Source organism: Planococcus citri, chromosome 1, assembly GCF_950023065.1.
Source record: "Planococcus citri chromosome 1, ihPlaCitr1.1, whole genome shotgun sequence".
Classification (NCBI taxonomy): domain Eukaryota; kingdom Metazoa; phylum Arthropoda; class Insecta; order Hemiptera; family Pseudococcidae; genus Planococcus; species Planococcus citri.
The window spans coordinates 22,626,817-22,698,468 of NC_088677.1; the positions used below are offsets into that span (position 1 = coordinate 22,626,817).

The 71,652-nt window shown below is 34.9% G+C and overlaps 5 protein-coding genes across 11 annotated transcripts; 3 read left to right on the plus strand and 2 right to left on the minus strand.

Annotated features, from left to right (window-relative positions):
- Positions 1–741: 741 nt before the first annotated feature.
- On the plus strand, positions 742–11,944 carry LOC135849899 (carbonic anhydrase 13-like). Of its 2 annotated transcripts, XM_065370538.1 has the most exons (7): positions 742–1,396; positions 1,528–1,704; positions 10,401–10,539; positions 10,759–10,864; positions 10,954–11,190; positions 11,272–11,375; positions 11,511–11,944. In XM_065370538.1, exons 1-7 carry the CDS (start codon positions 1,018–1,020, stop codon positions 11,512–11,514), a joined length of 1,146 nt encoding a protein of 381 aa, XP_065226610.1. In that variant the 5' UTR covers positions 742–1,017; the 3' UTR covers positions 11,515–11,944. The 2 variants fall into 2 exon arrangements, with proteins under 2 accessions (XP_065226610.1, XP_065226609.1); XM_065370537.1 differs by having other exon boundaries at positions 11,272–11,944.
- A 154-nt stretch (positions 11,945–12,098) lies between these two features.
- On the minus strand, positions 12,099–13,874 carry LOC135849900 (poly(U)-binding-splicing factor half pint-like). Of its 2 annotated transcripts, XR_010559622.1 has the most exons (6): positions 13,607–13,874; positions 13,300–13,537; positions 13,095–13,222; positions 12,689–13,008; positions 12,394–12,587; positions 12,099–12,298 (listed from the first exon to the last, which is right to left on the minus strand). XR_010559622.1 is itself a non-coding variant. In XM_065370539.1 (5 exons), the coding sequence occupies exons 1-4, from the start codon at positions 13,687–13,689 to the stop codon at positions 12,690–12,692; spliced, it is 768 nt and encodes a 255-aa protein (XP_065226611.1). In that variant the 5' UTR covers positions 13,690–13,874; the 3' UTR covers positions 12,099–12,298; position 12,689. The 2 variants fall into 2 exon arrangements, 1 of the variants encoding a protein (XP_065226611.1); XM_065370539.1 differs by lacking the exon at positions 12,394–12,587.
- A 130-nt stretch (positions 13,875–14,004) lies between these two features.
- On the minus strand, positions 14,005–15,417 carry LOC135849901 (AP-2 complex subunit sigma). Its single transcript, XM_065370540.1, has 4 exons — positions 15,209–15,417; positions 14,865–15,014; positions 14,530–14,703; positions 14,005–14,390 (listed from the first exon to the last, which is right to left on the minus strand). The coding sequence occupies exons 1-4, from the start codon at positions 15,209–15,211 to the stop codon at positions 14,289–14,291; spliced, it is 429 nt and encodes a 142-aa protein (XP_065226612.1). The 5' UTR covers positions 15,212–15,417; the 3' UTR covers positions 14,005–14,288.
- A 4,237-nt stretch (positions 15,418–19,654) lies between these two features.
- LOC135849902 (galactokinase-like) lies at positions 19,655–22,046 on the plus strand. The gene is made up of 8 exons (XM_065370541.1): positions 19,655–19,814; positions 20,038–20,192; positions 20,267–20,456; positions 20,521–20,647; positions 20,728–20,853; positions 20,939–21,120; positions 21,333–21,610; positions 21,694–22,046. Exons 1-8 carry the CDS (start codon positions 19,793–19,795, stop codon positions 21,811–21,813), a joined length of 1,200 nt encoding a protein of 399 aa, XP_065226613.1. The 5' UTR covers positions 19,655–19,792; the 3' UTR covers positions 21,814–22,046.
- Positions 22,047–24,633: 2,587 nt separating this feature from the next.
- On the plus strand, positions 24,634–35,227 carry Asph (Aspartyl beta-hydroxylase). Of its 5 annotated transcripts, none has more exons than XM_065370543.1 (19): positions 24,634–24,988; positions 25,055–25,249; positions 26,243–26,332; positions 26,402–27,175; positions 27,334–27,374; positions 27,450–27,486; positions 27,594–27,671; positions 27,987–28,070; positions 28,141–28,205; positions 28,283–28,373; positions 32,458–32,543; positions 32,630–32,719; positions 33,103–33,337; positions 33,422–33,527; positions 33,605–33,836; positions 33,935–34,062; positions 34,183–34,319; positions 34,430–34,649; positions 34,727–35,227. In XM_065370543.1, the coding sequence occupies exons 1-19, from the start codon at positions 24,934–24,936 to the stop codon at positions 34,875–34,877; spliced, it is 2,895 nt and encodes a 964-aa protein (XP_065226615.1). In that variant the 5' UTR covers positions 24,634–24,933; the 3' UTR covers positions 34,878–35,227. The 5 variants fall into 5 exon arrangements, with proteins under 5 accessions (XP_065226615.1, XP_065226617.1, XP_065226618.1 ...); XM_065370542.1 differs by having other exon boundaries at positions 24,635–24,988; positions 34,180–34,319; XM_065370545.1 differs by lacking the exon at positions 34,727–35,227 and having other exon boundaries at positions 34,180–34,319; positions 34,407–34,544.
- Positions 35,228–71,652: the final 36,425 nt, after the last annotated feature.

Consider the following 71,652-nt stretch of genomic DNA (forward strand, 5'->3'; position numbering starts at 1 on the left):
GCCATTTTTGCCGAAAAAAAGTGACTTGCAAGTGAAATAGTGACCGAATTTCAGGCATGCTTATAGGGTAGGTATTCAACAAACATATGGGTCACTATCGTCATGTTGGTACGAAAATATTAGACGTATGTACGTATTACCTCGGCATTTTAGGTTACGATTTTGCGCTTTTCTCAAAATGTTCGAAAATGGATCGCGTCAAACTTACACAGTAGGTATATAAGTCCAAGTACAAGTAAGTAAGTACGCACATCACACAATGAAAAAGTTTCCGCTCACAGTAACACCTCTACCTCTGATGACTACACCTCACCTATACCTAGGTACCTGCCATCTTATACAACGTGAACGACACCAAAGGACCTACATATACTTACGAGGAAAGAGAGAAGCGCCTAGAGAAGATTAAAATATAATGAACCCGTGAGAAAACCTACTACGGATGAAATATGCAAATATTAGCAAACAATGAAACGTAAACCACTGCTGGAGCATTATACCTGCATTAAAAACACATCGTTTTTAATATTATTATAACTGATACGCGATCAAAATTATCGAATTAATGCCTACCTATACAGAATTACATACGCATAGCAATTGTTTTACGTTCGCATAAGTCATTTTTTCTGCCCTTCGTCGTAATACATTATACAATCTATACTAATAATCTAAGCTCTATATCTATCTTACGAACGTTTCACGAACCAAGATTCATTACTCGTTGGTGGGTTAATTAATCGCGAATTCATTAAGGTAGGTACGTGAATAATTTCTTCGCTACTCTAGCACAGTACGTGTTCGGGCTACTGGCCGAGAGATTCCTAATCTATAATATATTTTTTATAACGGTGCAAAAGTTTTTTCAACTCGTAAATTGTGACGCTACAAGTATATACCAGTTAATATTAGAAAAAATTGAAACGAAAAAAACATTTCGGAATTGTATAGTGATGGTGTCTCGGTACCGAGAAAGTTACTCGAGTTTTATTCGTTGTTAATACTACAATTGTTACGATGAAATTCGTTTTTCATTACGGTTTGCAAAATTACATAATATTTTTTCTATTTTTATATTGTCAACGATTCGTTGTATTTGTACAAACGAACCATGCAGCAGATGATCCACACAGTATTGATGGAGTTCACCAGTCGGAATCCCATAACGAGGTATTTTATGATTCAGAATCCCATACTTACCCATCTGCTTCCGCGTACGAATCCAATACTCACCCGATAAGCCGAAACAATCATGACGAATTCCCAGACTCTCAAACTCGCCAATTTCATACTGATGGATTTCAAACCCAAGAAACCAAAAATTTCATATCGATTATCTCGAAAAGTTTCCTACAAAGAATTCCGACGACTCGTATTGTATATTCAAAACTCAATCGTAAGTACAAGTGTACTATGTACCTACTACCTACCTACTTAGCTCCTATAGTACAATATATTGTGATGTGATTTCGAGACACTTAAACGTGATAAAATTACGTTCTTGCTCCTTTTCCCCCATACGTGCAGATACTAATTATTGGCCTTTTAACATGGAACGTGTCAGATTACCTCCTGGATATCAGTCTCCTATTAATATTCATACCGATAGAATTGACAAAATAAGTATGCCTCCTCTGGATACGCATTCGTACGAAGAACTCGACGACTCTGCGGAACTCATCTGTTTCAATGCTGGACATACGAGTAATTATTACGAATTGATTATACATTAAGATATGCCTGACTTTGGGTGGGTATTTTATAAGTTAGGTACGTAGATAGGTATTTTGTTCGTGAAATTGATTTTCTTCGAATACCTAATTATTAATTAACCAAGTAACTGAGAGAGCAGGTAAGTATATTTAAAGGTGAAACCAATTTAGGTGTAGAATTATCTGTCAATATTTTTGGCGCATGATGATTCAGTCAGTACATCGAAACAGACGAGACCTACTTCGGATGATGATTTACGAACAACTTGAAAGAAAAATTGTAGGTTTATAGGTACCTAGATTATCTGTACCGTCGTCGATAACAAGTCCTAAGAAATATATTTTCCTGCAGGGAGGGATTACATAGTAGCAGTTTCCGATTACTAATGATTAATTGATTAATTTCGCATGATAATGAATTAGATTCAAACGAATAGATAATTAGAAAGCAATTTGTGCTCGATCGGTGTAATCATCTAGATCTTACGATGGTGCGAATAAATTAATTCGATAAGTATCAAGACTCGAATTAATACATACTTAAATTACTCTCGATTTTTTTCTCACATGTTCAATATTTCACCATTTGAAGCATTTAGCACATTTTTTCGCTGGGTATACTTATAGCCCGTGGTGAACGCGTAAGACTCGATCATAGAATCTTGAATGGCATGACATTGACATCGGTAAAATTTGCAAAATTAGGTTACGCACGTAATTTGCATATCTTCAAGGCATTGTAGCGGTCAATTTGCTTGTCAAGGTTTAGCTCCAGGCTCTGGAGACAACAGACAGTTAATTTTTTATGCGATAGATTTAAATAGGTACGTCCCTACTTCACGTCCGGAAATCCGGAATTGAAGCGATTACAGAGTGACTACTGAACCCAAAGCAAATTTCTAGCTTTTTTTGCCTCTCCTCATATTTAGGCATAGATAATCTTTGCTACCTCCCCTCAACATTAAAAAAAACTTTTCTTCAAAAATTTTGTCGGGAGCCCGCATACGGATCTATTGCATCCCCCCCCCTAACGGTTGATCCTCCGGGACAACTTGCGTTCCAACATAGGACTTGCACGACATTTTTTAAACCGTACAAAGGTAGATCGAAAGATCTGACCAAATTTCAAGTGCCAAAGTGCAATTATCGATTTTTGGTGAACTTTTGAAAATGAAATTAAGGCCAAAAATTAGGGGAAAAATCAAAATTTTGCCAAATTGACCAGGATAGGTGAAATTTGGGATATGTACTTACTCTATTTTCTACACGCCAAATCGACTGGAAACGATTTAGAACCGTTTAGAGCAGTTCTGGAGCCTCCAGCAGATTTTTGAAACTCGAAATTTCCCAAAATTTCATCAAAATGGAGATGGGATGCCGAAATTCATTCTGCGAACCATAATTTCAATACGCTACGAAGTCGACTGCAGGTAGATTTCAAGCCGTTTTAGAGCTTCCAGCAACTTTTTGAAAATTACTGGAGTCACCAGATTTTAGAAAATTGAAATTCGCACAACATTTTATGAATGGAGTTAGCAAGCTGAAATTTACTTCGCAAACTAATTTCAATACGATGGTGATTTCAAATGATTTTGAAGCTTCCAGCTACTTTTTGGAAATTTCAATTCTCCCAAAAAAAAAGTCGCTGGAGGCTCCAAAACGACTTGAAATTCACCTGCAGTCGACTTCGTAGCGTATTGAAATTAGTTTGCAAAATGAATTTCGGCTTTCCAATTCCATTTTGATGAAATTTTGTGGGAATTTCGAGTTTCAAAAATCTGCTGGAGGCTCCAGAACTGCTCAAAACGGTTTGAAACAGTTTCCAATCGATTTGTCATGTCGAAAATAGGGTACATTCCAAATTTCAACTTTCTTGGTGAATTTGGTAAAATTTTATTTTTTTCCCTCATTTTTGGCCTAAATTTGATTTTTAAAAATTCACCAAAAATCGAAAAAAGCACTTTTAGCACTTGAAATTGTGACAGGTGATAAATTTTTGCCTGATCTTTCGATCTACCTTTGTACGGGTTAAAAAATTTCGTACAAGTTCTATGTTAGAAAGCAAAATCTGCGATTTCGGCTGACTTGTCAATCAAAATAGCCGCCATTTTGTAAGTAGGGCCACTCATTTTTTGAGGACAAGGGCTAGAAATGTTCCTTAGGACTCTCCTTCTAAGAAAAAAGTTGTGCCGGAGAATCGACCGGAGGGGGGGGGGGTGCAATAGATCCTTAAGCGGGCTCCCCGACTAAAATTTAAGATAATTTTTCGAAAACTCTTCATACCTATTGAATGGTTATTTTATCGAAATGAAGGCAAAATTACTTACTGCTCAAGCGAAGGAAGACGAAAAAAATTTTTTGAACTAATTGGTCTAAAAAACGAAAAAAATACCATTTTGTATACGTTTTATATTTTACATTTTCACCGGAGCACAACAGCATCATAAATTTTGAAAATTTTGAGGTTCTGTTCAGAAAAAAATGAGAAATTTGAACTTTTCAAATGGTTTGGGTATTTACGAGTACATATTTCTAAAATTGTCCTATTCAATTCAATTTTTGAATTCTTAAAATTTTTGAAAGTATAGCATCTTGAATAGCCCGAGCGAAGCGAAGGCAGAAGCTTTGAAAAATTTGTAATCCGAAAAGTAAAATAACATCAGTTTTAATGAAAGGATTCAATTTTTGCTGATCTCAACATTTTTCAAAATTGGTGGGAAAAGTTCAATTTTTTTAAAAGAGATTTTCGATGTGAACAGGGATTGTCCTCAAATTTTTCTCAAAAATGGTAACTTCAGTAACACCAAAAAAGCTAAAAAAAAGTAACCAGAAAAAAATCTTCAAAATTCAAATAAAGACCATTTTTAAAAAACTAGTGAAAGCTCAAAACTGGTAATAAAGTATCAACACTTCGAAAGTAAACTAGATAAAAATTCAACAAAGCAGCTTGAAAAAAATATTGGATTCTGGGAACATGATCGAAAAAACGTGCCGAACTAATGAAAAAAAAAAATGCAAAATTGAAAGAGGGGGAAGTCGTCCACCGAAATAGGGAGAAAGTGAATTTAATCTTATCCGAAACCATTATCAAAAATTGAACACAAAAATACCAATTGTAAAATAGCAAAAATATAGACACGAGCGAAGATTTGATGAAAAAAATTATTCGAGCGTTGAGAAAGAATGAACAATAATTGTGAAAAATTTCGTAATTGAAAAAGATCATTTAAGAACTGAAAACTTATTAAAATCAAAGATAAAGAACGGGGGGGGGGGGCTTGCAATCCAAATGAAAATCATTTCAAAAATTCGAATACAAAAAAATGTACCGTGTTTCAGAAAGGAAAAAAATCCTCAATTTCGTGAGAAAAAGACATCAAAAAATCTGGCAAAAATTGACACACGTTTTAAAAAGAAGAAAAAAAAGAAATTCTACTAAAATTCAAGTTGAAAAAAATTACGAGGATCTCAGAAAAAAGTAAAAAATACGAATCAAGTCTTAAAATCAAAAAAAAAAAAAAAAAACTGTAAGTAAAAAGAAGATTTTCACAAAAATTTAAACAGAAAAAAAAATACTATACTTATTCAGCGCAAAATTAGGAGGAAATTTCATAAAAATCACGAAAATTCAAGAAAAAAGGTTTCGGCGAAATTAAGTAAGAACAAAAATTTATTCAGAAAAACGAATCGATAAAATTCAAAATGAAATTATGGAAGGGATGAAAAAAAAAATTTCAATCAAAACTCAAGACGATTCGAAAGAAAAAAAATTGTTTAAAGAGAGAGGAAATCCCGAGGATCTTCCTCATAACTGAGAGTGAACTGAGAGTTGAAGAGAAAGGAGAGGGGAATCTCAACGAATGAAAGATATCAAGATTCTGAAAAAAAATCCACCACAAAAGATGAAAACAAAAATAAATAAACTCATCAAATTTTGAAGAAGCTTTTCTCCCTCCCTGAAAAAAATATTCAAAATTAAAAGAAATCGTAACTTTTGGAAGATGAAAAATCATAATTCCACAAAAATTGTAAACAAAACTAGACAGCTGCGCCTGGCGCAGCTGTAACAGTGTGCGTAGCCTCTTTAGTTAGGAAAGCACAACAAAATTTCAAAAAAAGACGCAACTTCGAAAAAAGCACAACGCGACTTCAAAATAATAAGCACAATGTGATTTTGAAAAAAAAACACAATTTTGAAAAAAAGCACCGCAAATTTTAAAAATAGATCGAGATTTCAAAAAAGATCACAAAAAAAGCACCGCAAATTCAAAAAATAGGAGATTTCCAAAAAAAAGCGCAACGCAACTTTGAAAAAAAGCGACTGGGATTTTGAAAGCAGAACGCAATCACGATTTTAAAAAAAAGCACATTGCAAATTTGAAAAAAGGCACAACGCGTTTTTAGAAAGAAAAGCACAACGCGATTTTGAAAAAAAAGCATGACGCGATTTTTTAAAAAAAAGTACAACGCGATTTCCGAAAAAAAGCACAACGCAAACTTTGAAAAAAAGCAAAACGCAAACTTTGGAAAAAAACAACGCGATTTCAAAAAAAGCACAACGCAAACTTCAAACAAAAAGCACGACGCAATTTTTAAAAAAAAGCACAACGTAATTTTGAAAAAAAAAGCACAACGCGATTTCAGAAAGAAAAGCACAACGCAATTTTAAAAAAAAAAGCAGAACGCGATTTAAAAAAAAAGCAGAATGTGATTTTAGAAAAAAAGCACAACGCAATTTTTAAAAAGAAAGCACAACGCGATTTCAAAAAAAAACAGAACGTGATTTTCAAAAAAAAGCACAACGCGAACTTTCGAAAAAAAAGCACAACACAATTTTGAAAAAAAGCACAACGCGATTTCAAAAAAAAAAAACAGAACATGATTTTGGAAAAAAAAGCACGACGCGATTTTGAAAAAAAAGCACAACGCAGTTTTTAAAAAAAGCACAACACGTCTTCGTAAAAAAAAAAGCACAACGCAATTACGGAAAAAAGCACAACACGTCTTCGTAAAAAAAAGCACAACGCAATTTCGGAAAAAAGCACAACCCGATTTCGAAAAAAAAGCACAACGGGAGCTTCAAAAAAAAGCACAACGCAAATTTTCAAAAAAAAAAGCACAACGCGAATTTTAGAAAAAAAAGCACAACGCGATTTTGAAAAGAAGCACAACGCGATCTTTAAAAAAAGGACAACCGGATTTCGAAAAAAAGCACAACAGGAGCTTCAAAAAAAAGCACAACGCGAATTTTCAAAAAAAAGCACAACGCGATTTTAAGAAAAAAAGCACAACGCAATTTTTAAAAAAAACACAACGCGATTTTGAAAAGAAGCACAACGCAAATTTGCAAAAAAAAGCACCGTGCAAATTTGAAAAAAAGCACCACGCAATTTTGAAAAAAGCACAACGCGATTTCAAATAAATCTCAATGCGATATCAAAAAAAAAAGCACAACACAAATTTGTAAAAAAAGAAGCACTGCGCGAATTTGATAAAAAGCACTACACACTTTTGAAAAAAAGCGCAAATAAATTTCAAAAATGAAAACGCAATCTCAAAAAAAAGCACAAAGCGATTTTGAAAAAACGCACAACAAGCAGCACAACGCGATTTTGAAAAGAAGCACAATGCAAATTTGCAAAAAAAAGCACCCCGCAAATTTGAAAAAAGCACCACACGATTTTGAAAAAAGCACAACGCGATTTCAAAAAAAGCAAAATGCGATATCGAAAAAAAGCACAACGCAAATTTGCAAAAATGAAAACGCAATTTTGAAAAAAAAGCACAATGCAATTTTGAAAAAAAGCACTACACAATTTTGAAAAAAAGCGCAATTTAATTTCAAAAATGAAAACGCAATTTTGAAAAAAAAGCACAACGCGATTTCGAAAAAAGGCACAACGCGATTTCGAAAAAAGCACAACGCAATTTTGAAAAAAAACCACACCATTTTGAAAAAAGCACTACACGATTTTGAAAAAAATGCACTACACAATTTTGAAAAAAAGCACTACATGATTTTGAAAAAAAGCACAACGCGATTTCAAAAAAAAAGCACAATGGGATTTTTAAAAAAAAAAACACGACGTGATTTCCAAAAAAAAGCACAGCGCGATTTTAAAAAAAAAGCACCACGCAATTTCGGGAAAAAAGGCACAACGCGATTTCAATTAAAAAAGCAAGACGCGATTTCGAAAACAAAAGCACACCGCGATTTTGAAAAAAAAAGCACAACACAATTATGAAAAAAACACGAAAAAACGCGATTTTGAAAAGAAAAACATGAAAAAAACGCGATTTTGAAAAAAAAGCACAACGCGATTTTTAAAAAAAGCACCACGTGATTTCAGAAAAAAAAGCACAACGTGATTTCAATAAAAAAAGCACGACGCGATTTTGAAAACAAAAGCACACCGCAATTTTGAAAAAAAAAAGCACAACACAATTATGAAAAAAAAAACATGAAAAAAACGCGATTTTGAAAAAAAAACCACAACACAATTTTGAAAAGAAAGCACCACGCGATTTCAGAAAAAAAAAGCACAACGCGATTTCAGAAAAAAAAAGCACAACGCGATTTCAAAAACAAAAGCACACCGCGATTTTGAAAAAAAAGCACAACAGGATTATGAAAAAAAAAACATGAAAAAGAACGCAATTTTGAAAAAAAAAGCACAACACGATTTTGAAAAAAAAGCACAATGCGATACTGAAAGTTCAAAAGCTTGAAAACACAATGCGATTAAAAAAGCACTACGCGAATACGAAAGCTTGAAAGCAGTATGCAACATCGAATGCACAGCACATTACTGAAAGCTCGAAAGTATAATGCGACACAGATAGAACTTCTCTGGAGCACAGCCAAAGCACAAATGACGGGTGGGATTTGACTACTAAGGGTAACCACCTGCTTTCATTGTCTAGGTACAGAATGTGTGTAAATGAAACACCTGCAGGTGCAGGTGTTCTAAAAACCTTTCTCAAAATTGAACAATAGAGAAAATTTTATAACCCCCTGTGGTGTTACATTTAGGTATAAGCGAGACAATAGGCGGCAAATCACTTTGAATCAAATTTGAAATGTTTGAAATTGAACAATGGGAAAGATAACACTGTGGATAAGAATATTTTCGGACACCTGCTGTGTTACATTTTAAAACTGGTGTCGGCGTTGCTTTTGATAAATATAACACCACATGGGGTCGGCTTCGCTTTTGATAAAATCTTTTCCATTGTTCAATTTTAACAAAATAAATTCGAAAATTGAACAATAGAAAAGATATTAGAACCCCTGGGGTGTTACATAAATTTCAAAATTTATCTGAGGTCGGCTTTGCTTTTGTCGGCTTCGCTTTTGATATGGCCCTTTTCCCCTTTTTATTCTTTTTTTGGTACAAATTTTCGTAATTAATTGCAATTACTCAAGAAGCTAATTGAGTAATTGCAATTATAATTACGGCGTTCCATGCCTCATGTTACGCCGCATCTACGTAAAGAAATTTCAAAAAAATCGGCCCGTCCATCTAAGAGAACATTCGTTCCAAAGAATTTTTCCACTTTCAGACCGAAACCAATAGTGTGCTACGCACACTAAAAATCTCAAAATTTTTTAAAGCACAAGATCAGCAAAAAACTACTAAAATAAAGAAAAAAATCAGGCAAAATTAAGGCAAAAAAATGACCGGAATTTAGAGCAAAACTTAAATCGTGACAAATCGAAGTTGGAAAGTCTAATTTTAATCCGAAATTCTTAACTCACTGTTTATGCTGAAGTACCACAGCTTACAATGGATGAAATGACTGAAGTGTTGATAGTGATTAAAACTAAAGGAAGAGGGAAAAAAAGGAAATCCAATTCGAAAGTTTCAAGATGTCAAAACCAGAGGCATTCGCTTAAAAATACATATACTCGCGACTGGCAATATTACTCAATATTCACAACATGCGGAAAGATCTATGATAAAGTGACCGTTTCGTCTTTATTTATATTGTATAGTTATGGGTGGTCCTTAAACGCGCGACCCAAAAAAAATTACTATTTCTTCTGCTCCCAACCCTCAAAGTGGTGACCTCTCGTGGAAAAATAATTCCCCATTTTTCATTTTTTCCATTTTTGGAAAACTCTGGCTGCGGTCGTCAAAAATTAGAAAAAATCTAACTTCAAAGCAAAATTTTCAAAATTCAAAAATTTCAAGTTTCAACACTTTTAAAAAGTGTCTTGTGAGTGAAATGAACTCTCATGAGGATATTAACCCCATCCTTAGAAAATCAAGTCGGTCCCCCAGAATAGCTTAAATTCGTATTTTACAATAAATTTCAGCTATTTCAGGGGGTCAGCTTGGTTTTCAATGGAGGGGGCTAAAACCGTCATGAGAAATTATTATACTCGAAAGAGACTTTTTAGAAATAACAGAACTTGAAATTGAGAAATTTTAAAATTTTACAGTGAATTTGTACTTACTTCATATAAAATTTTTGCAAATTGAGGGGCCCACCGCAGCCCGAGTTTTTTGAAAATGAAAAAAATGAAAAATAGGGAATTATTTTTTCACCAGAGGTCTCCACTTCGTAGGTTGGGAGGGAAGAAAATCTCAACTTCAAAAATAAGGGCCACCCTAATCTACACACACATAAGGCTGTAGCTTTTTCAACACGTTGTAACCAAATTTATTTATTGTGATGTTTCAGTCGAATGTAAGGTAAAAAATGGCACAAATCCTCCGTACATTCAAGGAGGTCCATTACCAGCCAAATATATTTTCGACAACATGCATTGGCACTGGGGAAGTCGTTCGGCCGGCAGCGAGCATTTAATAAATGGAATACCGTAAGAAGATAAAAAATACATTATTATTAAAAAAAATTAAGGAGAGAAAAAAATCGATTTCCTGATAGGCCTGTTTTCTTCGGGACTTAATTTGTTCGATATTACCTACTTAATAAAAAATTTATATTACGATGAAAAATTATTCGATAGGGATACATATTTTTAGATATCTCGTTCAATTTTCCGATAAAATGATATAAATTTTACAATTTGATCAAGGTATGCTGCGGAAGTACACGTTGTTCACTACAAAGAGAAATATGGTTCGTTCGAGATGGCTAGAAAAAAGCAAGATGGATTGGCTATTTTTGCATTATTTGGAAGGGTAAGTTGTTGATGGTTTGAATTTTTCTTCAATACTGCGCCCTGCACCTATATAATCTTAATTCTACTCAAGTGCATTTCATTGTTTAGATCACATCGGACGATAACGATGATCTTGAAATACATTTCAATGATATCCTTCATCACTTGATAGTTCCTGCCAAAACACACGTGACGAAATGGCAAGACGTATTCAAATTTATACACAAAATTGTTCTAAACAATCAACAATGGATGACATATCCCGGATCTTTGACGAGTGCGCCTTATAAAGAAAGTGTGACGTGGTTAGTGTACTTTCAATGTTTCGATATATCGTCAAATCAGGTGAGGAAATTTCACTCAAATGTTCTACCCACTTATAGATCTTATGAGTCTGCTTCATTATTAATAATATTTTTTTTTCAGTTGGATGTGTTACGTTCGACACTAAGGAGCAAAGGGGGTAAAAACCTGGATCATAGAAGACCAGTATATGATATCAGAGGTGATAATCGACCTATGTTGGTGCAAAAGGGATCGCACGTATCAGTACAAAATATTTAAAAAATGTATACCAATTATTATGTAATAGTTGAATGCAATTCTGTGATATGCGTATAGTGAGTAAGGTAAATTATTGGTGTTCATAATAGAGCATATAGTTTATAAGACTATGGGCAGCTAGACTACAATTGACTGAGGGGAAAAATAATATTATGATTATTTTCCAATAGAATATTTTATGGATTATGGATACGAATACCTAGGTAACCCATGAAATTCATAAATAGAATCAAAATAGTAGTTCAACTTTCCGATTACGTCACATTATCGATTTTATTATTCAATAAAATATCAACGAAATTAGTTATTGATGAGCGTTGAATATTCAAAAAGGTCAGATGCCTGAAATATCTACCTAAATTAAAGGTAGATAAATCCAAATGTTAGGTCTGATAGTGTTTCATAAAATCGATTAATTGATAAAAATTAATTTTTCTAGAGCCTATACCTATACTCACGTAAGCTAATTTTTATAAAGTTTTATAAGAATTTTTTATCGATAAATATTCATGTAAAAAATAAATTTAGAACAATCTATAGTTTTTAATTTTACAATGCAGTCTGCACTTCGGCAGGAAATGTAACATCAAAAAGAAAAGGATCCACAATATTCCACAACCACAATAGTTGAGGAGGAAAAACATATTTCATCACACGAATGAACTATATTAAATTATAGAAATTCGAAATTATAGTTTTTCAATCTTTATTTTATTTCTATCTCAAAGCATCTCCACAAATTCGTAAAACTACGCAACACGAATGCACTTCATTTGGAGAAATTATTCATCTATGCTACCTACGTCTGAATCATCATCTGTTATCCAAAATAGCTCAATCTACGAACGAAACGACGAATTCAATACGATTTATACTTCACGACTTCGATCTGAAACATTTTAGAAACATTAGGTCGAATAAATATTCCACAAACTTCAATATTATTATTCCTTTCGAAAGAAAACAAAATCTCAATAAACTTACGTCACAAGTAACGTAAAACCGAACACAAATTTCCACACGAACTGCATTGCACATCGCTGCTTTCAGATAAATTTTCATCTTATCATAACTTACATTATTTAACACACACACAGCAATCTTATTTGGAATAGAAACAAACGTACGGTAACAGGGTAACTTCATCTTGTTATTATTATGGTAAGAAAACTGCAACTCTGCAAAGGAATAATCAAACCCAACAAGAAAATATTATTGAACAGGTACTAATCAAAATCTACAATCGAGCCAATTCGTTATTCTCAACCAAATTGCTTACCTCAAACGGCGAAAAAATTAATATACTCGCTATAAGCTCGTATCGCGAATCTCATTTCTTTGTCTCTATCTACGACTACTTGTTTACGATATACGTCTTTTTTCGGTAATATCGATGACGCAAAAAGTGAATTAGGTGGTGTGATGACACGACCAACATGTAACAATGGTCCTACGTAACGACGAAAATCCATCGATAGAGCTTTTTCAATCGATTCTTTGCTTTCGAACTCGATGAAACAGTATCTTATACGTCGATGTTGACTAGAATAACCTGGCGGTAATTCGCAAGCTTTTACGTGTCCAATTTTCTCAAATAAACTGTTAAATTTCAACAAATAATATTCATTACTCAGTTCAAGGAAGGAATACGAGATGTATGATCATTAGAATGATACGCGACTTACAACTTGATATCTCTCTCAGTTAGCAGGGGATTTACAGATGCGATGTAAATACGATTATATTGCTTGGCTGATTGGATAATCTCCTTTACAATGGAGTCGGTTAATGGCATGTTACTCGATGAAACATTCTATAACATATTTTTTATTATCAGTACGGTCTACACGAAACTTGTAATTCCAATCTTATCTATTGACCCAATTTTACCTCATTATTATGCAAACGTTTAATTTCCAACTTCTCTCCATGAAAAAGAACGCCATTCATTTGCTCCATCGCTAAAAGAGCAGCTTCAGGAATACTGTATTCGATAAAGGCAAATCCTGCGTGTTTCTTCGACACCGAATCACAAGCCATATGGATCGATTCGATGACACCAAAAGGGGTAAATTCTTCTATGAGATCATCTCGTTTCACAGACGAGCTTATGTTACCGACGTTAATACTGAAATAAGAAGACCCAGATGTAATAATGATCGAAATATCTCGAAACAAGTGAGCACAATTACTTTACCAGGACATCAGAGCCATAACTTGTTGTTTTTGCAGGGTGGAGATTTCATCCATGCAAGTGAGTGGATCATTCGACGAATCCATCGTTTAACCGTAGAAGAAGAAAACCACAAAGCAATGAAAATACCGAATAGGCGAATAAAAATCAACTGACACGTAGTTTTTTTCAACTATCTAATTAATTTCATCAGTTCATCACGAAATTCACGATCGATCGTCAAAAAACACAATGAACTGAAAGAGGAGACGAGACGCGATGACGACATGTTTGTTTTTGTTTACTTTCTACGACCTTTCGCTTATTTCCGTAATTACCGGTAAAATGTGGTAATTTTAAAATGAACAAATTGCAGCTTGAAAAATTGCATCGAAATTCGAATAAAAATTTAAAATGAAACATTATAACATTAAAACACTCGTGATATATTTTAATTGTACGAGTATTACAGACGTTCATTTACTATTTAGATAACAAAGATGAATAAATTAATAAATAAATCATACAAAATGGATAGAATACTGAATAGCAAACACATACATGGGAGATTTATTAAGGGATAATAATAGTTTCGGAAATGATTAATTTACCGAAGGATCCATCTGATAGATCGTAGGAGGAATGCGATAAAATAAAAAAATACAATATAACATAGCGAATAATACATTAATAGGTACGAATGATATCATTCCAACGAATTCAACATGAGTAATTGTTTAAGAACTTTGGTTTGACTAGTTTCTCTGATTTCTCCGGCTAAAAACATTTCATCAACGACTGTATACACCTACAAAGTAAACACGAAGTAGAATTAACAAGGCGTCGATGAAACAGAAAATTCGAGGTGACATTTTCGAACAATTCATTAAAAAATATGTACGGAACAAAAAGTATGCAAAATACTACTATAATATAATAGATTTTACCTTGTAGAAATTAAATACTAAATCCAATTCGCAAACATTATGGAAGTATTCGTTCAACACCTCGACGAAATTATGAATTGCCTCCAGGTAGCAAAGGTTATTATCGTTCACGTCCACACAAATGCAGAAATATAAACCAGCATAACGACGATAAATAATTTTAAAATTACGAAACTAAAAACAGAACAGAAAAGCCCATTATTGAACTGTAGGAAATATGTTTGTATACAGATAAAATGAATGAATGTCTGTTTTTTTCTTCTTCTTTTGATCATTCATGCAGGGTTCACAACTAAGTACTGTAGAATACTGTAGGAAACTCTAAGCATACGTACTTCGACAAAATTCGTGTGTTTAGCATCTCGAACGGTAACCACAGCGTGCACTTCTTCTATAAGTTTTTGTTTTTCGTCATCGTCAAAATTCATGTACCATTTGGCCAGTCTTGTCTTTCCGGCACGATTTTGTATCAAAATAAACCTTATCTGTAAAACATAAACATAAATGAATTTGGTTGTTAATTAAACGAAGTGCAAAAGTAGTTAGGTACTTAGAAAAGAGGAGAAGTTGAGCGAACGACCAGCCTCCCCTCACAAATGGGGAAAAAATAAAGATTTACATAAAAAGGAAACACCCGAAATTGAATCAGAAAACACTGAATAGTCTGAATAACACATACCATTATTACAGCTTTGAGGACTTCCTACCAGGCGAAGATATGCTATAGTAATTTGAACGATGGGAAAGATGAAGGAGAAATTCAAATTAGCAGATAATTCATACGTGAATAATTAAAGCTTACAGTTCCTGAAATTTTTCATCAACGCTCATTTCTCATCACTTTTCGTTATTTATTTGTTACCTTATCAATATTTTGGTCCCAAAGAGGTGCGTTGACACACAGTCATGTCAGTCATGTTGTGGGAAATAGTCATCGTAATTACGCGGTATTTACGTACACGCGCCTTCTCGATCTCGTGTATTCGATTCCCTGACTAGCGTTTATGTTCTCGAAGCGTTAAGATGTAATTTCAATGTTCCTTGTTAATTTTTATAATAAACGTTGTTATTTGTTGTTGACGTGCGTTAATATGTTTCCTACATATTCAGAAGTGGTCGGACCTGTGTCTCGTATGACATCGCTATCGTTACATTCGTTTTTGAAGTGTTGAAAGTTCTTGTGTTGTTCTCGATCACCCTCGAAAGCATGGCGGCATCGAAAAATACGATTCCAATTGATACGGTGAGTGAAATTGTTCGAGCGGCTAGCAGCGCTGTGCTATTGCCCAACATTCCACACTTTACCGGCGAAGTATCATCGACGGAAGCGAAACAGTGGCTGAACAGCATCGAAAACCAAGCAACCATTGCCGGGTGGAACAATATACAGAAATTAGAAGCAGCGAAGCGTTTATTGCTAAAAGCGGCCAAAACCTGGTATCTCCTGTCCGCAGACGATATCAAAACGTGGTATGACTTTCGACAGCAATTTTCCGAGACGTTTATCGGAAGCGAAACCAACGTAGTCGACAAGTGGGAGCGTTTTTCCCTCCGAGCCCAAAACGAAAACGAGTCACCGATCGAATACATCTTCGATAAGCTGCGGTTAGCTAAAGATGTCGGCGCATCAGTGACAGATTCGAAAAATGCGGTATGTTCTGGTTTTAAAAACGAGGAAATGGCCAACTTCCTACGTGTATACGATTATTCGAAAGCGGCGGATTGGACCAGACGTCTTCGTGAGTTCCAGTCAAGCAAACCATCGTTAAATCGTCCTTCATCGCCCAGTGATTCGTCATCTGACAACGATTCGAATTCCGAGGAGAAATCGAGTGGCTGCCTTTCTAACGTTTCTGAAAGCGGTCCATTTCAACGAGGAAAATCGTGTGTCGAGGACGACACACCGGAAAGGATGGCCGATTGTGGGAAATAGTCATCGTAATTACGCGGTATTTACGTACACGCGCCTTCTCGATCTCGTGTATTCGATTCCCTGACTAGCGTTTATGTTCTCGAAGCGTTAAGATGTAATTTCAATGTTCCTTGTTAATTTTTATAATAAACGTTGTTATTTGTTGTTGACGTGCGTTAATATGTTTCCTACACATGTCGGAACATTTTGCTATGGAAGCGAAAGCGAGCAATCTCGTTCACTTGCTCGGAACTAAACTCGGAACGTAGTAATTTGCATTGAAAAAGACAAGAGACTTCGACTTCGGTAATTTATTTTCGATATACTTTTCCAATACACACTTGAACTTTATTTATTGAAGCTTTCAATATATTTTAGATTTTATTTTTTTTTAATTGAAAATGGAAATGTGTAATATGTACGATGCCCATTTAAGTTTCAACCTATTCTGTTTTTGGCCGTTTTTTTAAAATCTGTATTGAAATTTGAAAGTAGCCTACAATTACAAATTACAATGATGATATTTTTTCAGTTCCAATTTTCAATCATTTTTTGCATCTAATCCAATACTTCGAAAGTTCGAATATGAAAATGAAAAATATGTACTTTCAGTCTACAATTCTTTTTTCATTTTTATGTCTTCTAGCAAAATGAAAAATTGGAATTATGAATGAACAAGCGGGTTAGTAGGTAAAAATGAAAAAAACAAGTATACAGTATGACACAAAAGTAGTGCTAGGTGGCTTTCATTTCCAAGTGGAAAGAGCTAACGAGATGAATGACCTCCACAGGTACCTTGAAAAAATCCTTATTTTATTCCTTACTTATATTTATAAGGAACTTTTTAGCATACCATTTTTTCCTTAAGAACTGTCTTGAGCAATTTTCTTCCTCAAGGTAATTTTTTGCATGCAGCCCTGAATCTGCGTTGAGTAGGGAAAAATAAGCTAGGGCTCTCAAAAGCGGCCTTGAAAATTTCAGGCCCATGCACAGGGTGTCCACAAATTGTAAAACCGGTTTGGTCAAAATATTCAAACTGGTTTTTATGAAAAATTACACAATTCTGTCGAATCACATTTTGAAACCGGTTAATCGGTTCGCATTCATTGGTCAAAATATTCAAACTGGTTTTTATGAAAAATTACACAATTCTGTCTAATCACATTTTGAAACCAGTTCATTGGTTCGCATTTAGCAACCAGTTTTAGACAATCGACTAAAAATTGGAGATGGAGAAAAGTGCTTGGAACAAAAATTGTAGAGCGTGAAAAATTGAACCATTTTCGCTGATCAGATTTTGAAACCGGCTCACCAATTCGCAATCAGTTATCAAAACTTACCTAAAAATTGGAGATCGAGAAAAAAGCTTGAAACAAAAGTTGTAGGGCGTGAAAAATTACACAATTCTGTTCAATCACATTTTGAAACCGGTTCACAGGTTCGCATTTAGCAACCATGCAGTTTTTGACAATCACCTAAAAATTTAAGATAAAGAAAAAAACTTGAGAAACGAAAGTTGTAAAGCGCGAAAAATTGAACTATTTTTGTTGATAGTATTTTAAAACCAGTTCATTAAAACGCAGCAAGCCATCGAAAGTTGCCTGGTTGCAAATTAATGAAGCATGTTTCAAAATCCAATCAGCAAAAATGGTTCAATTTTTCACGCTTAACAATTTTTGTTTCAAGCTTTTTTCTCTATTTTCAATTTTTAGGTGATTGTCAAAAACTGGTTGCTAAATGCGAACCACTGAACCGGTTACAAAATGTGATTAGACAGAATTGTGTAATTTTTCATGCCCTACAACTTTTGCTTCAAGCTTTTTTTTCCATCCCGAATTTTTAGGTAATTTTTGATAACTGGTTGCAAATTAATGAACCGGTTTCAAAATGCAATCAGCAAAAAATGTTTGAATTTTTCACGTTCTTCAACTTTTGTTTCAAACTTTTTTTTCTATTTTCAATTTTCAGGTGATTGTCAAAAACTGGTTGCTAAATGCGAACCAATGAACCGGTTTCAAAATGTGATTAGACATAGACAGAATTGTGTAATTTTTCACGCTGTACAACTTTTGTTTCCAGCTTTTTTCTCTATCTACAATTTGTAAGTGATTGTCAAAAACTGCATGGCTGATAAATGGAAATTAATGAACCGGTTTCAAAATGTGATTGAACAGAATTGTGTAATTTTTCATGCCCCACAACTTTTGCTTCAAGCATTTTTTTCCATCTCCAATTCTTATGTAATTTTTGATAACTGGTTGCAAACTAATGAACCGCTTTCAAAAAATTCATATCACGTTTTTCTCGCTTTAGTGTGTAGAATACATTGGGCCAATAAAAACCAGTTTGAATTTTTTGACCAAACCGGTTTTACAATGTGTGGACACCCTGTGCATGGGCCTGAAATTTTCAAGACCGCTTTTGAAAGCCCTTATTTTTCCCTACTCAACGCCGCTTCATTCATCTTCTTGCTAGCTCTTTCCACTCCGTCATACTTACTGTATTAATTTTAGAAGCAAAAAATGCCTCTATTGTGGATTTAAAAAAACGATCAAAAACAAAAAAGGTAGAAGGAGCGTCCATTTTCATTTTCAATTGAAAAAAAAAAATCGAAAAAGTTTTCTAAATCTTCAAGAATACTCTGAGTTTAAATCTCTTAAGTGTTCATTGAGAAACTAAAATATGTACAAGGGAAAAGACAGAAGTTCCTTTTTCAATTTCAAACAATATACAATACATACACTCCGAAAATGAAAACAAGAAACACGAACTTTCAGTCTTCAATTTCTTTCTGTATGCCATGAAATTAATACCTAGGTGTAGGTAAGGTACCTACTTAATGAACAATCATGTCAGTAAAAATTGAAAACAAAAAAACAACAACAACGAGTATTCAGAAGCAGAAAATGCTTCTGTTTGGATAGAGACGTGATGAAGAAAAGTTAGTAACACTAGTGTAGTATTAATTTCATTGTAATAAAAAGTTTATAAAAGCTGAAAGTTTGCAAACATCGAGAATTTGTCAGCATCATTCTGAATTCAATCAGCTGATGAGGTCAGAGGTGAAGTGATATGTGATAATAACCAAAAGAACTGAACTACGAACTGAATCACTTCCGAGATTCGGAGTTCGTTCGCCGATCTTCCCACATGTGTGTTATAACGCACCTCAGAAAGAACGCGCCCATTTCAAAATGATAAACAATCCCATTAAAAAAACAGCTGTTTGCTTGATAAACTCTGAAAAAACAAGATAATAAACCACTCGATGGAAATTAATTAAGAAAGAAGACGTACTAGTGTCCAATTAAAGCATCGATTCCGCTACAAATTCAGCAATATCCTTCGAAAATGCCCAGTTTATCTCATCTCAGTGAGTATTCTACATCCTGAACGTTCATTACTAATATTTTACAGCCTTCTATACGTGTAATCAGTTCGTCGATACGATAATCAAACAACTTTCAAAGTCCTTTTATCTCTAAACCAATAATGCGTATCAGGAACGCCGGTGTTTTTCGTTAGTTTCCAACTTGACATTGTACGAGATCATTCTCCTAATTAACTCAACGTTCGTATCTGTTTCATGATGGCAGCCGAAATCGTACCTGTTGATGAATTACTCGCCAAAGCGGTAACAGCTTTCCGTCAGCACTTCGACTGCAATCCAGAAGTAGCTGGAATTGCTCCGGGAAGAGTTAACTTGATAGGAGAACATACAGATTACAATGAAGGATTCGTATTTCCCATGGTAAGTAAAAAATCATGCTCAATCTGATCGTCTCATTTTCAAGTCATGTTCTTCATCTATGATTTTTTTTCAAGGCGTTACCCATGGTAACAATTGTAGTCGGTAAGAAGACAGGATCGAACAAATGCACCATAATTACCGCCAACGAAAACGTAGGATCGAACAAAACAGTCGAGTTTCCAGTTCCAAACGAAACCAATCCACTGGAATGTGGCGAACCAAAATGGGCCAATTACGTTAAAGGAGTTGTGCAGTGCTTCAAAGGTACCTAAACTGATTACGAAACTTCTGCATGTATTCTGAGCTAACTTCTAAATTGCTTCATTAGGGCCAAGGGTTGGTTTTCAAGCTGCGATTATCTCCAGTGTACCGGTTGGTGGAGGTTTATCGAGTAGTGCTGCTTTAGAGGTAGCCGTGTATTCATTTTTAGAAGGCTTAACGTCGACCAAAACCGAGTATATGATATATCCTTACCTTTCCTTCGTATTCTACGAACGCTTTACTAATATTTCTACATTTTTTTTTACTCTCGTAGTACAAAAGAGAAAGCGTTATTATGCCAGAAAGCCGAACATATATTCGCATCGACACCTTGCGGCATCATGGATCAATTTGTCAGCATCCATGGCGAACAAGACTCTGCAGTTTTGATCGATTGCAGGTAATTCTCGTCATCATTTACCGTACAATTTGTACACTTTCTTGTAATCCATCTCATCATTCGTGTATTTATCTCTTACTAAAAGGTCACAAGACGTAACCAACGTACCAATACCGAAAAGTGACATAAAATTCTTAATAATCAACTCCAACGTTCATCACAACTTGGCCACCAGTGAATATTCCGTTCGACGACAAACGTGTGAAGATGTAGCGAAAAAAATGCAAAAGAAAAGTTTAAGGGAAGCTACTTTAACCGATCTTGAGAGTAAATACATTTTTTTAAAAATTGTATGTAATCACAAGGGCAAAATACTCTTATCTGAAGTACTCGCGATACTTATCATAATCAATTTATTAGCTCATTTTATTTACTTCAAAAATAACCTTATTAGTACCTCTTATCTAAAGAAGCGTGCTTTACAAATACTCGATAATTTTTATCATTCCATATTAATGGAAACCTTTTTTTTTTTACAGAATTGAATTCAACCGGAGTATTGACTGAAAAAATGTATAAACGTGCTTTACACGTTATCAAAGAAAACGATAGAGTAATTCAAGCGACGAAAGCTTTGCAAAATAATTCACTCGACGAATTTGGACTATTGATGAACGAAAGCCACGAATCACTTAGTAAAGATTACGAAGTGTCTTGTACAGAATTGGACCAATTAGTGGATATAGTTGGCAAAATAGATGGCGTTTATGGGACTAGAATGACTGGAGGTGGTTTCGGAGGATGTACTGTTACTCTGGTAATTTTTCTCACCCACCTAGGTACTTTGAAAAAATAAATATCAAGATACTGAATTTAATTGATCCATTTTTTTTGTTCCAGTTGAAATCTTCAGCAGTTGACGAAGTCATCAAGAGTGTACAACAAAATTACCAGAAAAAAGCTAGTTTCTACGTCGTCACTGCGTCTCAGGGAGCGAGAATAAAATATTTGAATTTCTAAAATGTAATCGATAACTTTCCATTCCAACGTAACTTATTATTACTGTATAACTTTCATTTTTATATAGTCCAAGTTGATGTATATTTTTTTACATTGAGTATATCTATTTATTTTTCCAAAGTTATTTTACGATATTTTAATGGATTTATCAAGTGTGAGTTTAGTTTTAGACTTTAGTGAAATATTTGCCATATTTGTTCAATCAAACATTCATAATAAAACACTGCCTTTAGCGTTTTAGTTATTTATTATCAATGAATAAGTATTGAAAAAAAAATGACCAATAATCAAACAACATCAATAGAACCCACCCAACCCATTTAGAGCTGAGATGGAACATAAACTGAGATTTTTATTCTTTTTTAACTCTAAAAAAGAAAAAAATAGCAAAAAAAAACCAAAACAATTTAAAAATTTTGATCTTGAAGAAAAATTTGAATTTGAGTGTTCGAAATTTTTTTCACAGTCTTTTGACATTTCCAAGTTGGAAATAATTTTTTTGAAATCTATCTTCAACTTTTTAAGAAATTCAAACAAAATTCGCTCTCTTGTCCCCCACTCTTTCCTTTAGAATATGGAACCTGAAAAATTCAGATTTTGAAGATGATCCTGATGAGAAACTCACGTCAGATGAGATTTCAAAAATCAAGAGCCCTAGTCCGAGTCTAAACAGAACCAGCTCCAGATTCGAATTCAGCAGGTAGAAAAACACACTTTTAGATACCTCACACGAAAGTTTCCGAAATTCAAAGTTATACCCCTTCCCCTTTTCTCAGAATCAACAATTCCAGGTTTCGATAAAACCAGCTCTACTTCTAGATTCGAATTCTGAAGGGGTAGGGGGGGATTTGAAATGTCTAAAATTCCGAGTTGTCCTCTTTCACTTCTGAGCTCATTCTGAAGGGGGAAAAATAAATGTTTGAATCTGCTGGGGATTTCAAGTCGTTTTGGAGCCTCCAGCGACTTTTTGAAAACTACTGGAGCCTCCAGTAGATTTTTGAAACTTGTGCAAACTAATTTGAATACGCTACGAAATCGACTGCTGGTGGGTTTAAAGTCGTTTTGTAGCCGTCAGCGACTTCTTGAATGGTTATATGGCATTTTTTGGAAAATTAAAATTTCTAAAAAGTAGCTGGAAGCTTGAGAACCATTTGAAACCGCCATGCAGTCGACTTCATATATTATTTAAATTAGTTTGCGAAGTAAATTTCAGCTTGCTAACTCCAGTTGATAAAATGTTAATGGGAATCTCAAGTTTCAAAAATCTGGTGGAGACTCCTGTAATTTTCAAAAAGTCGCTGGAGGCTCCAAAACGTCTTGAAATTCACCTGCAGCCAACTTTGTAGCGTATTGAAATTAGTTTGCAGATTGAATTTCGACTTTCCATCTCCGTTTGATGAAATTTTGGGAAATTTCGAGTTTCAAAAATCTGCTGGAGGCTCCAGAACTGCTCAAAACGGGTTGAAACAGTTTCCAATCGTATTGGTTGTGTCGAAAATAGGATAAATCCCAAATTTCAGCTTTCTTGGTCAATTTGGTAACATTTTGATTTTCCCCCTGATTTTTGGCCTAAATTTGATTTTCAAAAATACAAAATCTCTTGAATAAGTTTTGGCCATTTTTGCCAAAGTAGTGACAAAACCGACTCGTAGTTATCTTGTCAATTTTTTGAACACTGTTCCTTTTGAAGTTTTGAAAATTGAAAACATAAATTTTCAGTGAAAAATGAATTTTGATGTAAGTATTAAATATTTTTATAGAAAAGTATAATTCCAAAAATATTGATTTTTCTTCGATTCCAAAAAAACAACTTTTCTGGAATTATCAAATTTTATGAAAGAAAAAACGTGAGATTTTACGAAAAAACAAAAGTAAATTTTGAAAATGAATAAACAAAAAAAAAATGAAAAAACAAAAACGGTTGTTGAAAAAAATTGGAAAAAATTTGAAATTAAAAACTGAAAAATCCTTTTAAAAAGCAAAAAAGTGCATACCTAGACCTACGTCTTATGTTTGATAATTCCAAAAAAGTAGTTTTTTTGAATTGAATGATCGAAAAATCAATTATTTGTGAAATTTTCAAACTGATTTTTTTTCGGTCAAAAATGTCAAAATTCACGAAAAATATATTCTAAAAGTATGAACTTTGAATTTTTTTTGGGAAGTATCGAGTGCTGTTTGTATTCTTCGATCTCAAAGTTCATGAAATCAAGATCTTTCAAAATCAACCGGTTTTTTGACCAGCTTTTTTCACAATAAAAAAATGGTCAAAAAATCCAGAATGGCTGGAAATGGCGAAATTCGCCCTCAGTGGATTAGTACTGGACAAAATCGGTACAGTAATTCGCGCAAATTTCAAAAATTTCCTCGCAAATTGGAAACTTTTGATTTTTTGGATATTTTTATCATGAAATAAGCTGGTCAAAAAAAAACCACTCTCTTGAGGTGTACCTCCCAAAATCAGCTCAAATGAGAAATGTGGATAAACTCGTTAAACAGGCCGAGTATGACAGACATACAACTCAATTTTTAGCTGCCCATTGTTCAATAAAAAAATTGTTCAGGGCAGCAATAGAGTAAAATTTGCAAAAATAGAAAAATTGAATCATGAATAAATGCAATTTCTGAATCGCGAGTGCATTGAATCCGATTCACTGGAAAACTGAATCACTAATTTTGAATCAGATCCAATTTTCTGGGCGAATCGCGTCATTTAAATCCGATTCATTTTTTTTTTTTTGAACCGGCCCTTTATGATCGGCGATTTCTTCAACTACGTTCGTTCGGTTCGTTGCATATGGCAACACTGCATACACGAATGAGAAAAAAAAACAACAAAAACATTATCAAATTTTGGCTAATTTGAACGCGAAAAATTTTGTTTTAAACGTTTGTGGTCGTGTTTTAATGAAATTTTCAAGTCATTGAAGGCTTGAAAATTAAAGAAATTGCGTAGTATTTAGTTTGCGTTACAAGAAATGCTCCTGAATTGCCAAAGTTTGTGGCGAAGAAGTGCAAATATCGACGTATTTACATACTGAACTACGTTGTAGTACATCAGTGACTTTCACCTTCTGCTCAGAATTATTTTTAGCTCGAATGTATTTATAAACTTTCGCGATGTCTTCTGACTCTGGAGCACGTAAACGAAATGTTCCAATCAAAAAGAAAAAAGGTACGTATGTAATACTTAATTTTTGCAATTGATCGACTAAAATTAATTTATTTTGCAATAATGTAGGAAGTGCCGGTAGCATTAATCCGGGAGGAATTACCGTTCGTGAGATCCCTTTGAGTAAACCGAGCGCCGATGAGCTGATCCATGTTCAGAAAGATGTACAATTCGGTGACAATTGGTGTAAAGTAGCTGTATTTTTTGCCATTTCCAGTGCTCTCGTTGGAGTAGCGTATTGCGTCTTCCTTGGAAACAACTCTGGTAACATTATGATCCAGTTTATTCGTCGTGGAACAGGGATGAGGCCCTGAATGATTTTTTTTCGGGTTCTGGACTGTGAATCAAAAATTTATTAGGTCTTGGGCTTGGATTGGGGCCTAGGAAATTTTGGGTTTGGGTTTCAGGGCTCCGTGTCCAGGGCTTGAAATTGAGGGGTTTCATGGAAAAGGGGCCTTAGTCATTTTTTTTGTTTTTTTTTCTCATTTACAATTTTGAATTTATTAAAAATTTTTTCTATCAATTTCACCATATTCAGTGATATTGAACTGTTCTTCCATGAAAAAAAAACAAATTGGAAAATGTTAGCTTGTAGAAAAGTATGTATTTTCAAGTTGATGAACTTATAAAAATCAGTAATCACTGAAAAAAAATGACTAAGGCCCCTTTTCCATGAAGCCTCTTAATTGCAATTTTAATGAAGAATATCAAGGTAAAATCTTATTTGATTTTTTGTTGAAAAAAACACACATTCTAAGGACAGATTCCGATTGCTTTTTTCAAAATTATTTGAAGTTTTTTTTTTTTTTTTTTAAATCAGAATCAAATTTTTTTGGAGTTTTTAATTATTATCCAAATTTTCTAAGTATCATTTTTCAAAGAACAATGAACTACCTACAGAATATTATAAATACCTAATGTACCAAAAACCCCTTGAAATATTAAACTTTTTGCTGATTTTTTTTTTTTGAAAATCATCTTATTTTACATAAGCCTCGAAAAGCCTCGAAAAGCCCTGATCACAGTTTGGGTTTCGGGGCTCACGTTCGGGGCTTGATTTTCAGAGGAAAAGGTTTCGGGCTTTGGGCCACCACGGCTTTGTAGGTTACAGTTTTTAAGGTTTTGGGGCTTGGACATTCGGGCTTCATGGAAATAATCGGGGCTTTTTCGGGTCTCGGGTCCTGGTCTTGGGCCAGGCCTCATCCCTGTCGTGAAAGAAAATATTCGTGATTTTTAATCGATTAATATGTGTTGTAGGCACACAAAGCGAATCTCAAGCGTTTGATTGGCTTCCTTCGTTACCATCGTTGCCCAGTTTCGACTTCTTCTCCAACAACGAACTACCTCGTGAGTTGATTTATTTTTTTAATACGTATTCGTTTATTTTATATTGGTCCATTGGTGTGTGAATTATAGAAGAAGCAATCGACGAAGAACCGGTGGTTGATAATGAAGCTGAATCTAGTTATTTAGATTTGCTATGGTCGTTGTATCCTTTCGGTCAGAATGACGAACCACCAGCTTCGGAGGTATCTACAGAAAAGTCAGAAAAAGATGAAGATATTTCTAAAGAATTAGAAAATGATAAAGATTCTCGTGAAGATGACAGTAAAGAGTCTGGTAACCAAGATGAAAGTAAGGAGTCTAATAACGAAGACGAATTAGAAAATAATAACGATCAAGATGACAGTCGAGATGATCACGAAAGTGAAGAAAATCCAGACGATGAAAAAAATACAGATGAAGAAGAAGACGATCAAAATGATAATAATAACGATACCGATGATGAAAATCAAAAAGACGAAGACACCGATGAAAATGATGTTTCGAACTCAGCCGATGATGTAGTAAACAAGTTCGAACAGTATAAATCGTACAATTATTATTCTCAGAAAAAGGACGACGATGAAGACGACGATCTTCAAAAAGATTCCAAAGAAGATGACGACGATTCATCTAAAGAAAGTAAAGAGCAAATTGACCGTCGTGATGAAAGGTATAATTATTATCATAATCGAGAATCCGAAGAGGTGAAAAAATACGAATACATAAAAGGCGAAGATGATCATAATGAAAGTGCCGAGGAAGAAGGGCTAGAGAAAATTGACAGCGAGGAAAACACCAAAGATGAGAATGAAGAAGAAACCAAGATCCCTGAAGACGATTCTCACAGTAGCGAAGAAGTCGAACGTAAGCTAATGTGTGGAAATTAAACCTCTGTTGGATTTTTCAACTAACCCATCGTGACCTTTCGCTTTACAAAAACATGTTTTTAGTTTTAGTGCGTTGTGTAACTTTCACATTAGTTTTTTTACAACTTGTTTCTCAAGTGTTTGTTTTATTTTCAGATGATCCTGTTGTGCTTCCCGAGGAGCCAGTTGAACCAGAAGTAAGATATTTTTCTGTTCGAATGTAATTCATAGAGCATAAATGAAAATTCAATGTAATTTTTTCTTTTTACAAGGCAGAAGAACCTAATGAAGAGCCGCAATCTGGAAACAGTGAGTATTTTCAGGTTGAATTCTAATTAGCAATTTGCATTTCACATTTTGTAAACTATTAACAAATAACAATCGGTATTAGAATTTAACCTGGTGAATTTTTTCAGTGGTTACCAAATTAAGTGTGGGCATTGCGTTGATTTTTGTCGCGTACTCGGTTATTATCAGAAAATGGAACAACTACGGTTTGTGAATGTGGCAAATTCGTGTTACTAATAATTTTTTGACGCTTTTTGTTATTAACTAAAATCACGTGTGTTGTGGATAAGTCCAGCAATTAATCGAATGCTGCTTGAAACCCCTTTATACTTCTTTTTTGATTTTGTGACGTCACAGAAAACTGTTGTTCCATTATTTAAAAATTTTAACAAGTTTCTCGAATGAATATTTTTTAACCTCGTAATCCTATTCTTTGTTATTAATGTTCAGTATTTATTTCAAAATCAGGGTTCATTTCCATCGACACTATATAATGGATTTTTTAATTTTATTTTTGTTAGTTGATCGAGTTGCAAATGAAGCCGACGCTGTTCTCATTGACGCTGGCGGAGATTATGGTGACTTGGCAGATATCGCTCAATCAAGTATTGAAATAATTATCCCAATATTATACCGCTGGAAAACGTGAAATTCATACAATATTTTTTATCGTAGTTGCTGATAATTTGCTGGATTCCATGAATAACGATTCTAATTCGTATAACGAACCTTCCGAAGCTGTGGGTATAAAAAGTTGCGCTATTTTTAAACGTTTTTCTCATAGGTAGCTTATATCTTACTTTCCTGCCATATTTAGGAAAACAGAACGCTGCAAGATTATCTAGAAACGCCTTCAAATTCTGCCACTGAACAATCTGAGGACGAATCAGCGAATGAACCAGCTAATGGTAATTCTAACGTTCATAATTCGATCTTCTCACACTGTCGCACAGTGGGACCTGAGCAAAATTTAGGGGGAAAACAGTCCCATTGAATGTAGTAATTTTGGAATAGCGCTGAATCTGAATATGATATCAATTTTTGACTATGGGCATTAGAAGGGTGGAGGAGGGGGTAAAATCATGCAAATAGGCTTAAAAACCAATATGGGTATCCTCATATATGTTTTTTGAGGCGCTGAATCCGAATTCGATGGTAGTTTTTATCTATGGTCATCAGGGGGGAGGGGGCGGGGGAGGGAGGGGTGAAATCATGAAGATAGGCTTAAAAACTAATATGGGTATCCATGAAAATAGGCTTAAAAACTAATATGGGTATCCTCATATCCGTTTTTTGAGGCGCTGAATCCGAATCAGATATTAGGTTTTGTCCATGGTAATCGGATGTCCCATGCTATTATGATTTTTTTTTTTTTTGAATTTTGGCTGAAGAAGGGGCAAGGGAGGAGGTGGAACGGATAGAGAAGCTCAGATCGAAAAACTAAGCCCATATTCGGATTCAGCGTCCCCTAAAACATTACAAACGATACGTCACATGGTATTATTTTTTTTCAATGTTGGATCATAAAGGGTGGGGGAGGGGGTGGAAAGGGTAGAGAAGGCCAGATCGAAAAACTAAGCCCATATTCGGATTCAGCGTCCCCAAAAACATTGCAAACGATACGTCACATGGCATTATTTTTTTCAATTTTGGATCATAAAGGGTGGGGGAGGGGGTGGAAAGGGTATAGAAGGCCAGATCGAAAAACTGAGCCCATATTCGGATTCAGCGTCCCCAAAAACATTACAAACAATACGTCACATGGCATTATTTTTTTCAATTTTGGATCATAAAGGGTGGGGGGAGGGGGTGGAAAGGGTAGAGAAAGCCAGATCAAAAAACAAAGTCGATATTCGGACTCAGCGTCCCCAAAAACATAACAAACGATACGTCACATGGTATTATAATTTTTTTTTCGATTTTGGATCATAAAGGGGCGGGGGTGGCAGTTCACTACCTTAGGGGTACGATATTTCAAATCGGACATGAAATTTGCATTCAGCGCTAAAAAAAACAATTTGTACCCCTCAAAAGCTGCATTACCATAGAAAAAGGTTTCCTACCCCCTCCATTTCATTCTGATTCCACCATGGGGGGGGGGGGAGTTGCAAACTTATCTCATTGGTTGAAACAAATTATGAGAAGGTATCAAATTTAGCATCTTACAAAACCAAAATCAATACACCCCAGCCGGAATTCACCCTAAAAAATTTGAAATTAGAAAATTCAGGTACTTGAAAAATCACTAAGTAATTTTGATGTAATCTCTAGAAAAAAACGATTTTTGGATACTTATTATGGAAAAAATCAAGTATGCAAGAGGTGATTTGGAAACAGCATGAAATTTCGCGTCTTTTGAGCCCAAAACCATTTTTCTGAAAAAATTTTTAGATAGAAAAAAAAATTACTAAATATAACAGTTTTTTGGCAATATTTCTACGTTTTTGGCTGCTACTCGTAAAACCAAAAATTGCAAACCAACTAAAGCTCAGTTGCAAAAAAATTTCGATTCTTTCAAAAACCTATACTTGGTGTCACATTTTCTTGCATTTGAAATTTTTTTAACTTACACCCCAATTTTTGAAAGCCAAGTTTACCATTTTTTTGAAAATTTCAAAATTACAAATTTTTTCTCCAACTTCAACAGCTTATAATCACATTATAAATAATTGTAAATTCAAAATTAAGTACATTAATAGAATCTACATCCCTTCAGCTTTCATTTCCATGTTTCAGAATTTTCCTACCTACTATTTAACACACGCAAACTTGAAATGTACAACACCACGCACTTATCAACATTACCTTGACCATTTTTCACATTCCTAGAACATTGAAGTTCACCTATCAGTGGTTTCAGGTGCATCCGTCAATTTGACTTTTTTCCTCCTAAATTTTGCTCAGGTCCCACTGTTAGTCCAGTCATTTTAGCAAAATTTTCAGCCGAACCTCGGAAAAATTGGGGGAAAGCCGAATTTCACATTATTTGTTCAGGTTGGTCTCTAAACAACCCATCAAAAGTTGCACCCCGCAACTTGACCGCTACCCCCGCAAGAGGTCATTAACCTTTGCCGATACAGGTTTTTCGGCTGTATCGCCAAAATGAAGGGCCCTAGAGAAAAAATTTTCGAACAAAAATTGTTCTACGCTAAATTTCCTATAAGTATGACCAGTTCAGTTAAAATATATTTTTCAATTTTTGGTTAATTTTTGAAAATCTAGGCCAAAAATGAGAAAAAAATCGAAATTGTACCAAATTGAGCTATAAAGCTGAAATTTGGGATATACCCTATTTTCAACCAGCCAAATCGATTGGAAACTATTTCAAACCGTTTTGAGCAGTTCTGGAGCCTTCAGCACATTTTTGAAACTTGAAATATCCCACAATATGTCATCAAATGAAGTTGGGAAGAAGAAATTACGCTGCAATCCAACTTGATACGCTATCAAGTCGACTGCTGGTAGGTTTGAGCTAGTTTGAGCCATTTTGTGACCATCAGCAACTTTTTGAAAATTCTTGGAGCCTCCAGTAGATTTTTGAAACTTGAAATTTCTATAAAATTTCATCAAATGGAGCAGAAAAGCCGAAATTCATTCTGTAAACTAATATTAATGCACTATGAAGTCGACTGTAAGTAGATTTCAAGTCGTTTTGTAACCTTCAGCGAGTTTTTGGAAATTACTGGAGCCGTCTTTACATTTCTGAAAATTGCAATTTCTACAAAATTTCATCAAATGGAGTTGGAAAGCCGAAAGTTAATTCGGATAGGTTTCCTTGGCATTTTCAGAAAAACAGAAGTTTCTAAAAAATATGCTGGAAGCTCCAAAACAACTGCCTGCGATCGATCCACCTCAGAATAACGTCAAAAATGGGGTGTCTCTGTTTGGTAAAATTTTACGGAAATATTAAGCATTGAAATATCTGCTGGAGGCTCCAGTAATTTCCAAAAAGCCGCTGGAGGCTCCAGGACGACTTTAAATCGACTTGCAGTCGACTCCCAAGCGTATTGAAATTAGTTTACAGAATGAATTTCAGCTTTCCAACTGCTTTTGATGAAATTTTGTGGAAATTTCAAGTTTCAAAAATCTGCTGGAGGCTCCAGAATTGCTCAAAATGGTTTGAAATAGTTTCTAATCGATTTGGCAGATCGAAAATAGGATATATCCTAAATTTCATCCATCTACGTCAATTTGATGAAATTTTGATTTTTTTCTTCATTTTTGGCCAAAATTTGATTTTTTAAAAATTCATCAAAACTTGAAAAATATATTTCAACTGAACTGGTCATGCTCATAGGAAATTTGGCGTAGAATAATTTCAGTTCGATCACTTTTTCCTCTCCGACCCTTCATTTCGGCGATATAGTCAAAAAACGTTGATTGACAAAGGTTAATGACCTCTTGCAGGGATCGCAGACAAGTAGCAGAGTGCAACTTTGGTCAAAATATTTTCGGTTCTACTCAAGGTCACGTTTTACATTGTCAATTTTCATATTTTTTTCCAATTTTCATAAAATTGGCAACTTTACCTCTTCCTCAATAAGAGTGAAATCGCCATTTTGGGAAAAGATGAACTAGTCATGCTGATAAGAAATTTAGCGTAGGTAGAACAATTTTTATTTGAACATTTTTCCTCTTGGGTCCTTAATTTAGGCGATACAGCCGAAAAACCTGTTTGACAAAGGTTAATGACCTCTTGCGGGGGTAGCGGTAAAGTTGCGGAGTGCAACTTTTGATGGGTTGTTTTAGAGACCAATATGAACAAATAATGTGAAATTCAGCTTTCCCCCAATTTTTCCGAGGTTCGACTGAAAATTTTGCTAAAATGACTGTACTACTGTGTGTCGTACTTGCCAAATGCTTCTCAAAGTCAATAATTTTGAGCTTGAGCTGCCCAGTTGAAAGTTATAATTGTCTTCAATGAAGACTGATAGTGATAGAATGAACTTACTGTAATTTAATTCTCAACGTGCATATTTTGTCAATAAACAGACGGAAGCATACCGATGGATTCTGAAAAATCACAGACTGCATCTGAAACAGAGAGTGAAACTGATGACGATTCGGAGTATGGAAAGGTATGCTACATTTTTTGAATTAAATTGGTCGAAATAATGTATACGGAATTACGGAATCATTTTCCTAATGTATAATATTTTTTTAGGGTGATTACGACCGAATGAATATAACGAATCGAGCAGATTGGCAGTACAGACATCAGCTCGATGAGGCTGACGATGATTGGGATCGTGAAGTAAGTGTGAAGTTGACAGCAACCTCACAATCGTACAGAATAATCAAAATAAACTCAAACATGTTGACCATTTCGCAGGATTTTCAATTATAGTTACCATGTTCTCCTTATTGTATTTTCTTACGCTTACAATTGACTTGTTTTATTCTGTACTAATCATTTACTTATATAATGAGCTTTGTGTTTTGTGATAGTCGATACGATACTAGTCATATTTACCTAACTTCGATTAACTTGTAAATATTGTGTTTCTTTTTGTACTAACACGATTGTTTTTTCTTTCTTGTTTGTGTGTTGGTTCCTTTATTTTTCTACCTCGTTCCGTGTACTCCGAATTTTATGCTCCTGTATCCCCCCCAATCACAATTTCAAAACCAACGTAGGATATTCTGAACGCAACTCTTAAGTATACAGCCATTCTTGAACAAGAACCGAAATCTGTACGAGCTCAATATGGCATGGTTAGATTTTACGACTCGAAAGCCGATAGTCTTCAAAGTAACTCGTACCTAGCCAACGTGATAGAATTATATCAAAAACTATTGCATATGCCTGACATACCTGAAGCTTTGGCAAAAGTAATTGCCGAGAGAACTCTTATTAGGATGAGATTCATAGGTTGTTATACGTATTTTTCATTCGTACAATTTAATACGCGAGTAAAAAGACTCGAATTTTAATACCTACCTATTACTTTTACAGGTAATTACGATGAATCTGTATCGTTGCTTAAAATGTTGATTGAGAAGTATCCTCAGCAAGTTTCCTATCAAATTAATCTCGCCATTTCTTACCTAATATTAAATAAGTGAGTATTTGTTTCCATCATAGATTTTAATCTTTGGTTACTGTTCTAAATCTCGTACATATATGCCCATTTACTAGATTACCAGAAGCAGAAGCTATTCTTGAAAAAGTGCTGAGAAATGATCCTGATAACGGATTAGGTTTGGTTAACTACGGATTCATTGTGAAAATGAAAGGTGAATACGAGAAAGCAGTCGATACTTTGAGTAGAGGTATCTCGAGCGGTGTGAAAGGAACTGATGATAGTAAGTTTTATTATCATTTGGGAGAAGCTTTACAAAGATTGGGAAGAACAGAAGAAGCATTGAAGGTTTGTACTGTAGAGAGTGTTTTGGATTTTTATTATCATGAAATACCTTCTTGAATAAATATACATACTAATTTGAAATTCCATTATTCACATTACAGTTGTATCAAAGTGCTGCTGATAAACGAATATTTCGTTCTAAGTATCAACGATCGTTGTATAACGTTAATGGATTGAAAGCTAAACCTTGGTGGGTTCCTGCGGATACACAATACAACGATTTTTTCAAGTAATTATCGAAGTATGATTATTCGATGACATCGTTAATTGAGTTAATTATGCTTCGAATTATTTCTCCAAGATAATACCTATGTTTAATTACGTTCTTTTCTGAATTATTCGACAGAAGTTTGGAACGTAACTGGGAAAAGATTCGCGATGAAGTGAAGAAAATAATGATGAAAGAGAAGCACAAAACGTTTAAAGATGAAGCCGAACAATTACGTGAAAAAGGAGAATGGAAGCAGCTCGAGATATTTTCCAGAGGTAGGTACAGCTTAAATCATCCTACCTATTGTTTTCAAGTCCTCTGTTGATATCTTGGATTTTCAATAACATCCATGTTTTAATAAGATTTATAACGTTTCATTTTCTAGGAGTAGAAAAATCGACGTGTAAAAAGCTCCCTGTAACTTGCGGTTTAATCAGAGGATTTGTTCCTGCCGCCGGATGTCGCAGAGGGCAAGTTAAATTCAGTATTATGGAACCAGGCACTCACGTTTGGCCTCACTGTGGTCCAACCAATTGCAGATTAAGAGCCCACCTTGGTTTAATTGTTCCTAAAAATGTTACCATTCGAGTTGCCGAAGAAACCAGGTTATTAATTTAGCTCGAAAATTGTACTTAATTCGTTTTCAGAAAGTATTATTGTAGACAATATTCTATTTCTATAGGAGCTGGCGTGAAGGAGAAGTGCTTCTGTTCGATGACAGCTTCGAACACGAGATCTGGCATAATGGTACGTCATCCAGATTGATCTTGATAGTCGACGTATGGCATCCAAATCTATCGGAAGATAAACGTAAAACTTTGTCCGCCATTTGATCATGTACATGTGATGGTTTTTTTTTTTTTTAATAATCTCGCAGTATTTACTCAAGACTTGCCTATATGTACCCTCCCACAATGTATACCATAATGAAGATGGGAGTTTTTTTTCTAGACGTTGTAGTCTAAAATCGTTTTCTCATTTTCTACATATATCCTACTTAATTCACTTGCCAATTTGATTTATCCAAGACTTGAGTGTTTTTTCTTGCTCAAGAATTATTCAACGTATTGTGAAAGATGAGATGTGATCTGACCAATGTATTATTTTAGTCCAAGTTTTTAGTCATTTTGTGATTTTTAACGGTGTTTTTGTTGATGAAATATATTGTTTTGTTAAATACCTACATGCTGTTGTGTTTTGGGTAATTGAGTATTGTATTGTACATTTTTTTTTGAATTTTCATCGGTTCTAAGAGATCGTTCAGTATTCTGTAGTAAAAATTAACTTCATACGGTAATCTCTCTGAACGATAGGAATGATAGAATCAATAGAATGCTTCGCATCGCCCCGAGGGGGGGACAAGAAAAAAGACCAAAAAATCGAATTCTACGTCGAAAAATACCAAGATTATGACACCCATATCAATTTTGTTCAATTTTTTCAAATTTTGAGGGACGCACCAGCCCCCTTGGGGGAGTAAGAGAAAAAATGATCAAAAAATCGAATTCTACGTCGAAAAATACCAAGATTATGACACCCATATCAATTTTGTTCAATTTTTTCAAATTTTGAGGGACGCACCAGCCCCCTTGGGGGAGCAAGAGAAAAAATGACCAAAAAATCGAATTCTACGTCGAAAAATACTAAGATTATGACACCCATATCAATTTTGTTCAATTTTTTCAAATTTTGAGGGACGCACCAGCCACCCCCCCCCCACCCCCGGGGGAGAAAGAAAAAAAATAACCAAAAAATCTAATTCTACGTCGAAAAATACCCCAACATCACCAATAACCATTTTGATTTCAGTCATAGTTATGTTATAATAGAGCGTGCGCCCTCTCCCACCCACTTTTCAAATTTTCCACGAAACTGGCTTTGGATTCTAAATCATGAGGTTTTTTAAAAATTAAAATACATATTTTTTGGCACCCCACACGAATAATTTCCAAAATTTTCGATTACCACCTTTTCTTGGAACCCTTTCTTTTGTGTTATTGACAAAAACTGCATCATATTTAAATGAGGGTGTGGGGGGAGAGGGGGGGGGTCAAAAAGTATACTTTCAAATGCTCCGCCCGAAAATGTTGAGATTTTTCTTCTTCCTCCTCCTGAAGTTCCTAACGAATTTTCGACAAAACCACGAGTCTGATCCGACCTAAGAACGAAGAAAAAACACAATTTTGATACCTCACAAAAATGTTTTCGAAATTCCGAATTTTTCAGGAGACGAAAAACGAATAAATTGGTCAAAATACTTCGTTTTTATCCTCATATTGTTCTGCACATCGAGACGAACATTTAAAAAAAATTGCAAATCAGTTGATACTTAAGTGGAAAAGTTGAAATTTTTTGAACTTCTAATTCTAAAAAAGTCATTTTTTTTTTTACAGAAAAATGGATTCAAAGTTTTCATAATGATTTTTTAAAAATAGAAAAAAATCGTATCTTCTCGAAATTATGCTATAAAAGACGTTTTCATTGTGTTTTTAATGTATTTTTCCAAGTACGAGTGAAACACAAATTCGCGGTCATTTTTGCTCTCAAGTCATACCAGTTTTTGATTATCATGAAAAAACATAGCAAAAATTTCCAATTTGTGGAAACTATGTGTTCTCGAGGTCTAATTTTTTGGCTACATAAATAGTTGAGTAGAACATGATTATTTCTGATGAGATGACGCACAAAACTCTAAATCTAAGAAATAATGCCTGGTCTGAGTCCAGCTTTAAAAATAATTCTATTTCAAAATATTGAGCGCTCAGAACTTTTCAAGCTTTTTGGAGGCGGAACGAAGCATTTTACAGAAAAATAAGTCTAGGATTTACAGAGAATTAAATTTCCAATCGTCATAATGTCGTGTCGTTAGTTTATTATCTCAAGGAGGCTTAGTTTTTGATATATTTGCAAAAAAAAGTATTAAAAAGTGGATTTGTTTTCTATTCTCATTAAAACACAATGTTTCCAAACTTTTACAAAATTGCATAAAAATTCCAAAAAAGGACCAATTTTTGCACAAGAAGGTCATAAACCCTTCAAAATGTACTTAGTAGTCAGCATAATTTTTCACCCATTTGAAATTTGACTCTCACAAGGGAACCTCTTGAGGTGTCACACTCCGATTTGAACGGGGCGAATTCTTGAAAATTCTTTCTTTAAATTACAGTCGTCATCGACAACAAATGAAAATAACGCTGATGTCAATAACAAGAATAAACATGGTGCAGAGATGAAAGATTATAAAAAAACAGACACGTAAAAACATGCAGTTGAAGCAATGAACACCATCAACATTGCTTAAGAAAGACGATGCCATCATTGCCATCAATGAAAGAGAAAAGTTCTCAGAATCGTCCATCGACATCATCGAGTCATCTTTGTTACTTTAGCAACCTGTATCGCCATCCCACGAACCTGAAGATGACAGTCTCAAGACAAGTACTCCTGAAACTATATTATGTTGATGAGAGTCTCAAGACAAGTGCTTCATCCCCAACTGACGATTCAGTAAGTACCTAACTAACCTCCCAAATCCAAATTTCACAATTTCCAGCCATTCTGGAGCCTCCAGCACGATTTTTCAATTTGTCTAGAATTTTGAATTTTCTCCAGAAAGCGTGAATACGCAGTTGGGCAGCTAAAAATCAACTTGTGTGTTATACTCGATCTGTTTAACGAGTTTATCTACATTTGAGCCGATTTTGGGAGTGACACCTCAAGAGATGGTTTTTTGAACAGCTTTTTTCAAAATTAAAAATCAAAAGATAACCGTTTGTGAGGAAATTTTTGAAATTTGCGCGAATCGCTGTATTTTGTCCGTAGCTAACCCCCAAAGTCCAAATTTCATCATTTCCGGCCATTCTGGAGCTTCCAGCGCGATTTTTCAAGTTGTCCAGAATTTTGAATTTTCTCCAGAAAGCGTGAATACGCAGTTGGGCAGCTAAAAATCGACTTGTGTGTTATACTCAATGGCGCTGGAGGCTCCAGAATGGCTGGAAATTGTGAAATTTGGATTTGGGAGGTTGGTTACAGACAAAAACAGCGATTCGCGTTTAATTTTGAAAAAAGCTGGTCAAAAAGCCACTTTTGAGGAGTCACTCCCAAAATCGTCTCAAATGTCGATAAACTCGTTAAGCCGGTCGAGTGTAATATACAACTCGATTTCAGCTGTCCAACTTCATATTCACGCCTTCTGGAGCAAATTCGAAGTTCTGGAGAAATTGAAAAATCGCGCTGAAGGCTCCAGCATGGCTGGAAATGGTGAAATTTGGATTTGGGTAATTAATATTAGTTTTGGGACTTATTTTGACCATTTTTATTGATCAAGTACGTACTTTTAAAAAAAAGAGCTTAAATCGCCAAAAACAGTCAATTTTGAATTTTCAAAAATTCGCCAAAAATCAAAAAATGAATTTGGGCAGCTGAAAATTTGGTTTTGGGGGTTTTGGACTATGCTCTTTCCAAAAATTGCGGTCCCGTTCGAGTAGGAGTGTGACACCTCAAGAGGTTCCCTTGTTTAGATTTTAAAAATTTGTTCTTTCACAGGTTTGGAGAAAATGTTCCAAAGAGATTTCTAGCCGATATGTCTGTTGAAACTACTGCATTGAAAGGGAAAATCATAGGGTAGTTTAATTAAGTATTATTTATTTTAGATCAGGTACATAGCCTTCTAACAAGCGGAAGTGCCAGAAGGCACCTTCAATCTAAATGTCGGCGATAGAATCTATCTAATTGAAAATACACGTCCTGTTGCACCAGCATCCGCAAGTACCTCATCCTCTAGGACCTGTACCAATAATGAAATGGACTGACCCCCATGATATGTCTCCTATTACAGTTATATGGAGAATTGGACCCACAATATGAAATGAGGAAGGTACTATGGGAAAAAATAGCTGAAAGATTCGTTGCAGAAAACACTGATTACTGCAACATCACTGGAACTGCAGTAGAAACGATCAAAATGGAAATCTTAATTGGGAGCCTTTAAAAAAGCAAGACTAGCAGCAATTTCAACTGGTGGTGGCCAAATTATCTTTAAATATTATGAGTAAATAAATATAGTAGTATTTGTTCATTTTGTCCATGTTATCAAATTGCAAATTTAAAAATTATTTTATCTTGTACCAGTAAAATGGCAGAATTGCTTCAGAAAAACTGTGCCATAAATCCAGTTGCTACCTATTGAAGGAAGAAATGGTGCAAGAATTGATCAAAATCGCCAGAATAAAGAAAATGAAGCGGATATTGATGAAAAGTATGACAATTGACAAAATATAATTTATTAGAACTTTCCAAGCACAATCGCGAACTATTTTTCATATTATGTGAAAGAAAATGGGTAGCGAATAGGTACCTACTCGAGGAACGAGTGAATTGACTGAAATAATTTTCTATTGAAATACATCGGTGTTGAACGTCAATTGAAATAATATTCGTTAATCTAAATTAATGAATATGGTTAAAAAAAAATCCATGTGATCAGAGCCATGCTTATTTTTATTAACTATTACAACAACATTTGCCAGGGTCTTCAAAAGTTTTCTGCAATTTACACAACACGAAATCCATAATTACCTACTACGATGAACTTCAAATAACGTTTATAATTTCTTAAATGCAATGTCCAATGTCTGTCTATCCTATGTTTAAAAAATGAGAATTGTTTTTTATACTTTTACATCACTGAGTAGTTTGTTTTGTGTTTTTTTTAATATTATTTTTTGGAATTCGTCGATTGTATCAATTAATTTCAATAAAATGTGTTGGGTACTGTTGATGCGATTTACTTGTTCAAGTGTAACTCAGCGAGAAGCTGCGTTGATAGAAGAAATTAAAGTACGAAAAGCCCTAACTCAAACGTTCTCGGAATTTCGTGTAAAAAAAGCAAAGATGGAAGCTGAATTAGTTGAGTTGAGACTTCGCAAGGAATTGGAAACCAGCAAAAACGATTCCCTCTGAATATTTAATTATTTTAATTTATTGATGATTTCATTTGTTTTTTTTTTAAATTTTGTGAACATTTTATTTTTTGTTTTTGATTTGAGAAAGTTTATGTTTTTGTTTTATGCACTCGTAGGTAATTTATTTTAAACAGCGTAATAGTGATCGTAAGTAGTAATACTTATTTTCATAAATTATTTGTCAACTTATGAAGTAATCAATATTATGTTAATTATTTTTAGTTGCTCCGAAAACAGCGATCGAAAAAAAGACAATGCGTTCTCCCTCTCGTTCTCCGGTAAGCTTTACGATGGATTCTCCAAGACGACGCTCGCCAATAGATTCTTCATTATCTCCGGTACACTCTAGAAAAAGCTCTCCGATATGATGGACTTCGTTTAGCTCTGGGATACCGAAATCAAAAAAAATTTTTGGAGATAATCGCAAATCCAAATGGTATGCACAAAACTGAAGCAATCCATGGACTTCCAATACCACAAAAGTGACAACGAACAACCCAAACCGCTGAAGTAACTGTTAATAACACATCGAATCCGAGTACGTCGCGTGATACAACGTTGATTCCATGATGATGTTTGGAAAATAATTTCCACTAACTGGGAGGATTTCATAGCAGAAAGCAGCATGACAAAAATGAGCCTCAGTTGATGAAACACAATCCTGTATTCTGCATTTGCCAAACTAATGAGAGAGTTGAAGTTATTTTTTGCAAACAACAAGGATATTCCGTTATTATATTTCATGCTGAATGTGTTGGATTGAAAAATGTGCGAAAAAAATGGATTTCCACGTGAAAAGGGGGGCTGAGATTTTCCAACTTTTTGCCTCAGAATTCCCATTCTTCTCTCACAATCACTGTTCTATAGATGAAAAAACATTAAAATCCCCACAATAGCTTGAATTTCAAATATGAATGTTGAAAAATATATCGACTGCCTATTTTCTAAACTTTACGTAAAATTATTGTCTACCTGTCTTCTTACAACTCTCCGAGCACAAAAAATTTGCACAATGAGGGCATTACATAATTGTAATTTTTGTAAATTGTATTCATTTTAGGGGGGAGGGAGAACCTATTTTTGTGTGTTTTTTTTCTTAAATTTATTTTTAGTATATTGTAATAATATTCGTACCTATTCTTGATTATAATTTTCAATATTTTGATTTTTTTGGTACTTTTTCAATTTTAAAGTCTCGCATTCGCGCTCCTTTTGGGCTTTTTATGTAAAGAATACTCCAGTTTCTGGCTTATTTTTGAACTTTCCTCTCGATCAGCTACACTTTGGTTCTGGCTGAAAATATTTCAGAAGACAACGAACCCCAAAAATTCAAAAAATATCAAAATTGAACATTTTTGATAACGAGACGTGGAAGATATGCAGCGAATTCAGGCTGAACTTGAAAGACTTCAGGCACAAGCAGATGCGATTCGTCGTAGAACGGGCCTAGTTCCGCAACCAGCACATCAACCATTTCAATATGCAAGAATCCGAAGTTAATTTACATTCCAATGCATGCATAATTATGTTCTTTCCGTAGTTTGTTGTTATATTTGTGTTGGATACGTGCCTTCAAACAGTCTCTGTTTTTCTTATTATGAAAAGTTTTCGAAGTAGATGTATGACAGTTATGATTGTATACAGGAACGCCCTCCTAGCGGAAATATGTCTTGGTATCAATATCCAGGGGCACGCTCGTGCCCCACCCCGCCCTCCCCCACCAAGAGAAACACGAAAACGAAACGGACAGACGAACACAACGCAAAACGAACACGAGCAGAGTGACACTGATATTCTGAAAGGAACTCGCCTTTGAAGAAGCGCATGCCGCCAACTCATTTTACTAAGAAAGCGTTTGTCAAATTGAAAAATTGAAAGTACCATTCTTTCTAATTTTTCAAGCGCTTTCTTTTGAGACCATAACGAAGTTTCTACGATGAAAATTCGCGAACTTACAATTTGGCCATATTTCATCATTTTTGTAAAATTCTTCGCCATCTTCAAACACTATACATAAAAAACGGCTGATCGGATTTTTGCGAAATTTGGGAATTGGGTTCTGTTCATCAACCATTACGGACTAGTGAAGTCAAATTGTGAAAATTTTGAAATTTGATCCTTCACCCCCCCATTTGGGGCCTCAAAATTTTGAAAAAAACAAATTTTATTTCATAAATGTATTTTTTGAGTTTAAAAATACTCATATACCAAATTTGAGAAAATTTGAACACAAACTTAAAGCTCTGTGAGCTTTCAAAATTACAATAATTTTGAGATTTCGCCTATTTTAAAATGTATAATACAGAAAAAAGGCAACAAATTTCAAAATACGAATAGGAAAGGAAATTCTTCTCATGTTTGAAGAACCCATATACAAAATTTCAACGTATTTGCATTCCAAATAAGCTCTGTAGCTTTGATTAAAGTTTTCTAGTATTAGTTAAGTTTTAATAGTTTGAAATAACGTTCATTTTTCAAAACCGATTGAATTTTATTTTAAAAAATGTATTCTTTGAGTTTGAAAGAACTTATATACAACATTTGAGCGAATTTGAACATCAACTGAAAGTTCCATGAGCTTTCAAAGTTGAGTTAATTTTGAGATTTCACCCATTTTCAAATGTAAAAAATAAAAAAACGGCAACTCCTTTCAAAATACGAATCGGAAAGGAAATTCTTCTCATGTTTGAAGAAACCATATTCTAAATTTCAACATATTTCCTTTAGGAATAAGCTCTGTAGCTTTGATTAAAGTTTTTCAGTTTTAGTCAAGTTTGGAAAAATGTTTTCAACGTTGAAGGTCCGTTAAATTTGAATGACATACGTATTCCTATGCCGATGTTGCCGTTTAGCGCAGTTGTAGCGTGTCAACGTGGCTTGATCTACAAAGCAGCCGCATGGCTGCATGCATTATGCGTTGGATCACCATGCGAAAGGTCTCCGGTTCGAATCCCACCGGCAGCAACTTTTTTTCAAATTTTTTTAAACCAATTTTTTTGTAATAATTTTTGAAATAAAATTTTGTTGCTATCATCTGATTTGTGGAAAGGTACCTCGTGTCCGAAATGTACTTTTCGAGAAAAACGCTCTTAAAGTTTACTAATTTTTTGGGAATTTAAAAAAAAAATCATAATTATCTCTTCTCCAAATAATATGCTCGGTACGAATATTGTTTTTAAGACGTACTCGTACATATCTTTTCTTTTCACATAAAGAACACCAATTTGAGGTCATTCTTGCTTTGAAGTCATGTGAGTTTTTGGTATTCCAAAGAAACGTTCTGAAATTTCATTGTTTTTTTTTTTTTGAAGCAATAATAAAATTCACAGACCAGCTATTTGTGTGGGAACATTCTGCTGTAGAAGTGAGTCATTTTGTTCACTTGTTCGGAACGTAGTAGCCATTGCATTTTAAAAGCAGAAAATGCTTTCATTGTGGATTTCAAAAAACGATCAAGAACAGGAAATGTTGAAAGGGCATCCATTTTCATTTTCAATCGGAAAAAAAATTGAAAGAGTTTTCGAAACTTTAAAAATACTCTGGTGACTTACTATATTAAAGATTTGAACTTTTTCGAATTGTTTCTGGTTTTTATCTTATATTATTATTTTTTATTGAAAATGAAAATAAGTTAGATGCATTTTCAATCTTTTCTGTTTTTGATCGTTTTTTTTTTAAATCCACGTGGAAATGGAACACATTGAAAGTACAAATTACAATTATGTCATTTTTTCAGTTCCCATTTTAAATATTTTCTTAAAAATCTGATACTTCAGAAATGAAAATAAGAAACATGAACTTTCAGTCTACAGTTCCTTTTTTTATGTCTTCTAGGGAAATGAAATTTTGAACAATTGTGTTGTGACAGTAAAAATGAAAAAAACAACAGCAACGAGTAGGTATTTAAAAGCAGAAAATGCTTTCATTGTGGATTTTAAAAAAAGTTCAAGAACAGAAAATGTTGAAAGGGCATCCATTTTCATTTTCAATCAAAAAAAAAGATTGAAAGAGTTTTCAAAATTTTAAAAATACTTTAGTGAGCTTATGGAAAACTGAAGCAAAAACCCAAAACGTCAAAAAAACTGAAGCCAGAACTCAAAACATAGGGAAATTTCCCAGGACTGTAGAGCGCGCTCGTGCATACGAGTACGTTTTGTAGCTTTTTCATGAGTTCTTATGTGAAAATTGTGAAAATGTTTCTTTTCATTTTTTGTGAGAAAATATTGCGTTTTGATGATTTAGTGATAACATTACTTTATTGATAATGAAATCCTTTATCGATCGGGGATTGGTATAAAATTTTTTCCATTTTCTTGCTGTAATAAGTAATAACGACTCGTATTATTGAGTAGGTACCTATTCAGATCAAAATTATTTAAAATTTTCAGCGAGCACATGAGTGTTTTACAAAACCAAACTGTTCGGAATTCATTCTCTTTAATTTGGTTTTTTATTCATAGTTTACCTAATTTAGCAACAAATAACGTTGGGAAATTTTTCTCAACATTTAAACCAGAAATTCACGAATGAAAATACTCAAAAAAATCTTCATTGCTCCAAGAAAATGGAATTTTTTTTTTGTACCAATCATTAGAGGATTTCATTTTCTACAAAAAATGTCGTAATTACATTTTCACCAAAATGCATTATTTTCCCACAAAAAATAACAAGAAACATTTCTGAATTTAGGTATAAAAAATAAAAAAAGAAGAAGCTACATACAAAATGTACCTATGCGTGAGAGCGCTTTACAATTCATGACAACAAATGTGGCGGATTTTTCCAAATATCCCATTTGAGTGATTTGTCTTACCTCTACTGTTAATATTAGCTATTAATAGAACTGTAAAATTTTCATATTTTTAATTTTTCTGAAACGTTTTGTGAACATACTACGTAATAAAAACCACTGATATCCCCCAAAAAATTCTCCAAAAAAGAATTAAGACCCCCGCCCTCCGGCCTCCACCCACACGCAAATTCTCGAGCAAAAAAAATCTGTAGGTACTTTTGAACTTTATCATCGTACACATAACTTACAAGTTGTTCAAGAATTTCAGTAATAAAAGTAATGATATAATGCGAAAAAACCGCCCTTTCTTCATTGAACTCTCCATGTTCTTCCTTAAAAGTCAATATCATAAATGGATTTTGAGACAGCTTTCTGATAAAATTCTCAACATGCTGAAAAAAATTGTAAAAAAAATCTTTTGAACTTGATCATTGTACCTATACATAATTTACAGCAGATTGTTCAAGAATTTCGGTAATAAAAGTAATGATATAATGTGGAGAACCGCCCTTTTTCCATTTAATTCTCCGAGTTCTTCCTTATAAAAGTCAATATCATAAATGGATTTTGATATTAGTCCAGTCATTAAAGACCAATTATGTCCCATCTACGGGAAAAATTATTATCAAACAGATCTTTCGCAAATATTGTTCACAGAGGTCCCCTCAACAACATACTAAAAGTCCTGGCCCGTACGGGGTCCGGAACCCCCTAAAAGGGGGGTGGAACCTCCCCCAAAATCAGTTTTTCGCCATTTTCTCCCCCGTATTGCATTTTAGCGAAAAATGTGTAATAGATAAAAGAATCTACGTCAAATTTCCGATCTAATGATGTATCAACTTTCCTTGTATGTTCAAGGGGGGCGGAACTGCAACCATTTAAATGAGGGGGGTTTTCTGAAAAATAGATAAAGGCTATAGGCGCCTAAGAGGGGTGAAATGGTCCCCGAAAACGTTCGAGTTGATATTAGTATGGAAGGTAGGTACCCTTGAGAAACTTCCGCGTAGAAAGTTTCAGATCCACATCCCCTCCTCTTTTTGGAGAACCCCCCTTTTCTGAAACTTCAATAACATTTTTCTCAGCCCCATTTCAACCGATTTTGAAAATTTTTCAGTGTGTTATGTATATCCTTAGTAGGTATCCCCACAAAAATTTTCAACCCCCTCCCCTCATATTTACCCCTCAAAATAGTGTTTCTCAACTTATTTTATGCTTTTTAACAATAAAAAAATTGAGAGGGCCAAATACCCTGGAGAGGGCTAGATGAGTCTAGCAAAAAATCTGACGTCATATTCGTGCTCAGCGGTATCGAATCATAAGAAAACGACACCCTATTCATTAATAATTAGTTATTTTCCCCAATATTCCCATTTCACCCCCAACCCTCTCTAAGACTCATTTTTACATCATTTTGAGGGGTAAATATGAGGGGAGGGGGTTGAAAATTTTTGTGGGGATACCTACTAAGGATATACATAACATACTGAAAAATTTTCAAAATCGGTTGAAATGGGGCTGAGAAAAATGTTATTGAAGTTTCAGAAAAGGGGGGTTCCCCAAAAAGAGGAGGGGGTGTGGATCTGAAACTTTCTAGGCGGAAGTTTCTCAATGGTACCTACCTTCCATACTAATATCAACTCGAACGTTTTCGGGGACCATTTCACCCCTCTTAGGCGCCTATAGCCTTTATCTATTTTTCAGAAAACCCCCCTCATTTAAATGGTTGCAGTTCCGTCCCCCTTGAACATACAAGGAAAGTTGATACATCATTAGATCGGAAATTTGACGTAGATTCTTTTATCTATTACACATTTTTCGCTAAAATGCAATGCGGGGGAGAAAATGGCGAAAAACTGATTTTGGGGGAGGTTCCACCCCCCTTTGAGGGGGTTCCGGACCCCGTACGGGCCAGGACTTTTAGTATGTTGTTGAGGGGACCTCTGTGAACAATATTTGCGAAAGATCTGTTTGATAATAATTTTTCCTGTAAAAATGTCTTTAATGACTGGACTATATATCTTTCTCATAAAAATTTCAATACACTGAAAAAAATTGTAAAAAAATTTGGGCGGACATAGATTTAAGGTTCATGCTAAATTACCTGACCAAAGTTTCTTCAAAATCTCTGTGTCCGCTCGAATTTTTTTACAATTTTTTTCAGTGTATTGAAATTTTTATGAGAAAGATATATCAAAATCCATTTATGATATTGACTTTTATAAGGAAGAACTCGGAGAATTAAATGGAAAAAGGGCGGTTCTCCACATTATATCATTACTTTTATTACCGAAATTCTTGAACAATCTGCTGTAAATTATGTATAGGTACAATGATCAAGTTCAAAAGATTTTTTTTACAATTTTTTTCAGCATGTTGAGAATTTTATCAGAAAGCTGTCTCAAAATCCATTTATGATATTGACTTTTAAGGAAGAACATGGAGAGTTCAATGAAGAAAGGGCGGTTTTTTCGCATTATATCATTACTTTTATTACTGAAATTCTTGAACAACTTGTAAGTTATGTGTACGATGATAAAGTTCAAAAGTACCTACAGATTTTTTTTGCTCGAGAATTTGCGTGTGGGTGGAGGCCGGAGGGCGGGGGTCTTAATTCTTTTTTGGAGAATTTTTTGGGGGATTATAATAATCCGAATCAATCTAACCTGAATCCCGAAGCAAATGTTTTTATTCTGAGAAACAATCCTTACGTAATCGACCGTAGAAACGGAGGGAGTAATAATAGTAATAATAATAATCCAATAGCAAATTCCGAAGTTAATAATACCCCGAGGGAAAACGTAAATCAGGTTAACAATGGCGAAGCAGCTTTGAACGAGAATGTGGATAGCTAAGGAACTAAATACCAGGTATGGAAATACGCCATCTTCGGATATAGAAAAAAAATTTTAAGGACTCAATTTATTAATAATACCGCCAATTTACATTATTTTTTTACTTCATATTCATTTTAATACACAAAATAAACATTTTCCCACCATTTTTTTGATTTCATTTCTTTATATGACTGAAATGAAAAAATCACATCACCGTCAAAACTACGAAATCTATATCCAAAGATGGCGTATTTCCATACCTGGTATTTAGTTCCTTATGGATAGCCACCCTCCAAGGGCCACTGAGACCGATCAGCCCAAATGTAGTAATTCAGAACTCTGGTGAGAACAATTCCGTTACAAACGGTGGGAATGCGTCCAACACGAACGAGAGTATACTATTTAGAAGAAGAAATGATACGAGTGATGTGAACCGGATCAATATAATCAATGAAGATCAAGAATACAAAGAAATTGTTCCGAGGTTAAGAAGAACGATAGAAAACCCGAGCGTTCAAATCGAAGATATCCCTGAAGAAACCGAACCTCCAAGGAGAATTGTTACAATTCAACCGGCGAATTATTTTCCAACAAATCAACAAGCGTTTATGTCTAATGACAATACGCCGACAAACCAACAGATGTTTATGGCTAATGATAATATGCCGATGAATCAACGATCACTGGCTGAAGCGTCGTTTCAAGTACCTTCATCCAAACAGCAAATCAATAATAATAATACTCCGACGTTCCAAAACACACCAACGACTCAAACTATTCCAATTATAACTGCCGAAGCTGTAAGTAATGCTGTGAATGCAACAAACCGAAGTCAAATTATTCACGTGGGGAATGACGGAAATCGCATGATTTTGACGAAGAAGACGAATTTAGAAACGTGGGAAAAATTATTGAAGTTAGAAGCTAGAGTCCGAGGGTACGACTTAGATAAGCGTACGAATTGTAAAGACGAAGAACTACAGCTGTATACGCTTATTTTAAATCGACTCGATAAGCATTATTTGGGTGAAGTTGCAGAGAAAACAACAGCCGAAGAAGTGTTAGAATGTGTAAAAAGCCTCCGACAAATCGTGAATTGCTGGAGGGCCTCCGTTAAAGATGCGTTCAACAAGATCGATTATTTTCACAAATTAACAATTTTATAATTAATCATTTTTCATTTTTGTGTAAGTAATAAACAAAAATTTTAAATTTACAAAACTTTGAATAATTTTATTTAATTAGGGAATATAACAGTATGAATCTAGATATTTTTGTTGCTTCTTTGCAGTGTATCTTTGTGTAGTAACCTATGGTTCAAAATTACATACGTACTGAGCAACCATGTGTTCGGAATTTCAATATTTTTCTTTTAATAATTTGATGTCAACCCCCTCGGTTTTGTACGGACCACGTGGTCGGTGTTAAAATCAGACGTGGTGTACCTCGGGCTCAAACAATCCGGAGATTCTAATCCTCCGGAAGCCTTACCGGGCATGCCTGAGATTATTTCGCCGAGGGTGGCACCTCGGCGACCACTAACAAAAGTGAAACACGCCCTGGAGGAGTGCTCGCACTATGCCGATCTTCGTGACAGACTTCACAACAAGATCGGTACCCTCCTAGGACGACCCTTCGAAGGCAGACAGGACTGGTTTAGCTCCGCAGGCAGTCATACTATATAAATCATACATTCTGGCATGTGGTCTAGTTTTCGGTTCAGCGCGCGGCAAGCTCCGCAACTTTGTCCAGTTTCGGGTTCTGGTGTGGCTTCCCGGTGGAATTTCGGCGCCGTTTAGGGCGCGCGGCAAGCTCCGCAACTTTGGCGAGTTTCGGGTTCTGGTGCTCAGTTAGTAGCCAGGTGACCTTCCGGGTGTCCGTGCATACCTGAGTTAATTTTCGGCAATGTTTACCACAAATTTCATCTGCCGTTAGGTCAATCGCCGTGGGCGATACTATCGGGACCCGAGGGTGGTACCTCGGGCCCAAACAATCCGGAGATTCCAATCCTCCGGAAGCCTTACCGGGCATGCCTGAGATTATTTCGCCGAGGGTGGCGTTATTCGCGAAAGAGGAGATCTGAATAAAGCTATCATGTTGAGAATGTGTACAAAACAATCAAGCGTAAGTTGTGATACTTTTTTCATAAATTATTCGTTAACTTATGAAGTACCCAATCAATATTATGTTGTTAATTAAATGAGAAATATAAGACTTACGTAATCGTTATCCAAATGTGTTGTTTGTTCGGCAACGAATGAGTGTCACATCATCTGTTGAGCACAAGCTGGGTAGACGAGAGTGAGTCTTGAGGCCTGCGAGACATGGACCAAGAACAGCTGATAAACTTCAAGGCGACCTGTCAAGAAAATCACACAAAACACAAAGTAAAAAGTTTTTTTTTACATCAATGGTATAAACTGAAAGAAAATTACGTCCCGTGACAGGTTGCTGAGATAGGAAAAGCAGCTCAGTGACATCAGACGAGTCAGTCGTTGGGTATCAGATGTTGTGTACTCCGTACTCCAGAGATAGCCTCTAGTTTTAGATAATCGCTATGCTAGCTGAAAATCCTAAAAAACTGTCAAAATTATCGAGAATGAATTAATGTGAAAATATAAGCTTTTCATTGAATATCACATCCTGTAACATTGAATTGTAATTATTACAAATTTGTATTCTGTAATATAATCACTTCTAAAAAAAATCATCACATCATTTTAGTGCTCATAAATTCATCCGCACAGTGAGTCAACGTGGCACGGAGTTTTCGCGCTAATTTATCCGCTAAAAACACGTTTGTGGGGTATAAGCACAACCAAAATGTCATTCGAATAAGACAAAATCGAGTTCAACTTCAGGATTGAACACCTCACTCAACAAATTAAAAAAATGGAACTGCTCACCAAGGCACTAGTTCCAAATATACCCGAATTGACGTCTGCTTTATACATCATAAAAGCTCAACTGATGAAAGCTCAGAGGCTAAAACCAAGGGAAAAGACCGACTACATTACAAGCCAGCAATACCGATTACATGCCAGCAATACCGTTGATAGCACAAGTAAAAATGTTCATCAACGCGGTTTTTGGCCATTTTTACCGAAATAGTGACAAAAGTGACTTGCAAGTGAAATCGTGACAAAGTCACTTTTTAGATGCCAAATTTCATACCTGAAGATCTCAATTTATCCGCGTTTATGTGAGGTGTGCAGAAACTTGTATTAGAATAAGCAAACGTTTAGCAAGCATAAGAAAAAATGTGTTCCTGTCAAGAATGATGTAGCGGTTGGAGTGAAACCAATTAAAATTCAAAATTCATCAGCCACAATGAAATGTAAAAAATCTAAATCGAATTTACATCTGTGACGACTGTAATGTACATTACTCAAGTAATAAAATTCCGTTTATATGACACAAGAAACTGTGCCATATTTACAAAACAAAACATAGGTTAACGTGTTTGCACAAAGACTAAATAAAAATTTAACCGCCATTCTCAAATGGTTTTACACAAGGATGGAAACCGTAACCGAAATTTTTAACCGAAATGAATTTCAACCGCTAAAATGAGGCAAAATTTGTAACCATAACCATTACTTACCGTAACCAATATTATAGATTAAATTTTTTTTAACCATAACTTTAACCAAAATTATTGGTAATAATTTTTTTAACCATAACCGTAACCGATTCATTTTATTTCGGTTAGGTACGGTTAATTTGTTTGTTGAAATTTTCAATTTTGCTTTTGAAGCGTTTTATTTTTCAAGTCTGATTTGTTTGTTGAACTTGAAACTTTCAAATTTTGCTTTTGAAGCATTTTAATTTTTAGGTCTGATTTGTTTGTTGAAACTTTCAATTTTGCTTTTGAAGCATTTTATTTTTTAAGTTCGATTTGTTTGTTGAAATCTTAAGCATATTTGAATAAAGCTGAGAAAACTCTTCTGGGAATTTGTTGCAAAAGTTCATGATTTCAGATTTTCAGAAAGTCGAATTTATTACTGGATTAAATATTCAAAGCAGACAATGATAGGATTAAATTAAATTTTGAATTTTTCAAACTTCAAAGTAGGCAAACTCAGGCAAAGTTTCGACTTCGAGTTATTCGTTGCAAACATTGACAATTTGAGTTTTTGAGTAATTCGTTGCAAAAATTAACTATTTTCAATTTTTTTTTTTTTTTTTGAATAATTATGAGATTAATAAAAACATTATTTTCCATTTCATCACTTTGGATTTGGAATTCACCCTTCGTAATCGTGATCGATTCAGAAAGTTGAATTTATGACTGGATTAAATTTTCAAAATAGGCAAACTCAAGCAAAGTTTTGAGTGATTCAATTTATTGCAAAAATTGACAATTTTCAATTTTTTTTTGAATTTTTAAGATTTTTAAAAATATTATTTTCCACTTCATCGAATTGCAGTTTGAATTTTTGAGTAATTTGTTGCAAAAATTGACGATTTTCAATTTTTTTTTTTTTTTTTTGAATTTGAGATCAATAAAACAAAAATTGAACTTCTGGCTGTGAATTTGTAATTTTTTTGCTTTTTTAAAATCAATTTTCCCACGCATACTTTAACCCAGGGACCTAGGCCCGAGTTGCAGCTGCAGCCCCAGGTGTATTTTTCAAAATTGAGGTATAAATAAATTTCATTTTTTGACAAATAAAAAAAAACCGTAACCCTTATTTTTTTGGTCATAACCTTTAACCGTAACCGTAACCGTAACCTTATTTAATAATATAGAAAAAAAAATAACCGCTAAAATGTAACCCATATTTTTATGTTCAAAACCGAAACCTTAAAACCGTAACTGATATTTTTTTCATTTCGGTTTCCATCCCTGGTTTCACGTTTTACATCTAAAAAATGACCAAAAGCTAAAAGGGCGAGTTTGCCAAGAATTAAATTTTCCTTCCATGAAATAATTCAATTCGTGGAAAAAAACGAGCATGTAGAAGAATACGTTTACGCAATCATTGGATGCAAAAAAATCAGCAAAAATTGTATTTTTACAAATATTACGTGTGTCAGAGAGATGAAGTGAGGTTCCACAAGAAGAAATTGCTGAGAAAAAAATGATAATTTTTTTTATTAAAAATATTTTTTGTTTTTTCAGAAAGAAATTATCATTTTTTTCAACGTTTTAAATTTTTTTTTAGTTTGCAAAAATTTAAATTTTTAAAGATTTTTATTTTATGATTAATTTTTTAGTTTTTATGTAGGTCGACTTAATTTCTTTCGGGTACTTACCTAGGTAAGTAGGTATGTATTTGTTTATTTCAGATTTTTTAGCACTATAAAAAAACAGTCCCAGATGCTGGCTCGTATTTTCAATAAGCGCATCAACAACTGTTGAGATTTGTGAAACCACCGACATTAAACATTCCGATGAACAAGAATTAAACGAACCCTCCACAGCAACAACCATTCCATAGGTATGTAGATTCACCTATGTCAAACTCATCATCACCAGTCGAATTCACTCCGCTCACTGACGAGGACGAAGAAAACACAACTCTGAAGTATTCTATAATTTCTGCTGAAGTAAGTCTCTGCATATCATGTTAATAACATTTCTTTTTGCAGAATCTATCCACGAATACAAGCTGCACTCATGGAAATGAAGTGAGGCTCCACAAGAAGAAATTGCTGAGAAAAAAATGATAATTTCTTTTACTAAAAATATTTTTTGTTTTTTCAGAAAGAAATTTTCTTCAACGTTTTAAATTTATGTTTTTTAGTTTGCAAAAATTTAAATTTTAAAAGATTTTTATTTTATGATTAATTTTTAGTTTTTATGTAGGTTGACTCATTCAGATTTTTTTTTTCACTATAAAAAAACATCAATTTTTGACACGGGCACACTGGGCTGTTGCAGGATAATGATTATTTTATTACTTTCAAATTCAAACCCAGCTGCAATGTGTGAATTGTGAATGTTTCTCAGGAAGACTTCATTGTGTGGACTCCTAGTAATAAGAGTTCACATTGAACGAATCGAAAAGAATGATAATGCTTATAATATTCATACTTATTCTTGATTATAATTTTTAATATTTTGACTTTTTTTTCATACTTTTTCAATTTTAAAGTCTCCCATTCGCGCTCCTTTTGGGCTTTTTGATGTAAAGAATACCTACTCCAGTTTCTGGCTTATTTTTGGTGATCACTGATGCGAAGAAGGACTATACCCTCAAAGAATTGATAGGCGCGATCGACTTAGTGATCACACGCGATCGACTTAGTGATCACACGCAACTACATGCAACGAGCGGAAGGAAGACGTCTTGAACCGGCCAAAGGCTACTCCTGCAACAACTTTGAGGCGGCAGGGTCTAGCCACCACGTTGGTGTCGACCGTAAAGCAGAGTTCTTCCAGCTGCGTTTTCTGTTCCAAGATTCTGACTGAAGATTTGATTGGTCTTATGCTTTTGTTCCGTTTATTTCCCACAGCTTTGACGGCTGACATTAAGCAAGCTTTTCTCCAGCTTGGTCTTAATGTTGTGGATAGGGACGTTGTTCGATTTATTTGGGTCAGAGATATCAACCTTGCTGCTGAAGGTGATAACCTTATTGTTCTTCGTTTCGCTCCAGTCTCATTCGGCATTATTGCCTCTCCCTTCCTTCTCAATATCACTCTCAATCAGATCGTTGATGCTAGGGTTATTCTTGTTGGTCTTTGCCGAGCCATCATAAATGATTCGCAGCTTATCCTTCTGAAGGATACCGCGATGAGGCAGATAATGCGTTGGATGACAAGACTCAGCAGGGGCTTCCTCAATAATACCAGCCTCCAATTGCTCCTTGATAAGAGCATTGTATCTCGAAAGATACTCTGGAGTTACATTAGGAGACGACGAACCCCAAAAATTCAAAAAATACCAAAATTGAACATTTTGATAATTTCAGGTTTGTGAAAAGCATTTTGTTCCAGAGGATTAAAATATATTACGACGAAGAACGATAACTACTCCATGAGAAAAACCTCGAATTCTGAAATGAATTCTGCATTAGCTGAAAAACCGATTAATAAACCAGTGTGCCTCACTGCTGATATATGGAGCGGGGGAAAAAGAAGCTTCTTAGGAGTAACTGTCCATATTCTAAATTATGACTTTTCCAGAAAAAGCTTTGCTCTAGCATGTAAACGATTTCCTGGAGTGCGCATAGTTGAGACAGAATCGCTGACAAACTAAGTACCTACAATTAGTTATCATAGGATATCGATGCTGAGCAAATTGTTGCTACTGTAACTGATAACGGTTCTTAAAGCCATTCAAAGAGCTCAGAGTACACAACGAAAGCATTCAACTGTAAGTACATATTTAACAAAAATGACAATAGGCAACTTTTTTTGACTTTTGCTTGTTGAGTTGAAAATGGGCTTATAATCGATCGTTTAGACCCTAAAACAAACAACAAAGTGAGTTTTTTAAATTTTAGTTGTTTTTGTGGCCCGGGAAAATGGTCAAAGTTGCGAAAATGACCGTTTTTGCCCTACTTCAAGAATTCGTAGCGACGTCTGTATTTTTTTTCGCAATACAATACTGATGTCGCTACGAACTCGTGAAGTAGGCCAAACGCCTGACCACAAAAACAACTCAAATTGAAAACCCCCACTCTGTTTTTCGTTTTAGGGTCTAAAATATCGATTAAGCCCATTGTCAAGCCGAACACAAATATGATATGATGCCTAGTGTGATTCAGCAGAACCTGATGATTATGAAATTGAGTTTCCTAGCATTGAAATGGGTTATGCAGTCAATTGGGACCCTGCGGATACCTCCCGACCTCCGCAGTATATAGGGGCTTATGGCTACGCGAGCGCTCTGGCCATAAGCAGCCCCCCAAACGCCGGTACTCGTGGGAAGACCATGAAGAACTCACACATTTTTACGCAACGAACTGACTCTACTGACCGAACCTTGACGACCAACAACGATATATCGACACAACCCCGAACAACTAACCAGGGTATACTACGACCAATTGACAGCTCTGGAGAAGCAGACCGACGGTGCGGGGCAGCGCTCCAATTTTCAGACGATCCGAAAAATTTTGAACAAAAATGACCATAAGCTAAAAGAGCGAGTTTGCCAAGAATTAAATTTTCCTTCCATGAAATAAGGATTCAATTTGTGGAAAAACAACGAGCAGGTAGAAGAATACGTTAACGCAATCGTTGGATCCAAAAAATCGGCAGAAATTGTTTTTAGAAATATTATGTGTGTCAGAGAGATAAGGCGAGGTTCTACAAGAAGAAATCTCAGAGAAAAAAAACGGCAATCTTCAACGACGTAAGTCGAGTCAACTACCTGTTACCTCTATTTAGAATGTGATCTTTAATACATAATTTGCCATATTTGTGTAATTTAATATGTAGATGAAGGATCCACCAATTCGAGTTTCCTCGAGTCCCCTGCATTATTTGGGGAGGGGGATTTCATCAATTCATCTTCCGGAAGGTATCTGGTATTAAAATGTATTTGAATTTAATATCTAATGATTTATTGATTCATTATTTAAAAAATAAATATTTGAACTAGGTATTTTATAACTCATCACTTTCAATGTTTATTTATACAATAATTACTTTACAAGTCGAGTATGTACTCAAACATTAACGTGAGTATTCGCTAATTTTTTTAAAAAATTCAATTCTAATGTTTTCCATTCGTAGGATTTCCAACTGAAATGACGATTTTTTCCATCATTTTTCATCCAATTCACTGCATTTCTACAGGAAAAAAAACTCAATTTCACATACATGGTAGGTAAAAACCAATACCGAGGAAGTGGCATAACAACTACCAGACCTCCATATTGAGAGAAGAAAAGACAAATCACCATTCAAATTACAAGGCAATAGGATTACTGGTATCCAAGGGATTCAACTTAGTTTCCCATCTCAAATGCTGAAAATTTGCAAAAGTGTATAACCATATTACCATGTCACAGTTTTGGAGATCATACTCATTCTGTTGGAACTCTCAGTATGATTTGAAAACTAGCAAAAATTAAGGAAAGTGAAAACTTCATGCCTCATTTGTCAGAATAACGTATGTTATTGAGAGAAATTGAGTCCGTAGTCTCACATAGTCTTGATATGTTACATAATTTCACAAATAATGCTGCTGAATCAGCCAATAATGTGATTATTATGTTCATTTCTAGGAAACATGTCAACTGTACAGGAAAGCAAGGATATGAGGCCAGAGTATATGGTGCTGTCACTAGCTGTAATCACAATTTACCATATTGCAGATTGTTCAAACATGTAAAAGATATATTATCTCCCAATGTCCTGAAAACAAATGTAGAGAAAAAATTTCTGAAACAGAAGAGAATGTGTAAGAATTAAAAGTATGGAAGGTGGCTCCAAGAAGAAGTTGAATTTCCTGATGAAACATATTGAAGGAGACTATGGCGAGCATGTGAAAACCCCTGATATGGATCTGAGATTACACACGTGTTCGTATTCTTTTGTTATATAGATCATGGATCAGAGTAATCAGATGGTGTGTGAAGTTTGTCGTCTACCATTAAGCGAGATAGTCGACGCAACCGTAGACCCTAATGGGACAATCTGCACGTTTCCCTGTCATCACGTATATCATACAGCTTGTGCAATCGCATCAGGGAAGAAAAGTGCAGACGGCAAATTTCAGTGCAAACACCATGGATGCACTAAAATGCCTACCGCTAAATCGAGAATACAGTTAAACTCCGTGCGCCGAATGATTCCCTTGAAGAATCAAGATGTCATCGATCAAAAAAAGAAAGACAGGAATGTTAGCAAAAACTACAACTCAATTGTCAAAAAATTGCACAAATTGAAGAGGAGATACGATCTCATAATAATAGTGAAGGTACTCAGGAAGAAAATGATTACAGCACCAAAGTTTGGTTAGTGTGTCATTTAAAAATTTCTATCAAAACCGTATCAACGTCGGAGTCAATGCATGGGAAAATCATCTAAATGAGATTCGATTATCACTCGCTACAGAAGTCATTGATCCAAAAAACCTCAGAGGCCCGATTTTCACACAAACCAAAAAAATGGGGGGAGGGAGAGGCGGCAAATTTTTGCGGCTTAATGTTAAATCTGGCCCTGTATACCTCTTCTCAATGCCAGCTGGAAATTGCATAAAAAAACGACCTCAGGGCGGAAGGTATCTGGTATTAAAATGCATTTAATATCTAATGAATAATTGATTAATTATTTAAATAATAATGTTTGAATTAGGTATTTTAATTTAATTATAATGTTTATACCTACTTGGTAAGTATAAAGAATTTCCATTTACATATAATTTTTAATCAAAATACTTTGATTTTTTCAACATGCAGTGTGTTTGCTGAATTTTGCTTTTGCAGTCAAGGAATTTATGTCTAGGCGGTGATTCGATTCAATCTCTGTAAGTACTTTGTACTTCGATTTCATTTCCTCAACCAACAAAGTCGAGTATTCTTTGTACACTACTCGCAAAAGTAAGGGGATGGACCACTCAAATTACAAGGCAATAGGATTTACTGATATCAAATTCTTTTTGGATTCTTTGAAAAACTTCAAACATGTAGGCTTATTTGCATGTGGACCACAAAATCGTGAGACTGAAAAAGAAATGAGGTAAAGACTAGAAAGCAAATTGCAAATGAGGTGCAACATGTGTGATGTCTACATGATTATACCAACCATTAGATCATTTCCTGATAAATTGAGTCTTAATTTGGCTGCGGTTGCTGGAACAGTGATGGCTGGAGGTGGGCCACGCGTTCTAGACAAGGTTTTTAGTAAATTGGAAATTCCTAACATGTCATCTAACATGTATTATTCACAGCATACTTATCTATGCCAAAAGATGATAGATGTGGCATACTTGGATATGTCAGAAGCGGCAGAAGAAGAAAAGAGACTAGCATTGGCTGAAGGACGAGTCACAGAAGATGGAATACCATGGATTGCTGTCATCACTGATGGCTGCTGGTGTTCTAGAACATATAGTCATGCCGGACACCACTCTCTAGGCAGAGTTGGTGATTATCTAGCAAAAGATGGTTAAGTACTGTAGATTAGAGTAGGCCATGGAAACCAGAATGTGACAGATGAAGATCATGCTTGTTTCAAAAACTGGTAACAACATAAGTCATCTCAGGCCATGGAAGCGGATGGAATGGTTCAAGGATTTAAGCTGAGTGAACAAATGTATGGCCACAGAAAGTACTGATTGCAGATGGTGATTTTTCAGTACATAATAAAATTAGAGAAGCAGACTCATATAAGAGTAAGACTCCAGTTACTAAAATTGAGTGTACGAATCACTTGTTGAAACATTTCTGTAAGAATTTGATTACGATAGCTGAAAGCTCATTTTATTGAAATGGATAAAGAGTAAGTACTAATAGGTAATGGGTTTAAAAAGATATTATAGTTGGCATTCATGAATACTTGCATTCACAATTTCATATTTTATCTTTACAGCATAAAGACAACAGCGCGTTGCCGCAACAATCAAAGGAACCTTAATACGCTTTATTCAGTATTTAGAGTGGGAATTGGCTGGCACGGCGACGAATTCCAAATTCGGATCGCCTACTATTAATTTCCGCGCTAACCACAAAAATTGAGTAATTTGCGGACAAAGATTATGAAGGAATGCAATCTGTCCCTATCCTTGGGGCTTGACCAGAGTCCAGCGAAATGAGAAACCCTAAAATCATTGTGATGAGCAGGAATGCCCTAAGCGTGTATGGTGGGTATTAATATATCCACTATACTCGCGGTTATTAATGTAACTCTTTGGTGTACTGGTTTTTATGAGAAAAACCATACACTACGATCTTTCTTATATTTTTCTACTTTGGTGTGAGATTTGGTTGGTTTCAAGGACTTTTCCAGATTCGCATAGGGCTCGTCTCTATGCGAATTACACTCGATTCTCACTTGATTTTTTACGTCTGGCCAGGGTAGATCTTCTCGTCAAAACGATATTCATATCATTCTATATGGATCTAGCATCCATCTTTGCAATTTTGATAAATTCCTAATCATTACCCGCTTGTTCGGTGTAAATATGTGTCTATTTTAAACGTACTTCGCGATATGGATATAATCAATGCAGGTGCCAGGAAGGTTGCAACACAAAGAGATGCAGTAGCAAAAAAAATAATATTGCTTGCACAGAAGTATGCAGCAGCATTGATTGTCAAAATGAGCGGAACTCCGACCCTCTCATGGAGAAGATGAAGAAATTGAGGACGATCCATTATAATATTGTAATTTTTATATTCATATTCACATTTTCAAATTTTGGTATTTTATCATCATTACTATGTATACTTACATATGCATATCGCAATAAAAAAAAAACTTTGTATCAAGTGTTTTAATTTATAAAAGGTAGATAGGGATGTTGGTTTAACATGTGAAAACTGCCACATGGTGCAAAACACGGATGAATCATTGAAAAAACACGTGCAGAGATGCAAAGCCAAATCGATGACCGTGATAGACCATTTAAAAATTGAAGCAATAGAAAGTGAAACATAACATTCAGAATTGTGGTTTATTTATCCATCCTAAACATTTTTTCATTGGCGCATTTCCAGATGGATTAATTGGAGATGATTGCACTGTTGAGGTGGAGTGTCCATACACAGCTAGAAAAATGTCAATTTGTCCTGCTAATGATTATTGAAAAATTGACTGTTTGGATAATAATATGGAGTTGAAAATCACTCATTCCCAATACTTATTATTAGGTATTAAATCCAATGCCAGCTTGAAGTAATCAATCGAGAATTTTGTCTATTTGTGGTTTGGACACTTGGAGAAACCTTAATTCTTTTCATTAAGAGTGATCAAAACTTCTGGCAAGTAGAGATGCTTGCTAGAATTGAACAATTTTATTTCAATTGTTTGCCACCAGAATTGGTGGATTGACAAAAAAAAGACCTCAAAGAAGCCATTAAAACGTGAACCTCAAACCATGCTATTAATCAAAATTTCGACTTCGTCGAAGCATTTTGGTTGCTGTCAATTACCTACTAGCTACGGTAAAGAAGCAAATAAATCAAATAGATGAGCAACAATGTAAAATAACCGGATTTCTTAAGTATTGTGACCCTATGAAAAGCAAAATCAGAAAACTACAAACACGTGTAGCCAGGTTTTCTGTTGCTCAAAATATCCCAAACGAATCAGATCTCTCTGAAAGCTCGGACGAATTTGACGAAATTGAAGTTATGGATATTCCTCCATCGGTTCTATCACCAGTACCGAAGTCAGAATCAGTTCCTGAACCTGAAACAATCAATACCTCGATCAAAATCATGTCTGACAATGTTATTAATAGTAACCTGACAATACTCGATAATACTCAAACTGCTAATGATAACATTATTGCGAACAAATCTACAATCAACGAACGTTTAGCAGCAGCGTTAGGCGAATATGAACCAACAATGGAAATTGATGTCGATCCAGCGGAATACGAAGAAACGAGGAATTGAAAAAACAATATGAACGTGAACAAGCTGAAGATGACGCTGAAGTGGAAGCAATGAAACAAGTAAGTACACCAGGGAGAATTGAAAAAGTACCACACAAAGTATCAAAATGAGTTGTATATGATTTCAGGGGTTCGGCTCAAAATAACATATAAATAAGGCCACTTTTCTGCAACTTCTTTGGAACTGAATTTGAAACCCCTATCGGCTACTTTCGTTTTGACAAACACAGTAATGCCTCTGTCCGGTGAACCTTACGGTTCGATCATTGAATATTTGTCGGCTATTGAAGCGATCATTGACCGCGTGCACCCCCTAAATAACATACAGCACGACAACGACGATATACGAGCACCCTCGCTTCGCTCCTGTGCTTTTACCTATCGATTTAAGTATATATGCAAAAGAACAGTTAATTAGCTAGCTGTTGTCTTTCGGTTATCATCATTTTTCCAACTCATTGTAAATACTGGTAGTTCGTGCAACTTGACCCTTCTTTTAAAACAAATAGTAGATTTTCCCCTAATTTCATTTTTTTGTGCAATTTAGTGTAATTCAGTGCGAAATAATTTCAATGATTTTAAAATTTTATTAATTAATTAAATTTTAATATGAAAAGTGCGTGATTTTCAATTATTTAAATTAATCTACACAAATTGTGTGTATTTTACAAATTTCTTTATTCGCAAATTGTTCGTTTTATATTTTTACTGACTTCAGTTGAACAAAACATCGAATGCTGCAAAATGAAAGGACTGTCGAGAATTTTAGTGAACCCTACAATTCCCACCTGTGAAACCACGGAATTTCAATGATATGGCAGTGATACAACTAAAGTTAAAATGCCATATTTCACATGCATCAGATTACATGTTTGAAAATATAAGGCCCGGAGTAATATGTGATGCCATTAAATATCTGATAACTACTCCACTGTACCTGAAACATGAAATCAAAATTGATCCAGCATAGTTTCAAGTTGCCATGACTTAAATATGCCATTCTATTTTACAGTGACGAACTGCTCTTTTGAAAACAAAGAGCAGGTGACAAAAACTTAACACTCAAAGTGAAAGATTTACAGCTCGGAAGGTAAGATTTTACACTTAATTTCTAACTTATCATTACCAAATTGAGTGTTTTGTATTCTTATACGTTTCTGAAGTGTTTTAGAAATCCAAATTAATCCATACTAATGTTGAAAATCTGCATTCTAAGTGGTCTATTGCCATGTAAGTATGGTGTATCTCATTCTATGTAATTCAGGGTTAAGGAAAAATCAGCATCTCACTGCAGGGAGGTCGTACAACTCTTGTTGTCCGCGTCGTCTTGTATTTCAAAAGACACCACATAGAATGTACTTTGAAACAAATTCACCTGTTTCAAAACTGAAAGATTCAAGTTGAGATTTCTGTTATATAGCGCATGCTAAGATCATGCTGGGCCTCGAATGAATCAAGTAGCACCCAAAAGTACTCGATTTTGTAAGTATTTTTCAATTATTTTAATTTTATCGATTTAAAAAAATAATTATTTGTTTTTGTTTCAGGATGATTACCTACAGCTGTTGATTTCTGTTTTGAAAAAAAAAATCAATCAATGGCTGCAAATCATCTGGGGCTGGCCTAATGATCCGGTACGTTGTACTCACTGTCAACGTAGGTACTTGTGAAGGCGCTGTGGAGGTGAGACTGGCAGCAGGTCAACAATGCGTGGACTGTCACCAAAGAAATGCGGTGTACATCTACCAGGACTGTGGCCGTTGCGTGTTCTGCGTGGTTTGCGCTGACCATTTCCAAAGACGACACAGCGATCCCAACACTGGGATTGTTCATTGGTGGAGGCAACGAATCCTCTGCCCCATTTGCAATATCAGGGTGTTAATGCATCGGAAATGTAATTCAACGCGATCAAGTAACATATACATTCAGTGCAATTATTTTATTAATTAGATTTATGTTTCTTACGGTATGGAAAGTGAATCCAAAATGGAAACAGATGATACGGTATCGTCATCAGAAACGACCGAAACGACACCCGAATTAGGAAAGATGAATCATCCGAACATTCTTATTCCTCGAGTACCAGATCAAATTGCGAAAAATGTAGCTGTGGTTCCAATCATCCCTCAACTGGAACCTGAATGGGAAATGGATGACAAAAACATTGTCAGCCGAGTTCGAGTCGATTTCTCATCTGTTGATTACAATCATCTTCTATCCATCTACGAAGATAATCTTCCGTTAATTGAAGAACACCACGAACGATATTTGCTACGTGAATCGGTAGATGACGGAGTCGACACGCAAAATGACGAGGAAAAACAACAAGAAGCGGTGTTTATGGCACGTGACACCAAAACTATAGCAGCGTTAATCGTGGCTAATTCTGGTAAGTTCGTCACTTTCTTAGGTGACTCAGGTGCCACAACCCATTTCGTCACTTCCCCCGATTCCCTCACTTCATCTATAAGCAGCGAACAGATTATTCAAGGTGTAAATGGAGATCCGTCTGCATTTTTGAAAGCGGAAAAGAAAGGTGTAATTATGGGTAAGAGTGAAGTAGGAAATGAGGAAGGAGTATTAGACGGAGTGCTAGCAGTTCCTGGTATGAGTGAGAATTTATTGTCATTCCGAAGATTCATTGACCTCAACTATGAAGTAATACTCACGGTACCTACATTCATGACAATGAAGGAACCTGGGCTCTTCTGGAAATCAATTGCAAAAGTGTCAAAGCCACCTTGTTCGATACCAACGCTGCATTTTACAAAAAAGATGACAGGTAGGTAGTTTCTAGCCTACTTGGCTTTTAGAGCTAATTTTTGTTTACTCTGTACAAGCTCTACCTACCTGAATTACTTCACAGCATAGTAAAATAATTACTAATGCAAATTTAACCATGTATAGAAAAATAAAAAATAACAAAAGCGTTTCTCCGCGATTAAATGAATTGAGTGACAAATTATTCAGGGGTAAAGTGGTGTTTGCTTTGCCTACAGTGGACAGCAAAATGGAGATGTTTTCACTTTTGATCTCTTTCAAACCTGGTGACAAAAAGGTAGTGGTGTTTGTTGTAGGCAGCACAGCTGATCTTATACCTGTACTAGGTACCCTTATAGATGTGTCTACTGTCTATACTCTTGGCTGTGTTAACAGTAGTGTTTGGAAGGGTGCTTGGTGTTTGTTTAGATTCTTTACCAGTTTTTCTTTTAGTAAAGCTATCAAAATTTATATTTGCTATGCTATTTTTCAGCTTTTGAAAACCAAATTTTTCAGTTTCATGCGCCATAATTTTAATAACAAATTTGGACAAAGAACCTCTACTTATGCATAAATTTTTTTAAAATTCATTTTGAAAAAAACCTTCAGTTTTATTTTCAAAAATTCTCAAAAAATATCTTCAACTCGTACCTATTGATATATTGCCTAGAATTTTACTTATCATGAAATTGTACGGGTGCCTATATCGAATGTATTCTGAATCTACTATTGTAAACGATCGTCAGGTACGCGTTGTACCATGCACCCATCCCAACTGTAATCGCCCGATTACAGGAAGCGACTTCCATTTAATCGAGCATACAGTGAGGATATTCCAGTGCAACCAGAACGACTCACGTATCCAATCTCTCCTAAACAGACTCCTCGTACAACGAGATTACATAACCTGTGTAGAATCCACCTTAATTTCTGAAAATTCAACTCTCCGAGCTCAGTTAGAAGAAAATCAGCGAAACTTCAACAACTTACAATCCCGGTATAATATGCTACTCGATCAGCAAATCGATAACCTCTTCTCCAATATTCGACCACGAATCAATAATCCGCCAGCCCACAGCAAACAACCCCAGATCCCCATCACTACAGGGTATGCTCTCTCAGTTGTTCTTGAGATCTGGTATGTGAGTGAGGCGTGCAATAAAATGCCGCCGCAAGTAAGTAATTTTTTTCAATTTATTTTCCCGTGGATTATTATTGATATTCCAATCGATTATTCTCTAGATCATTTTTTCGACCACCATTCCAATTTTCGAAATAATTTCGTGTATTTTTTTTTTTTAATATTTCCTTAATTATTTTCAATTTCCAAGATGTCCTACTGTGAAATAATTTGCGATCAATGCAAATCATCATTGGCTCTGCCAGGACCATTTGCTAATTCTGATCGTGACAACGTATAAAACATACGCGTGTAGAAACAACGATGATGAATGAAAATATATCGCTTTGCAACCAGGTAGAGGACTACAAACGCGAGTATGCTAATTTAATGACTGGATATAATATGGTTTTAGACCACCAGATTGGAAATTTATTTTCCAATATCCGCCCCAAGAGCAAATCCTCAATACTCAAATGACCCTCAACCATCGACTTCTCAACCCCAACCGGTACCGCCACCATCTTCGATTTCACATTCAAATGCTCCAACTACATCCAAAATTAAATAAATAAGGCGCATATCATCGTCGTTTTCAAAAACGTTGCGGAACGAGCTCGGTGGAAATTCGTCCTTTTTTTCCAACAAATTCTTCCCCTTTGAAAACAAAGAGCAGGCGACAAAAACATAACACTGAAAGTGAAAGATACCCAAGGTATGGTATATCTCATTCAACGTAATTCAGGGTTAAGGAAGAATCAGCATCTCACTGCAGGGAGGTTGTGAAATTCTTGTCCTCCGCATCGTCTTGTATTTCAAAAGACACCACATAGACAACTACCACTTGATCCTCAACAGGATGTGTATTTGAAACAAATGTACCTGTTTCAAAACTGAAAGAATCAAGTTGGGATTTCTGTTTTATAGCTCATGCTAAGATCATAATATTATACTGAGCCTCAAATAAATTAAGTATCACCCAAAAGCACTCGATTTTGTAAGTATTTTTCAAATATTTTTATTTTATTTTTATTTTATTGATTTAAAAGAAAATAATTCTTTGTATTTGTTTAAAGATGATTACCTACAGCCTGTGGATGTCTGTTTAAACCTGTATTTTTTACATCACTATTGGTTAGTGGGAGGCTCATATACATTTCAACTCATTAAAGAACTAATATTTGATGACAAATATGCCGTGAAACACGCCGGATCCAGCAACCATGCAGGCCCTTACATGACTACGAAGAAGGTGTTTGAAAATATGACCCGTTTGAAAAAGATTCCACCATTTATTTTCTTTTCTACAAGCGATCAAGATTTTGAAAGGGTCGAGAAAGAAGAAATTAAGCGTAATATAACATCACTAATGCACCGGTTTAGACAAAACAATGTAAAAAATTTCCTACAAAAATTGTACCAACGTTACCTACATTTAAGTAGGTATGCGAGTAGATATGTACCATTGTACCTACCTACTTAAGTATGATTTTTTCAAGCAACTGTTTTTTAAAATGAAAAATTTTCGGTGATTGAAATTTAATTTTCAGTAGCGAAATAAAAAAATACGTTTTTTTTTGAAATCGAAAAAGAGAGGGAAGCAGGTCGGGAAATAAGGTCTAAGAAACGTGGTATTTGATTTTACAATACACCTAAACCACTTTTGATACCACTTTTTGGGCGATTAGTGAGCTCAAATGTTTTTTTGTTGTTGGAAAAATTGTATTAATCGAAAAAGTAATGCCGAATTGGTGATTAATGTATCAAAATACGCTGATGAATAGTCTCATCACGATAATTTTTTTCAATACTTGAAAATGAGATTTTTGTACTCGCAGATTTTTTCAAATTAAAAAATTGAATACCTATCTGTGAAAAAATATAAATTTTGGAAATACGTAATCGTGAAAATTGAATGTTAATTGGAGTATTTTGGCACACTGAAAATGAAATTGTTCATAAAAATGATAAATAATTGAGCTATGTAGGTGCCTATCTAAAAATTGATTGTTACTAATGAGAGTTTTACTTCAATTTTCAGTTTATCCCAATTGTATATGCCCTAATGCAGAAAAAAGACAAAGCAAATTATGAGTGGGTATTGAGGACCATTCTGGAACGCTTCCCGCAATGGAATCCACAGTACTTCATATCAGATTTTGAGACTGTGTCAATGAGTGCGATTAGTGCAGTTTTTCCTAATTGTCATCAGCAGGGCTGCTGGTTTCATTATTCACAAGTAAGTATGTTTTTTTGCAATGCATTCCATTTCAATTTGCCTGTGAGTAAATTTGTATGTATTATTTATGTTAATTACACAGGCTGTGGAAAAACGAGCTAAAAGTTTGGGCCTGACTCAGTTCATAATAAAAGAGAATCCATTGGCAAAAAAAATTGTTAAGCGATTAATGGTTTTGCCGTTGCTCTCAGACCAATTCATTGAAATTGGCTGGGGGTAGACGAATTACCCATTCAGCAACGAGATACCATTGAATATGAAAATGATATTCTTAAACTAACTAAAAACAACATTACCTTAAAATTTCATGTTAGTGATGAAACACCTGCCTGCTTACATTTTGAACTGGACCGTTCTTCTAATTTTGCAGGTTCTCACTCGTCCATTCAAAATACACAAAATTTTAATTCAAGTAATTCAAACTCGCCTCACTCTTTTGTCTCCTTCATCTCATTCGTCTCTCTCGTCTCAATCAACTATAATTAACCGGAATACACAACCGGTTGTTAAATTACCAAGATTAAGTTTACCAGAAGGTTCAACCTGGTCAAAATGATTAAAATCAGCACATTCGCCAAAATTAAATCGTAAACACGTTCCAAATATTTTATCACATATAACAAATTATAAAAAATTCAGGATCACTTTTCAAAAATTATGCTTAAAACCATCGCGAAACAATAATCGAAATTGAAATAGTGAATCCTGAGATAAAAGAAGGTATTTTACCAGAATTAAAACTTCCCGCAGACGGAGTTTATTTATCACGAAGTACATAATATAGGTAAGGTACCTGGGCACTACGACTGTAAACCACCACGACAAATGATCCCAGCGTCAGTAAACCCCCCATAATCAGTGTTTTTAATAAGATGTATGTAAGTGACCACCTTCCAATTTTATTAATGTTTAACGACCATCGCGACATTCACCCTAAAAAATATGATAATGTTAATTTACCACCAAGCCAGAAACCAGGCAACAGCCTTTCAATCAACGGCTGCAAATCGTCTGGGGCTGGCCTAATGATCCGGTACGTTGTCCTCACTGCCGACGTACTTGTGAAGGCGCTGTAGAGGTGAGACCGGCAGCAGGTCAACAATGCGTGGACTGTCGCCGAAGAAATGCGGTGTACATCTACCAGAACTGTGGCCATCGCGTGTTCTGCGTGGTTTGCGCTGAAGATTTCCAAAGACGACACAGCGATCCAAACACTGGGATTGTTCATTGGTGGAGGCAACGAATCATCTGCCCCGTTTGCAATATCAGGGTGTTCGCACTGCGGCGACTGTAACAATTTTCTCTTGCTATCAAGTAATAAAATGTGCGGTATGCCACACTCAAATTGATCAGTTAGGGGATGTCATATTGAGCTTTCGTGAGCCTATCCAAACAATAGTTTGGTCAATCGGGTATCTAAAATTATTAATTAAAAATTCAGCAGTTCGTTTACCTATCAATACACCTAGCAATTCTAATTTGGGAATAGACAATGCATTTTTCGGAGCTAATCTTACCTTAGCAAAAATCAAGTTCGAAATCACAGCTGACGTAATTTTGTCAGTACAAATTAAATAAGCGCAACAAGCGTATGCCTTTTGAGAAGCATCGCAAAATATATGAATAGAATACATCGTTCGTTTAATTTTCAGACCAATGTGTCTGGGAATTGGAATATTTTCAATTTGTAAAATTTCGGAACGTAATTTTATCCAGATTGCAACCATTTCGTCAGATAAATTGTTGGTGCCATTGGTACTTAACTCTCCAGCATTCACGTAGAAATAATTTTAATTCGAGGAGACAAGGCGAGAAGAATCCCAACGGATCGTAAACTGAAGCCAGAAAGCTCAAGATATTAAGTCTTTTCGGGCGACCCTCCAGAGCTCCACAATCTGTGGAAGTTCCACATTTCACAGCGCTCGAACGTTTTTGTGGAACTAACACGAACACATGGCTGATAACTGATAATTTTCAAATATGTGAAAACTTTCAGCTGCGTGTTCGATATTTCAGTGAATTTTTAAAATTTAAAACAGAAAAAATGGTGTACAAATTTGTAGTAGTTGACAATCAAAGAATCACAGCAGGAGCAGAAGATCGGTTTCTAGTACATGATGAGGGTAAGTTTGGAAAGATACATATTTTGAAAAATAAAATGTTCATCTACTTATTCTTTGTATCATTTCAGCTGAAAGACTTTTCACAGCACGTATATCAGAAGAAACGGATAGTGAAGTACAACTTGAGGATATCAATTTGAGTAAAATTTCAAAAAAAAAAAATTCATCAAATTTTACTCAAATTGATCTGTTTTTAAACTTCAAAGTTACATAAATCCTTCAAAAATGAAGGTAGGCCAATGCCGAAAATTGCAATTTTTAGCTAAAAGAATGCTCTACAAGCTCCCCAGGTTGTACTTTACATTTTGACAATTTTTCATTTTTTGCTCATTAGGTACACTTTAGACGCCCGTAGCTCCCTCCCATGAATAGATAGGGGGGGCTTGTAGGTATCGCGCCGTGTTCGTCTCGGCGAGATCTACACGTTGGTACCACATTCAATATGGTTTGCTATGCCACCAAACGCCGGTTAAATTCATTTTAATGCTACGTAATTCCTTGCATAAAATTTCGAAAATTTGAAGTGCTTCAGCCAAATCATCCACACTTGTAATAAAATTATCAACATAAAAATTTCTCAAATTTTGAATTAGAACCTTGAGGTGAGGTTTACTAGACAATAAATCTTTAATAACCATATTCAATAAAAATGGTGAAGCATTAACTCCGAAGAGTATTCTGGCAAATCTAAAATTGAGCAAATTGCCTTTGGATAAGGGTTTATTAATATCCTTGATCCATAAAAATCTAGTACAATCCTTTTCTTGCACTTCAACGTTATTTGTCACTTGTGCTCCAGTGACATCCTGAGTGACATTGGAGAAAACAAGTCTGAATTTTGGAAAAATTCCATCAATTTGTATTACCTAAATCTGATTTACGATCTTCATCTAATTTTAACCATGGGTCTGAAAGATGCCTGCTCGAAAAACAGAAATAAACTGGGGAAATCTGTCACAAAGGTCATTTTTAAAATGAAACCAACCCAAAGACAGTGTCAATAGCAATGTCCACACGGAATAAATTATTTCCTGACTCCGTCATGGCTTCTGACATGGTTTTACATTTAAATTAATGCATTCTCGTCTGTCAACCGGCTGTATTAGCTCTGAATGTGGTACATTACTTACATTTTACTCAATTATTCATTCATATTTGTTTCAGTTTCCATATACGAATTTAAATATTTTTCATTACAAAAACTGTTTAAAATTTTAAAAATAGATTTTCCAAAGAGTTGGAGGTTAAAATTGATACTTTTCAGAAACAATTTTCTGTTATAGAAGATATAAACAGTACTTTTGCTAGTGGAATTTACCTAAATATTGTTTCAATTTGCATATGTAACAACTATCACCCTTTTTTGAAAATGCTCATCCTGAGCATTTGACAATCTTAAAAATAAACACATATCACCTTTATCTTGATTATAATATCACCCTGAAAATTAATTACAAGTTTGAGCTATCAATTCTTGGGGTTGTACAACAGTTTGCGGAAGCAGAATTTATTCAACTGTTGTTTAATAAAGGCGTTAAACATGTGACCGTAGCTCCTCTTGTTTGAAGAATGAGTTGGTTTCTCATTTCACTGAAAACTATCCCGGAAGATATAAATTTTCAGAAGACATCGAAAACCTCATCAATGAACATGATCAATGCGATGAAGTAACATATACATTCAGTGCAATTATTTTATTAATTAGATTTATGTTTCCTACGGTATGTGTATTATTTCAGTTCTAACATCATTTTTCGGTTTAAAATTGTAAAACAATGGATGTGACAAGACTCGAGCGTGCTGAATCTGCGGTACGCTATCTTTGCACATATTTATTATTCACTACTCAATAATATGAATGTCTAATTCTAATTCCTAATTTGTTTAACATTAGTTTAATCGTCACCCACAGCTTATTATGTGCAACTACGAGCTCCCATACAGAGGTATCTGGTATCTGGTAAGCATTCTACGTCTTCTGTACCCGATTTTTCGCGATTAGTATAATTTTGCTTCATTTTGTGTACTTTCGAAAACTTTGGTGTGCCTTTTGTTACAATACGTAACTTAACACACCGCAAAATTGCTCATTTTTCACGTTCTCGCGTTATGATGTCTATCTCATTAGTTTCCAATTTAACTTCTATTTTTATGGTTTTACTCTAGGTTTGTGTTTTCATTTATGTCTCATTTGATAATTATGGTTTCATTTTAAATTGCTTTTTTTTTATAAATTCTTTGTTTTGTTCATAAGTAA

Bases quoted from the DNA above. Each gene is read 5' to 3' on its own strand.
- LOC135849899 (XM_065370537.1), top strand. From the start codon at position 1,018: ATGAAATTCGTTTTTCATTACGGTTTGCAAAATTACATAATATTTTTT. The intron at 1,397-1,527 runs GTAAGTACAAGT...CCATACGTGCAG, and splicing joins TGTATATTCAAAACTCAATC to ATACTAATTATTGGCCTTTT. The intron at 11,191-11,271 runs GTGAGGAAATTT...TTTTTTTTTCAG, and splicing joins TCGATATATCGTCAAATCAG to TTGGATGTGTTACGTTCGAC.
- LOC135849900 (XM_065370539.1), bottom strand. From the start codon at position 13,689: ATGGATTCGTCGAATGATCCACTCACTTGCATGGATGAAATCTCCACC. The intron at 13,538-13,606 runs GTAAAGTAATTG...TTCTTATTTCAG, and splicing joins GTTATGGCTCTGATGTCCTG to TATTAACGTCGGTAACATAA. The intron at 13,223-13,299 runs GTAAAATTGGGT...AATATGTTATAG, and splicing joins AACGTTTGCATAATAATGAG to AATGTTTCATCGAGTAACAT.
- LOC135849901 (XM_065370540.1), bottom strand. The intron at 14,704-14,864 runs GTACGTATGCTT...TTCTGTTTTTAG, and splicing joins AACACACGAATTTTGTCGAA to TTTCGTAATTTTAAAATTAT. The intron at 14,391-14,529 runs GTAAAATCTATT...TTTACTTTGTAG, and splicing joins TAGTATTTAATTTCTACAAG to GTGTATACAGTCGTTGATGA.
- LOC135849902 (XM_065370541.1), top strand. From the start codon at position 19,793: ATGCCCAGTTTATCTCATCTCA. The intron at 19,815-20,037 runs GTGAGTATTCTA...TCATGATGGCAG, and splicing joins GCCCAGTTTATCTCATCTCA to CCGAAATCGTACCTGTTGAT. The intron at 20,648-20,727 runs GTATATGATATA...TTACTCTCGTAG, and splicing joins TTAACGTCGACCAAAACCGA to TACAAAAGAGAAAGCGTTAT.
- Asph (XM_065370542.1), top strand. From the start codon at position 24,934: ATGTCTTCTGACTCTGGAGCACGTAAACGAAATGTTCCAATCAAAAAG. The intron at 28,206-28,282 runs GTGGGTATAAAA...TGCCATATTTAG, and splicing joins ATAACGAACCTTCCGAAGCT to GAAAACAGAACGCTGCAAGA. The intron at 32,544-32,629 runs GTATGCTACATT...ATATTTTTTTAG, and splicing joins ACGATTCGGAGTATGGAAAG to GGTGATTACGACCGAATGAA.